Source organism: Ciconia boyciana, chromosome 3 (assembly GCF_034638445.1).
Source record: "Ciconia boyciana chromosome 3, ASM3463844v1, whole genome shotgun sequence".
Lineage (NCBI taxonomy): Eukaryota > Metazoa > Chordata > Aves > Ciconiiformes > Ciconiidae > Ciconia > Ciconia boyciana.
Window position 1 is genome coordinate 29,978,413 of NC_132936.1, and position 72,089 is coordinate 30,050,501.

Consider the following 72,089-nt stretch of genomic DNA (forward strand, 5'->3'; position numbering starts at 1 on the left):
TCCCTTGCAGTAGGCTCATCTGAAGATCTGAATGTGTACCTTCAGTATGCTGTGTAGAAGGAAACAACTACGTAGACCATCCATGAAGATGAAATTAAGGGCTGAACTGTTGGGTTAAATTCTGTTATCACCATGGTGTTAAGTACAGAGCAGCTCTACTCAAGTAGGTGGATTTAAACCGATGTCAAATGAGGATAAGTAAAACAAGGGACAAGCCTCCAAACACTAAGGAGGCTTCCCACTGTTGGGTAATATTATGTAAAATGAAGGCATTCAGGAGAGGATTTTGAAACAAAAGGGTCTGAAAAAATAGTACCCTCACACAGATCAGAGAGGATTTTCACAGTATAAGGTCTGATATGCAAAAAGCTGAGACCATAGCCTACTATGTCAGGAGTCATGTTTAAAGCATCAGATGAGCTAGAATAAATCTTCTTAAAGCTGATAATTGCTTTCATTGTTATTATTTACTCAGCAAAACGATGCATTGATTTTGAAAAAGCAGAAGGGTGGGGTTTTTTTTCACCTCTATCTTTAAAAATGTAAAATCTTACAAGGCAACGACCTAGAGTTTAAACAGGTTAAAAGAAATCAAGGAACTGAATGCTGTGATTATTTGGGGTCACTGCACTAAAATAAATAAGATTCCATATATCTCACCGGAAGTGAGAGTTGCTTTTTGTAAGAATCTTACTTCTTTTTCTGAAGTCTCCACATTGAAATTCTTAATCATAGTGTCTGTTCAAACTGTTTTTAGAATTAAATACACACAGTTGGTATCTACACTATAACAGGTGAAGGAAACTTTTTTTTAAAAAAAAAAAACAGCATTCTTGTCAGACAGAACTATAAGATATCTCTGCCTGCATGCTGTAGAGAGGAATGGCTAGGCCATTTTTAACAAAGATAAAAAATGTAGTCAGTTATTATGCACTCAGTTGGCAGAACAGCCCTTAAAAGAAGAAATGTCAAGCTAGTATGATGAAAAGAGGATATTTAAAAACCTCTCAATTTTACATAACTTTTAACAGTATAATTAATTATAATTATGATAATTAATAGCTCTGATTTTGATTGGTATAAGAGAATACATAAATATTAAAAAGTTATATTCCTGCATGGGAAAAAAAATGCATACTTAAGACAGTGATCCACAGACAGAAGACTAAGAAAATATTATTTTTAATTTTCTTCTTTCCAAGACCAGGATCTAGCAAAACAGAAGGAAATCAATGAGAATAAAAACAATCTTGAAATTCTTTTCTTTCTTAGTAGGTGGCAATTACATTTTATGATTGTTTTAGGCTTGGTACTATGCTGCTTAATCATCCATTTCTTCACGTTCCCATCTCCACTTGTAACATTGCTGTAGGAAAAAATATTTTTATGGTTCTGTTCCAACAGGCTCACTTGAATAATTTGGCCTTACTAAAAAAAAGCTATTTAGATATCAGTAGTACTTTAAGTTTTGCAAGTCAGCAACAGACACTGTAAAGTTAAACCTCAGACTAATTTCTTCTATTACCCAAGAATCTTTAAAATAAAATCCTCTTCTCTTTTCAAGACTCTTGGAGATACACTTGTAGCCACCAGATAAACTAAGCTGGATACAAATGTGAATGCCATCAAATGTGTGTCTTCTCCCTTAATCTCTGAAATCAGGCCAGTAAAAACAGCAAAATACCAAACTGTATCATCATTCCATTAGATCTCACACCTAAGAAATAAATCTCATGGGAGCTTTTGGGAATCATTTTGTTGCTGCAGAAATTGTATGCTGTGCTCTAAAATTTGCTGGACAGGCATCTTTACATGGTGGCAGGTTGCAGAGAACTGCTGGAACATTCATCTACTGAATGAGACAAAATTAAGATAGTGTCAATGTTTGACTGTCTACTTGGATGTGTGCTGTTTGGAGATTCCTGGTCAAATTTAAATTTGATTATCTAAATATTTCTTGTCCTTAAAATAAGATATGATGTGACAGGAGCAAGCTATATGGACTTTCCTTCTATTTATTTTGTTCTGAGTTTATGGGCATTTATTCTGTATGCGTCTCTGTAAGAAGAATCTGTCTAATCTCATTTTTAAAAGAAATTATGTGTATGATGTATGGGGAAACTATATTGTGCTGGATCCAGCAGCCCGAGGCACATGAGGCTGCCTTAGCTCCATGCTGCAGGTCCAACCACTAGCAAGGCTAAGCACATATACCCAGTAGGCACACGCACACAGAGCACACATATACACCCCATATGGACTCCTGGGACAGCCCTGAGAGGGGTCTGGACAGGGTGTCCCTTCCTCTGAATCCTTAATTTGGGTTCCCAACTGCCTTTGGGCTCTGTGTGTCTCTGAGATTGTGGAGATGGGCCTGTGGTGGGCTGATGGCTCCTAGGATGGGCCTGGGAGGACTCAGAGCAGGGTATTATTTGGGCTTCCCTTCACGTGCCATTGCTTTTCTGTGCTCCTTTGTGGGTATGCAGATGAGATTTTATCTCATGACATACAGGTGCCATCGTTCACAGAAACTAATTTGTGTCTGGTAGTTGATAGGCCTCAAGAAGTGCCACACTCCTGTGGAAGCACAGAAAGTCTTAGAAGGGTTTGCCTTTGGGATTATCTTTGTCCCCAGAAGTTTTCAGATACAGGTTAAATAAACCCATGCCACGGGTCTGCCAGCACAGTCCCCAGCCCCAGTCCTGGGACAAACAAGCCAACATTTCAAGACCTCTTTTAATGTAATTTCCACAACTTCATGATTTTATGAAGCAATATGTTTCCAGCTCACACAGTGCACCCAAAGAGACACAGCACCCTCTGCTATCACAGAAGAACAATAGTTGACCTCTGTCTTTTCACAAGATTTGTGGCTTCAAACACTGGGTAAACCAGGCAGATATTGCATGATGATTCAACAGGTTTCAACAAAACTAAACAGGCTTTGCTTTTCATGCTGCCATTTTTGAAGATGCACAAGGCGGTACATAGATGAACAGCACATCTCATACAACCAGTATGAGCTGCACGGTTTGTTCTGACAGGATCAATGGAAAGACCCGTTCCCCTGCTATCAAGAGAAGCAGATGGTGGCAATATCCATTTCTGTTCATTACAGCAGCAAGGTGGGTAGTGCAGACTTTCCAAATATATACTTCTTCCTAGGCAAGTAACCCAGATCCACAAAACCAAGCCACTGATACTTTGTGGCATCTCAAGACTTAATTAAAATGATGCAAGATGACATTGGCATTTCCCTGGTCATTCCACACAGCTGCTTCTGAAATCAGCACTGAGTATTTGGTTTGAGTGGTACAAGAAAAATGACAATACAGAGATGTTACTGGCTTGGCATAACGAAGGCTACCCGTAGGCTCCAAGAAATGGCCTGTATGGACTCTAAATTTTAAAATACATTAATCCTTTGTCCTCCTACATAAGAAAGAAATAAACTAAACAATGTATAGATCAGTTGATACTGCAAGTGACTTTGGCTCGGCCCCGATCCAAATGACAAGCTACACTTGTCATTCCTGGAGTCAAGCACAGAGGCAAGGTAATGAAAGCAGCATTTCAGCTGCAAGGCAACACCCGTGGGACAGAGCAGGAAGCTTTGGGCTTCCCAGATCCAGCAGGATTCAGCTGAAGCAGCAGCTGAGCAGACAGATAACTGCTATCTGCAGGATGCCATTTTAGTGCCTGCCTTTATTGGCTCTTTGTTGAGTTAGTATAGATCACACGCCAGTCCTATAGCACACAATGTCTCTTCCAGGGCTTATAGTCAAACCCTTTTTAAAATGTTAGATTAATTTGGCATTTACATTTAAGGGAACTCCAGAGAAGCCGAGTAACCATTGGTCTCTATGTGGCTTCTACAACTAGTATCTGATGTTTCAGTGCAATGACATCATTTGGCACTGTTGGTGATGTGTACTTCAAGGTCAAAAACGTGCTCTGAATGGGGAAGCTCCATCAACATATTGAACTTCCCAAAGCTTTGTAAGCCATCTCCAAAATAACGTCCACTTGGAACCTGCCTCTAGATGCATCCTTCCCACCCACTTCTTTGTTAGTTGGTCACGTGCCAGGTGTTCAGTTGGATGAAGGATGGACCCTTTTGCCTGAAGCAGCCATATGATCTCTCTTCGTTTTCTTTTTCTTTCCCACAATCAACATCAGCTTTTCTTTCTCGTTCTGCTGGTTTTATTGATGCCTATTCACCTGCATGAATTTTCCTTTTTCCCTTCCAACCCACAGCACACCAGACTTACAGTGCAAATACTTCTGTAAGTATATATCCTTAAGAGTACTCCCCTAAGTTTCCAATGAAAATATTATGAAAATAAAATGTTAGTGACTATGATCTGAAGCTACTCATCAAAACAAAACTAAAGTAAGTTTTAAACTGATGTTTTCACAGTGTTTCTTGCAAATACTGTTTTGCCAGTGTCTAGTGAAGACTTCACTGAATGGCAAAGTGTCCCCAAAAGAGAACTGAAAGTTACTTTCAACTTTTTACTTAATGAATGCATATGCTGCTAAAGCAACCTACAGAGCCCCAGGATTAGTTCATCCTCACTGTCAAGCGGGGTCAGCAGGTCAGCAGTGATGAAGCAATGCACAGAATACCTACACTAAAGAGACCATCTCACTGTCCTTGGATGTTTAAAATTCTTTTGTTAATATGTCCCTCTCTGTTGCAAAGCTATTGTGTTTCCAAGCAGCATTGTGATCATCCCAAAGGAATAACAAACTTAAATCAGTGAAAAGTGGCCACATTCCATGTACATCCTCAAAGTCAAAGTGATTTGCTATTTTCCTTAACTTTACCTGTTGATGACAGATGCACCCATATCGCTACAGCAATAATAATAATAGCCCAAATAAAGCAAGGTGCTTGATGTAACTTAGTGATTTATCATATATTACATGGGAGCTTAAAGGTGAACCCTATTGTGAATCTCCATGATTTAGTGTATAATACAGAGAAGCTTAGCATGTAATTCTGTTGTAAGTTTATATTGATTTGCTGTACAATATACAGAACCTTATGGCATAGCTTCATTATGAGACTCTTCTTACTCACTTCCAGTATCATGCAGCTGTAACTGTAACTTCAGCGTGAAATGCTCTGATTTACTAGGGAGCACAGAAGATTTCACTGTGCAGCTGCACTGTGACCCTCTAATGATGTACTCACTGAGTCCTGCTGGAGAATAGGCTGGACTTTAACAACCCACTGATGCTGTCATGTGGCAAAGAATATCTACAGCTAATGAAATATCTAAATATAAAAAGCAGCCTCCAGAGCACAGATCTGGATTAAAACACATTTACTGCTAATCCATCCGCTAATAAGGTGTCATACAGAAAAGATCACTTTCTCCAAGACATCTAAGGCCCAGGCATAGGCAGTATACTATGTTGGCCTGATACCTCTCAGTTTTCAAAACACTCAGACTTTTCCACCTTTTCCACAAAAATCCTAGTATTACTACACATCATTATTCCCCCCTCCAAAAACTCCAAGATTTTTAGCTAATGCACTGTCTTTCACCTAGGGTTGTCTTGGGCCAGGGGCACAAGTATTCAAATGACTGTTTGTGGGTTGACTGTGGACAGCAACTAAGCACCCACCCAGTCGCTTGCTCACCCACCCCCACATCATGATGTGGGAGACAACTGGAAGAGCAAACACAAGAAAAACTCATGGGTCAAGATAAAGACAGTTTAACAAGTGAAGGAACTGAGGAAAAAAAACCCAGAGTATTGTAAAGGCAATCACTTATCACCTTCCACAACAGATCAGTCCCCAGCCAGTCTCCAAGCAATGGCTTCTTTGGAAAGACGACCTCCCAGATTTATTGCTAAGCATAACATCATATTGTATGTGATATCCCTTTGGCCAATTCAGGTCAGCTGTCCCATCTCTGTCCCCTCCCAACTTCTTGTCCACCCCAGCCTACTCACCGGTGGGGCAGAGTGAGAAACAGAGAAAACCTTGATGCTGTGTAAGCACTACTCAGCAGTAGCTAAAACACTGTTGTGTTGCTAACACTGTTTCAGTCACAAATCCAAAACACAGCACCATATGGGCTGCTATGAAGAAAATTAACTCCATCCCAGCCAGACCCAGTACACTGTTGAATGATGTGTGAGAAAGCAGGTTTCAGTAAGGTTGTCCTTAGCCTCGACTTCAAACCCACTGCAACAGAACTTAAACAATGCAGCATAGAAAAGAATATAATATTTTAGTTGCCCTTTGAAGATGGGTATCTTGTGCCACTGGGTAACCTGGGGTCCTATGGGAGCTACACTCCTAACTGTGCTGGTTTTGGCTGGGATAGAGTTAATTTTCTTCATAGTAGCTAGTATGGGGCTATGTCTTGGATTTGTGCTGAAAACAGCGTTGATAATACAGGGATGTTTCAGTTGTTGCTGAGCAGTGCTTACACAGAGTCAAGGCCTTTTCTGCTTTTCACCCCACCCCACCAGCGAGTAGGCTGGGGGTGCACAAGAAGCTGGGAGGGGACACAGCTGGAACAGCTGACCCCAACTGACCAAAGGGATATTCCATACCATATGATGTCATGCTCAGCGTATAAAGCTGGGTGAAGGGGGGGATGCTTGGAGTGATGGCGTTTGTCTTCCCAAGTAACCATTACATGTGCTGGAGCCCTGCTTTCCTGGAGATGGCTGAACACCTGCCTGCCCATGGGAAGCAGTGAATGAATTCCTTGTTTTGCTTTGTTTGTGCACGCAGCTTTTGCTTTCCCTATTAAACTGTCTTTATCTCAACCCACGAGTTTTCAAACTTTTGCCCTTCCAATTCTCTCCCCCATCCCACCGGAGAGGGAGTGAGCAAGTGGCTGTGTGGAGCTTAGTTGCTGGCTGGCGTTAAACCACGACACTAACTGAGGTGTACCAGTTAAGTACCTAAAATTCGGTGGGGTGAGTCTGTGCCCAATAGGTTTGAATTCAACTTAATATTCTACAGAAAGACCATGTAGAATGTGTATGGAAGAGACACGTAACAATGTCATGTATTGACATGACATTGTTACAATCCTGTAAGCGGTAACAGGTTCCATCTCAGGTATACTGAAGCTTTATAAGCCAAATGAAAAAAAAAACAGTGAAAAACTAAGGACATAACGTTTACCAGGATAGAATATCATAACCAGTGTGAGATGGTAGAAAACACTATTTGTGGATGTTGTTACAATGAGAGCTTAGTGTCAGCAAAGAAATCAAAAAGCACTCTTAAATTACAGATTAAATTGAACAATTGTTGTTGCACACCTTCAATCAAAAAAAAAAATGCTCTGTAGTTGTAAAGTCATCCAAGTGGTTTCTCACCTTCAACAAATCATTCTTCATCCAGGAGCTGGTCTCCTGACCTCTGCCTTTCTGGATTTTTCTCAGTGGATGAATTAGAGCTTGCACAGACCACTCTCAGCCGCTCAACCCTCTTCACATCTTTCTCCCCCTGCTCAAGTTTAACGTACATGTTTAGTGGAATTGCTTGTAAATAGTTCCTCTCCTCTTTACTTCCTTTACTGCCATATCCTGGGACCACATTTGTCTGTTTTCCACAGATGGTGTATAAAAATGCTTCAAAACAGCAGAGTTTCAGACCAGGTAAATTAATACTTTGCAACAGCCTTGTAGGATCACTTTTTGTTTGAAGCATTTAAAGAATTCTGAATGTATTTGAGCTCTTTACTTTAAAAAAAAAAAAAAGATATTACAACAAAAGGGTTGGAGGAAAAGGATTGTTAAGGCTTGAATATTGCAACTTTGTGAAGAAATTTAGTATGTGAAAAATGTGAGGTGGGGAAGCAGACTTGCAGAGCAAAGCCATATACATAAATGTAGTCAAAACCACTTAAAAATGTCTATCCCATGTGCTGACTGGTATCTAGACTGTGTAGCTAAATCTGAATAATTTACCCCAAAATTCTGGTCAGAGTTAGGTTTCTGCTCAGGAATAGAAAGCTGGTTGGAATAGGTGTGTCTAGGGTGCATTTACATACTATGTACTTACGATTTTCCTACAGCAGACAGGAAAAAATGAGTTGGAAAGGAAGGGAATCAGTATAGGTAAAATGGCAGTCCCTAGAAGCAAGTAGGCTTTCCAAAGCATTTTCATAAGATGGAAATATGAAAGAACTTCCTGTGACAGTGTACATTCAATTACAAACACTGAATACTGCCATTAAATTACTTTTATTTTTCTTGCAATGTTGTTAAAGAATACACAAAGATGATACACATACACACACACACACAAATATAGACATACACCTTTTGCTAGATTAAGATTTATATAATGTTATTAAGAATGAAAATAATATTTTCAGTCCTATAGTGCATCCTTTACTGAAAAGGCTATGCAAATTAAACAGTTAACTAAGCTTAACTAAAAAAATGACAAAGATATTCATTAGCTTTCAGCTGTCATACTACTCTTTTTTAAAATATTGTAAGTACATATATAAAATATATAGGTATATTTTAATGTGGCATTTTTCAGCACAGCATGAGAGCTTGAGATCCCAGAGGAAGTTGCACGGTACATTGCTGCCCTCTGGCTGGAACCTGAAAGAAGAAAGACTGAATATTCGTTTGTGTACATGGTGTCAGTGGCTTGGCATGCTGGAGAAATGTTAGTTAATAAATCAAATTCTGTTTTCATATCTCACAAAACCTGAAGCCCTTAGAAGCATGGCATTTCCAAATTCAAAATAAGCTACTGTGTGGAGGGCTCTGTAGATTTTGTGTTCTTTTCTGATAGCATATCACAAAATAGATCAAGACATGATGTGTAACAAGGGGTGTGAGATACCTTCATTGTCCATTGCACAACAAAAAAATTTACCTAAGCAATGATAGCATAGTGTTTCAATACATTTTCACTGTGTTCCTAGTGTTCCATTACATGGTGTGTTTAACTGTAACTGTGAACCAGCTTTTCTGAATGCTTTGCTACTACATATCTTCTGGTCTGCCTTCTTCCCTGCATATACGCATTATTAACAGCATTCCCCCATTAAAAAATAATGAGATTTAGCTTTTTTTTTTTGTATTCTAAACCAGATAAAGTATTTTCCTTTCCTATAAACTCAGTTATGAGCACAGTCTAGCAGAATGTTTAGAATAGGATTCGACAGGGATCTGTCCTGGAGTCCAGTGTTTATTGTTTTCCCTAATTACCTGTCTAATGAAACAGGGAACAGGCTTACTGTATTTGAAAACACCAAACTGGAGTTTTTTCCCCACTTATGTCAGAGGACAAGATAAAAATAAAAAATTGTATTAACAAATTGGAGAAATGTTCTGGAAAAAAAAAATGGACTTGAACAATGGTAAGTGCAAGATACTATTTTGAGACAAGGATGTGAACTGCCTAAGTGCATGTTTGTTCAGAGAGGAGCCTGGGTAGTGTTCCACTTCACCAGCTCAGCAATTTCAAAGAAGAGGCAGATCAGGAAATATAAAAAAGGATATAGCTTTCAAGAACCAGAAACTGATCCTTTTGCTCAGTTAAATTCATCTCAGGATTTCATAATAAGGTGCCACATTTTAAGCACAGGTAGCGTATCTGGAGAAAATCCAGAGGGGACCAGATCATAAGTCTAGGACCTATTTACTAGGAAGAACTGAATGACTGTGTTTAGCTTAGAAAGAGCAGATAGGTTAACAATGGTTTTCAAGCATGTAAAAGATGCTGCTAAGTAGGAGAATACAATCTTTCCTTCCTGACCGTTGCAGTTAGAACAGACTAACAGACTTGTACCAAGGAAGATTTAGACTAGACAACCTGGAAAACTTCATAGTGTTAAGGAGAATGAAGCAACGGAGTTGACGTTTAGGAAAATTGCGGAGTCTCCAGTACTGGTGATCTTCATGTCACCAACATGCTTTTAACTGGTACCAGGTGGATGTCTGTGGAAACTGGCAGAGTTTTGATAAAGGACACCGAAGTGTAATTTATGATGTACCAAGTTAGTACATCCTTAGATGCATGAAGTTTATAGGTATAATAAGTGGGCTCATTTTCCTTGTTTGCTGGGGTCCCATGTTGCTGTGTGATTGTGGAAGCTAGATTTTGACAGGCAAATCTTTTCTAATTATCCATTTCTTTTTTTAGATTTTTCTGTAAAATTTACTTCATTTGCTGTTCCACTGAAATTATACACTGAAGTCTCTTCATGTTTGCTACTAGTTTCAGATCAACCGCTGTTTTTATTAACAAATTACTTTTGGAAAATATCACCTAAATTTACGATCTCTCTCATCAAACTTATAGTCTTGCTTATAACGTGAAGTGGATACAATTTTTCCACAGAAATTGTATCCCACTCACCTATATTCTATGTTCATTGAAAAGATTTGTTGATGTATAGTAATGATGCAAATTCTAAATACGTTACACAACTTACGCAATATGGAATATTCTTCCATAAAAGTCTATATACCCTAGCTGTTAATGATAAAAACGTTTTCTAACTTTTCATGTAAAAAAGATCCTTTCATTATTTTGAGGGAATGTTTATTTAAAGATTATTAATGGTACTGATCAAAAAGTATAGCTAACCTAGCAACTGTTTATTTACCTGCATATATTGAATTGCAAACTACCATAATGCCTTTACCATATTGGCATTGCAAATGTATGTTAAAAGGCTTAGGAGTTTATAGGAATGCTCCTCGTAATTCTTCTGCATGTTATGGAACCAAGGCCTGGCATGGACAAACATGTAGAAAAAGCAGTTATGACATAGCACAACATCAAAAGTAGTACCGCTTTGTCAACAAAGATATAAATATATAGTCTGCTTAAAGCTGAAAAGATTAAAAGATGCTTTATTAATATCAGAAAATTCTTATTTAAAGCTTTGCAACATCTGACTGTATTATCCTGGAAAATCAGCAGCACCTTATGCAAAACTACAGATTTCAAATGTCTTTTTTTTTTTATTTATAACACTGCACAAGTTTAAATTATCTAACTAGTGATGCTCAAGACATTGATCTTGGACCTGTAGAACAGTGAAGAGTATTATCAGACAACACTTCAAGATAAAATGTTAGCAATACAGCAGTCAATAGTAATTGATTTCAATTGAGCAGTATGAAGTAGTTATCTTTTTCTTCTTGCCTTTCTAAAGAATATTCATGAAAAATTGGTTGGGGATTGTGACAGATGCACTCAATCTCTTAACCAAACTAGCAGTAGTTTGGTACAGGCTCCAAAGGAGGTAAAGGCCTGAGCTATGGCCAGGCCAAGAACTCCTGGTTCCAATCTGTCCTCTGAGAACCCACAAAGGAGCCAAGTGGCACGGGGAACATTGATGCATATGAGCTTGGAACACCGATCATGCAATTGACACGTGAATAGTGGGTGGCTTTTCCAAGACTCCTTTATCAAGGAACAAAGAAAGCTGTGGGTACAAGGAGTCTCATGCATACCTTTTCCATAGCATATATTTTGACTATGAGCCAACCACTTTATCCCATAAATACAACAGCCAAAGTGAGCTGCCTTTGAGCTTTCCCTGCCAGGCAGCGTGGCTGCATGGCAGTGATCTACCCTCGAGCTGGGACACCTCTCAAGGTTGCTCCTCGAGGCAGAGAGACCTTTTACCAACAGCAGATCTTTGGTAAGCAACCAATATGATGCATAACCTTGCAGTATGGTAACTTTTATTTTTGTCTTGATAACTTTGATTGCCTGCTGAATTGATAAATCTTGCATATATAATCCCTTAGACATAAACCATTGTCCAAGTCTGAGACTAAGATTGGACCTAGCTGCACCTAAGCTCCATCAGGAGTTTAGAAAGCAAGGGGGTCTACTCTGAACCTCGTGACTCAATGGGAGGGTCCTCCATGCCCTTTTGTATCCCTGGTTTCTCTGTGAATCATTTTAACTTGAGTGTATTGCAATTTTCCTGTGTATGTTTCTTCCATACAGTAATTAATAGAGTGAACCTTTCTATCGAACTTTAAGTTGCACTTTTACAACATCATATTAAAACCACTTTTGCTAATACCTTTGATGGTGATTTTTTAAGCAATCTAAATCACTCATTCATGACAGGGGTGCACACAACTTTAAAAATTCATAACTGCTTATTTTGAAATAAATATTTTTTATGTTTTCCCACAGAGTTGGAATTATTTTATTTTTATTATACAGAACATATCTAGGAAACAGTATTGAACAAAATATTGACCAAAATTTAGGTCACTAGCTTCAAGCTGCATTTTTGAACCTTCTTTTTTTTTAAAAAAAAGAAGGCATTCATTTGCCAGAAACATGAAATGTTTTTATTTAATCATATAGTCACTGTCTTTTCAGAGCCTACATCATTGAGGACTACTTAGCAAATACATGTAGATTTATCTTATCTTGCTATAAGATAACCTGTAGAACATCAGTTCTAGTCAGTTGTTTTTTATTTGTAAATAATGGCTTTCTATAACTGAATTTAATCAGATAGTTTGACATACACGGCGAAAAGTTTAGGTCTGATATTTTTGTTTCTTCAGTCTTGTGATAAGAAAACAATATGGATAACACATATAATATATATAATGAACTTCATGTTCATTAAATTCAGTTATAGGAGTTCATTATATATTATCTCTTAAAAAGTGACTGTATACAGTGACATGCAATTATAAATCCAAGACAAACCACAGGGTCTTATAAATCCACACAAAAATTTGTTTGAAAATTGGCATAGTAAGTAGCATGACATCCTACTAATATATATTAAAAATGAAGAGGAAGAATACACATCTTTATCTGATATTGTCATTCATTTTACCATTCCTATAATCGGGTCCAGAAGAAGTACAATGTAGAAAGTGAACCTAAATATCTTCTGAGATTTCAACTTAAAAATGTTGTCAGTGTTATGCCAGGGCAGCTTTCCAGGTCCCCAAAAAATGAAAGAGCTATGTAACTCCATTTTATAAGGTATTTCATTGAGAAGGTTGAGTTCACTTATGTCTTTTTTAATATGCTTTATTTTTAAAGAATAATTGGTGAAAAGCAGATACAGATCTGAAACTGGATTTTAGAAACTCCAGTGTGGGAATTTGTTTCTATTTCAAGATCAACTTCTACATAAACTTTAAAATTAAGATCATTATGCCTGTAGAAGCTTAAGACATGTTCCATAGCCATTTCTGGTACAGCTTTGCTTAACCATGGTATCTACTACCATACAAAAATCCTATCACATTAACACATATCATACATGCAGTGTTGTGCTTTATTACATCCTTGCCAGATGAAGAACAAGGAATAGCTATTAACTTGTGTGACTGTTGGGACTAAATAATGATTATGATAAGAAAGCTGTCTGAGCAAGGAAAGTATTTTTACAGGTGTTTTCTGCCAAGAGCTTGTGAAGATGAGAGTGGGAAATAACCAGAAAGAGAAGACAGAAGACAAGTCAGAAGACAGACAGATTTCCAGAGCCCCTGAAGAAGTGTCAGGGCAGCAAAAGAGAAACATTTTTACAGAATGGGAAAATCCCCTTCCACACTAGACCTGCCAAAGCAAATCAGTCTAGAGCAGAGAAAAATAGTCCCATGAGCTGGGGCACCCAAAAAAATGTGTCAGGTAAATAAGGGAGAGAAACAAATCCGCCCACCAACCACAGACTGAGACAAGGGAATGCATTTATCATGTTTCCTTAGATTATTTATTTCCTCTTGCTACCTGAGTATAAAGTGAATTCTTTGGAATCCCACAAAGTGTTAGCATACCAGGTGCTAAATTTCAAGTAGGACAAGAGGGGAAGATAGATCAGTAGGCAATTAGCACATTTCTGTTCACAACTTCTAGTTCTGCAAGTTGACAGAAGCATTGACTGAATCTTGTTGTCACTCCACTGATGACCAAACACTTTCACTCACAAATTCCTACACATAGATCAAAACATTGTGACAAGATAAAGAATGTCAGAAATCACTGTTAATGTGAAGGTGGGGTATGAAATGAGGGTTATCTTTAATAATAAAGGATGGCAGCGGCAACAGTAACAAAAACAGAGAGCAAATCTAAAACCCACCTCCTGCCATTCCAAAAAATTTATTTTTCTTTACACCAGCTGCCATTTCTAATTTTAGGATGGGTCTTCTCTTCCTCTGTTTTAACCACGATTTGCCAGTCTCTGAATTCATATCTCCACTCGTTCTTTCTGTTTTTAACCTACTCTTTCTGTTCCTCTCTTCACAGTCATCCTCATCCTTGATAACATCAGGTTTCCCACTAAAGTCCAGTTTAAGCTCTTAATTCTCTGGATTCTTTGCCCTTTTTTTCCTCATTTGCCATTCAGCTCTGAATTAACCCATTAACTATCAAAACAGACATAATACCTGCTCCTTTTTCATTGCACAGTGGCCCGACACTCCTGGCTTTCTATGAATCATTCCCTCTTCAAGGCACGATTTGGTTTCTTTTAGTATATTTTTCTGCTATAAATCTTGCAAACTTCATTCAGCAGCAGAATTCCCGAAGTATAGGTTATTTTATAATCCCTCCTGTCTTTTTATTTATGCCATTAAGGTACTGATTCCTGACTCTCAGGTTCTACAGCCTCATTCCTTTGCCCCTCTCTCTACAATGTTCATCATTCTAGCCTAAGTTTTAAATAAAACTCAGATTCTTCTGGTTTAGCAACCCTTCAGCTACTGAATAGGCTGGGAGAAATCCTATAACCATGCTGAACAGGAAATTCCCCTCCAGTTTTCCTGTCCCCCTGCACCATCCCTATTATTCCTACTTTTCTGCACATTATACAGTCCTATTACAGTTGTACAGTTGCTCTTCTCCATTTCACCTTCTCTTTTCTTCTTTTTACCAGCAGGTCTATTCAATTAAATTGAAAAAAATACTGTTTTTTAAGAGCCTATTAATGTTATTTCATGAATATCAGCTTTGCACTGTCCTGAATGTACACAGACAATAAAATGCAATCACCATGTATTACACAAAGGAGGAAAAAAAATCCCAAAGCATTAAGAACATTTTTAAATATATTTACTACTTTCAAAATTCGTAGCCATTCACTGTATGCATTTACACAGCATCACTACAGAAGAGTGCTCCTTCTAAATAAAATAACCCAGGCATTTATTCCTTTCGCTATCCATTTCTTCAGTTTCTAACTCATAATGCTTCATGGCAATAAAATATCGGATAAAAGTTTCACCTAATGCTTCCTTAATGCACGAATCTTTCTCGAGTGCAATAAGAGCATCTTCTAGTTTCAGAGGGACTGACGAATGTTTCAGATCAGCAGTGTGATTTTCTTCTCGAAGCATATCATCATACCTAAGTCCTCTTTTTATTCCATCTAGACCTGCAGCAATAGTAGCAGCAAGCACCAGGTAGGGGTTTGCTGTAGCAGAACTTAATTTATTCTCTATGTGAGTGCCTTTTCCACCATGACATTTGACATTAAAGGCACAGCTGTTATCATTATATGCCCATTTTGCATTTACAGTCTCTTTTGATTCTTTACTATATTTAGAATAAGGCTTACGGCAGCTGGTGGTAGGAGCCACCAAGCAGCTGATAGCTGCTGTGTGTGCCAAGAGACCTGATAACCAATTTTTTCCAATATCTGAAAGCTCCTCAACTCCATAACCAGCAGAAAACAAATTCTTCTGGCCATTCAAATCCCACAGGCTATGTGAGAGAGCCCCTGAATTGTAGAATCCTGATTCTGAGAAAAAGCTAGCCACATAGTTATACTTCTTAGCCACCTCTTTAATGCCTGTTCTAAACGTGAAGGCACTGTCAGCAGCATCTATGCCAAATGCTGGATGAAAAGTGATCTCCATTTGCCCAGGCCCACTGGAAGAAGAAAAGCTTTCAATGTTGGCACCAGCATAATACATTCCTTCAATGAGCTCCTGAATGAAAGTCTGGTCATGGTTATTTAGTATCGTGGCTGCGGGAAAGGATATTGTCTTCGAATTTACAACCTCAGTAATGCCATAAATACAAAATTCATAAGTGAAGGCGGAGTGTAGAGAAAAGCCATTGTCCTGAAGCTGGCTCAGCTGTTTCTTGGCAATGTGCCTTGGTGAGGTCATTAGGGGGTTGCCCAGCACGGTGAAGGAATCACATATCACTCTTGCAGTCTGCTCAGTCCAGGGCAGAATTCGAAACGTTGATAAATCAGGGTTCAGGATTATGTCACAATTAAAATTGGTTGCATTTATGTAATCTAATTCATTATCTTTAGGATTCAGGGTCAGCTCAAGATAACTTCTGGGCATGGTAACACCATGGATTGCTTTCTCCTAAACACAGAGCAAAATGACAGATTACCAAATGAGAAAAGAATTCAACAGCATTTTTATGTATGTAAAATATATAAAACTCAGATTCTCAGTAAGAACAATAGTATTTTTCCTAAAAGAACACTAAAATGCAGTGATCACTAAAGTGGAAGGCAACAGCCAGTTACTGTGTCATTATGAAGCAGAACAGCCTTCTACAAGATTGGTATGAAAACCCTGGCATCAAGTATCCCAATGACCATTTTTTAAATTTCCATAAAGAACTGAAAAAATGTTCAACACCTATCTATCTCGCGTGGTCTTTATACAATTATGGGCATCACTAGTTAGGTGCAAACTTTGCAAGTCAAACTTCTAACTATAGTTACTCTATAAGGCTTTCATATCCTCTGAGCATTTCCTTTACATAGATCCAAGTGACCACACAAGACATGGCAATATGAATTCAGGCTGTGACTTCTCTTTATATGGCATAACACATACCTCACCATTTTTCAGATGCAAAGTTTAACTGAAAATTCTCACTTTCTGGACTTCATAAGTTTGGGGGTAAAATGCAGGGAAGCACTTCCGAGTGAGAAATTATTCTATTGTTTCAGTACTCCCCTTCTAGGTAGCGAACAGGATAAACTTATAATTATATTTTCTTCTTAATTTGAACAGAGAGCTTCAGCTTATGCAAATGAAATGTAGCTAGGACCCCATGGAAGGATCATCTACCTTCAAACAAGCACCTTTACAACTTACCTTACATTCAAACCTTTAGCTGCTGAAAACTGCAATTATGCCAAGTTCTATCAAGTGAAATTTGGCTCACGTTTACATCTTACCTTTCTTTTTCTAGGGGAAAGGATTGTCATCTGAGTGAGCAGATGAGGCAGAACAAACCTAAAAAGGGGCAAGCTCAGAGCTGAAAAAACAAAATTTTGCCTATCCAGATGGAAAACTGTTGAAATACTTCAAACTGCATATGGTGGCTTCTCTTAAAATAAATAAATAAATAAAGTCTGCCTTCTCTTAAGTAGGTGGCAGGTCCAGTGGTAGCAATTCTCCCTGTGTCGCACCCATAACCAAAACTGCACATTGGGGTGAATACTGATCCAAGATGTCTAGGCTGTCCATTTGTCACTGAAAAGGTGTTGAAGGTGATTACTCTATAGTACTACCTCTCCCTCCTCCAACCCCCCACCCAAAAAAACATTAAAAAAAAAAAAGGAAAAAAGGAAATTACTCTCAGTCACTCTGTACATATACGTGTGTGTGTGTGTGTGTACACAGACACATTTTTTTAGTGTCCAAAAATTTAGACTACCATCGAAAACTCCAATTTGTTCATATGGTAAGTAAGGTAAATACAAAAGCTGTCTTTGAATAAGCTGTTCTAGACATTTGCAATTTGACATAGCAACTGAAAGAGAAGTTGCAATTAACCTACCACCCCTCACAAGAATTAAAATGACTGAGAGAAAGTTTATTTTGATAAAATCCAAATGACATCAGAGAGAGCAATTGTATCTAGATGATACAGGTGCAGTTTAGCAATATCTAAAAGGGAAATAATGAAAACATGGCTCAGGCTTTAGAAGAAACTTGAAATAAAAGTGCTCTGTATCTTTCCATGTTCATATCTTTTTTTGTGGTCACTCAGTAAAGCTTAAAATGTTCATAGTGATATGTGAGTGAAAGTATAATGTAGTTATGCACATGAAGTATCACAGGAGCAATATAATGAAAAGGCTGATCGGCAAAGATAAACACGGTGAGGATTGCTTCCTAATTTGGTTCTTATTTCCTGAATCATCAATACGGCAAATATTGCTATTAAGTCATCATGCAACCCAATGGTATTTTCTTGCATGATTGATGACTATAAAATTTCTCACAGCTAAAGTGATTTTCATTCAGTCATCTTTCTTTTAGCATTTACTCCTTTCTTTTTGCAATTTACTGATGTTCAGTATAACAAAATTTTTATAATGCATTAAACGTGAAAAGATAATTCTGAGAAAAGGCATTATTAGAAGTTCACAGAACTGAAATTACTAGCTTTATTTAAGTACATTACTATTTGGGGGTACAGAGGAATAGATGATTGCAGTGATGAAAAAAGTCCAGATCATTTGGGAACATTAACAAGCGGAGGGGACAGATAATTTGTTCTAAGTTTGAGTTTCTGCCTGCACTATGAAAAAAAAATATAAAATATAAATTAAGGACAGGGCCATGAAAACATATAAAGGTACAGCTAGAAACCAAAAAAACTTACGTGAAAAAAGCGAGAAGGAACAGTCTTTGATCTTGACACACCATGGAGGTCTACTGATTCAAATCTGACAAACTGTACGTTGTCCCTGGCCATCTGCTGCTTAATAAATTCAATATGAGAGAACAGGTGAAGGAGAGTTGGACTTCCGAGGCCGTTTACATCAGGCTCTCTGCTGGATGCTATAAGTGAAGAGGAATGTTCACGTCAAACAAAATAATGAATACTGGAATACAGGCTGTTCTCCTAAAAATCACAATAGTGGGAAACTACGACATGGAGTGTAAAAAAAAAAAAAAAAGAAAAATATATGGATCACAAAACATTTTTGTAAATAAACACACTTTTTTTTCCCTGAGGACCTGTATAAAATCCCTTATTTTTTTGAATGGTCTATAACTCAAATGTTTTTTCATGTTGGTAAGAGAACACAGGGGAATCATGCGGTAAAGACAGGAATTTCTGAAGGATACCTCAGCTGGTTTGTTGGGTGTTTTTAGGAGCACAAATAGCAGCTGGATACCTATTTCCCACTTAAAGCTGATAGAATTCAGTTGCTGTATTTTTTCCATGCCTTTGAAAAGTGCATGGATACAGAAACATGATAGAAAGGCCACTTGTCTTCTACTAAACCTTTCTCAAGACCTCCTGAGGAGGCCTGCAGTCTTCTTGATGACAGACAGCAGACTTTTAGGAGAAGTTTATGCATTTATGTGCTTGCTGTTATGGAGTTGTCTTCTTAAAAGTATTACAGCAGCTGTAGGACTGTATAAACTTCTTGACATGAAAGCGGTAACATCTGCGTATAACTTCTGTAATGGAGCAGAGAGGTGGGCACAGCAACTTCCTTTCACAAACCTCTCGATCTCTCAGCCTGCTTTTCTTTTGAGTTTCTATGTATTGTTATTATTCAAGTTAAACTACATAAGGTATTAATTTCCATTTAGTACAATAAACTAACTAGACCAAGGATAAAATTTAATATTAAGATATGAAAATATGTAAGAAAATATTTCTTTCTACATTTCCGGGAGGAAAGTCCTCCATTCTTCCAAGGATGAATGTTTGCAGATCTTTCAGATACACAGTGGAAGATCACCAACAGCAAGCATTTATCACTACCCTTCAAGTGGTAGTTAAAAGCTTCATGCTGAGGCACTACGAAGGTTGGTGGGATCCCTTGAATCTCTCCAGTACCAAACTACCCAAACTGGAGTATATCTGCTTTAGCAGTAGCCAGCAGGCACAAACACACCTTTTTTGGCCTCTCCTTTGGGGCAAGTAGGACTGCCAGCTGTGAGGCCATAAGGAGGCTCTCCAGCTAGACCAGCACAAGGCTGTTTGATTATTCCCTGAGAAGGCAGCAAACTCATCCACAGTCATAGACTTCTCGGAGCCTTTGACTATTACTGGAGCATCCTCCAGCTTCAGATGGCAAGGAGGTGACAAGGTTACTTTAGGTCAGTAAAGTAAGAAGAAATTAAGTAATAACAGTGTTCCCTGAGGAATGACAGGTGAAAGCACAGGACAAAATTTTAAGTAAATATGAGTCTATAGGAAAACAGAGTAAAAATCGAAAAGGTAGAAGCAAGAAAAAAAGAATTTTGTCACATCCACTTCTCCTTGTGACATCTTTCCCTTTGGTCTACTTCAGCTGTAAGCGGCTTATGAAAATAGCTTTTTTCCTCTGTCTTCCATAAACACTAAGGCCTTTAAAAGCTGAGCATTAAATAAAGAAGTCCTGTTTAAATATTTTGTGTAACACTCACTCTGTTACAGATGCTACCAAAACGTAATATGAATATGTAAACTGGCCTTTTCTTGCGTATGTCATCCAAGTAATAGTTATTTGAATACCACTTCAGTCATCCCGTAATGTTGTTTTACAACATAAATGTTTATTGACATTTAGCAGATTTGACCTCTTTATAAACCTGACCATCAATTAGAAGTTTATTAACAGCTGATAAACTATGGCTATTTATTAGATTAGTAGAATTAAAAAAGATGTTGAAAATCTTCCTACAGATTACACTGAGTAGCGTTTTCTTCAACTCCAGAGACAGAAGCCTGAGGTTTTTGCCTTTGTAAAAGCAGTGCTCAATCCCTTATTCTACACATGTCTAATTTCCTGTGCAAATATGGTAGACATTTCCTGTCTACCACCTGTCACACAGAGATTTTTATGTCTTTATATTATTCAAAGTAAAGTTTGACTGGCAACCCTTGACATCAGAATATTGTCAACTTTTGATGTAAATTTTGCAAGTATTTCTTATAAGGGCCTGAAATGTTGCTTGTTAAGCTCGCATCTACTGAACAAATATTTTTCAGGTAAAAACATATAATTCATTAAAAACAACAGCTTTAACTCTTTAAATTCTTTAAATTTAAACCCAAGTAATTCTTTAAATCAGTATTTCTAAGAGATATAAATGATATAAAATCACTATCTAAGAAAAACACAAATGTGATATGCATTCATACTAATGATGTATGAATTTGTTTAAAAAGTAAAGCTACAAATACACTTAATTTAAACATCTACCATTGGTAGGTAATTTTCCAAATTTTATATATATCTGTTGTCTTCAAGCTAAAGTTATTTGAATAAATGCATAAATACATAATTAGATTATATGAAAGAACATAAATTAACAGAAAATTCCTATAAAGTAATGTTTTTAAATAACATTAAGCAAGCAAAAATGATTAACTGAAGAAGCAAGAATTTATCTTCTCCAGTTGGACTTGTTATGATTAATGATAGATCTTTCTAAATGATGAGACTAAAACTTATATATTGGTCTAGTATTAGTCTAGAATTGGGCTATATACCAGACTAGACAGCCCACTAGTCAAAAGACAGATACTTATTAATTTGCAATAGCCTTTATCCAAAATCTGTTAGAATCAATAGAAACACTCCCACAGCTTTCACATACTTTTCAGAGGCAGTTCATCTTTTATATCATTTGCAGATTATCTTTCCCATTGGAATAATAAGTTTCTGTAAATTGTATGATAGATAAAAAATATCATCATGACTTAATATCTCTGATTGATTTTGGAAATATGAAAGGGGATTTGTTTCTTAAGTAATATTTAGTTAGTAACTACTGACAGTACTTACTTTTCTCCAGCACAGGTCCCAAAATATATTTTCTTGGTAGCCACTAAATATATCACTGGCAAACTAAGTCCATGAAGCCAATGATGACTAAAGTTTGGAAAGGTATAGTAGGGAACTGAGTACTCTGTCTTTTCCCAGTTCGTACAGTCATTATCCAGAGCATTAGTTACTGAAGATAAGGTAGCTAATAAATAAGTATTGGACAGGTTTAGCTGATTTAGATACAAAGTCTAAAAGTTTCACATTCTTATGAAGGACGATTGTGTTCATGAGTATAACTGTTTCCCTAGCTCTCTGGGCCTCTAGACATAACTGCATCCTTATTTTCATTTCAGAAAATCTACTTATGGAAACATGTATGTAAATTTCACAAGATGCTCAGATTTTGGTTTAGATTTTCATTTTAAAAATCAAACATAAATCCAGACTGGCCGTCTTAAAGCAGAATAGTACATACAGATCCTTAGATACCTATATCAAATCAGTAGTACACAGAAAAGCACTTAATGTTTGTTTTTCTGTGGTTCTATCTGTATTTCCCATTTAAGTTACCACTGAGAAACAATTAGTAGTACTTATGTTTCTTTTGTAATTAGTACAAAATATCTACAAATATAAACAAATTATCCACATATTTAAAAAAGATTAATAACACAAAACTAAAAATATTACAAAAAAACCTACAAATTATACAACTTATTATTATTTCTAGTGGAAGAGTGGTGCCATTCTTAGATTATTAATATTGAAATCATTCAGATTGCTGAGGGCAGCTGACATGGTGCTAGGGAAATAGTTAACATCAGCTTTATCTTCTCAGCAACAGAAAAGTGCCACGACAGAAGAAAGTACACATGCCCCAGATCAATCTGTCATTATCTGCTTGTTCAAAGAAATCCTTTCCCATGGTCCCTTATTAAATCACACCGCATCTAAAGCAAACAATTTCTCAGCTCTATAAGAGGTGATTGTGTCAAACGGATGAAACGAAAAGAATGTGCTACATGTTGCCAGGGGACTTGACAATGACAGGAACAGGCTGACCTAACAAATGTAGTAATATTGGAAACTCTTCACTGAGAAACACGACCACCAATGTAACGTAAGGCAATAACAGCAGACACCAGCACGTAGACTCCAGATACAAATCATACACCGGAGAAGGAGTCGTGTTTCCATCAGTCCTCCTCCAGTTTCTTCCTCCCATTCTGTCTCCAGCTGTGCCAGGTATACTCCCTCCTGAAATGACCCTGCTGCAGCCACGAAGCTGCTGTGCATTCTCCTCCTGCCCCACGAGACAGCGTCTGGTCACGCCTGACTCCCACGCAGCGTCAGAGCGCATGTTTCTGTGCTCTGCGGCACATTGTGGCACCTCTTACCGTCTCAGAGCAGCAGAGAAATAAAAACCCTTGCAAGCGTAGGAATTGCTATGCCAGTCAAGGCAGCATTTTATCATGCTAGAGCTGTCTTTGGCATCAGCTATTAACAGCAAGGCAAGGCGTTCTTTGCAAAATAATCTGTCTAAAGAGAATGGGTTTTGCAGTTCCTCACTACAAAGGTGGTCTTGTGGTTAGGAGCAGAAGGGTTAATATCCAAATCTGTCTTAATTTCTTCTTCATCCTTAGAAATCTAACACAGGGTGCTCTGAAGATCTACGTGAATATTGACCCCTTTTATAAAAACAGATACCTTGTGCTGATGATATCCACTGGCAGTGAGTCCCACAGGGTAATCACACATCTACACCCTTCTAAATCCTACGGAAATTCCTGTCAATACTAATTTAAATATGTCTGCTCATCTTTACAGGATTCTGGTTTGTGTATATAAGAACAGCCAGTCTACTTGGTTTGGCCAGCATGTTACTTACTGTTCTCATGTTTGTTTTCAAATGTTAACAGTCTCTATTTCTCAAACCTCATATCACAGCTTTTCCTATGCTAGACATCATTCTTATTGCTAGTATTTAAAGCCTCTCATTTCTATTCCCATCTGGTTTTTAACATGGTAAGTAGAAATGAGTACTGGGTTACATCTGAATAGTACTATTGAAGTGAATAGTGATCAGAAGCATTTTCAGTTGAAAACATTATGTAATTTACATTTCTTTTTCACCCAAAAATAGTTTCACCAAAAATGTTTACTGATAGGTCAGTAAAGTATTTTGTTTCTGCAGTAAAGTACATTAAAAGGTGTTTCCTACCTCTTATTTTTGCTTCCCTACAAGACCCCTAACAGGGGAATAAATATGTAAGCATACCAGAACCTTATCAAAGCATGGGAGACAGCAAAAATATTTCCCTGATCTGTTTGATATTGATACTTTCAATGTTTTTTCCATCTGTTTCTTTGTCTCATGATAGTCTGCTTTCTTTTTTAATCTTAACTGTGAAGAAGGCTTTTTTACTGATATGCCCAGAGAGAAGCTCAGCTTTTTTGCATGAGTTTTATAGCTAATTTAGAGACTAATGAACAGCTTCAATCATCCGTGAATCATTCTTTCCAAACTCTATGACAACAACATGACACAGCTTCTCAGAGGATCTACATCATCAAGAATTGAATACAAAATAAGATTTTATTTTTCAATAGATGAAAGATAAAATAAATCACCCATTTTTTTCTGTCTTCCAGGGTGTTTTATAAAAATGGCTCTTTTGTATTGAATGAGAAAATTATCACAGTTTTATAGAAAGGTTAGAAAATATTCCACCTAGGCAAGAAGATTTGAAAACAAAATATGCAGGTGTCTGAAAAAAAATTAAGGTGAGTAATACCCACTGGAACTACCTAACTAATAATCCTAAATATGATGGACCTAGAGTAGCACGTCCTTCTTCAAACTCAAATAGAAAATTTGCATTTAAGGAAGGAATCACTGAGCAAAGTTCCATGAACTAAGGGATGCACTATTGCAAACTAGATGGCCCTTTCTGGTCTAAAAATGTTTGACCTAATTAAAAAAAAATAAAGTGAGAATGAGTGAGAGCACCATGTTAAATGGGAAGCAAGGTTATTTAGGGAAGAGAAGATTTTGCATAGTATTGAAGGTAAGGACTAAACTCTTCTTGAATATGTTGTAGAAGGAGAGGCAGCTGGCAGAGAGATCAAGCAGAAAATGCATTTCACTTACATTAGGTCTAAATTAATTTTTGGCAACCTTTCACTCTTACTAGAAAGAAAGTAAGCATTTCCAGTGGGTGGGAAGAATTACACCTGAATATACCTCTTTCTCTCATAGAGTCACAGGATGACTAGCTTACTACAGGCACCAGAGTCAGATGAGTTGGATCTCACCCAAAAGGGGACAAAACAGATCAGAAAGGTGGGATGGAAGTGCTGTCTGAGCATTTTTGTTTTGTGTATATTGAGGGTAAAAAATGGAAAGTCATACAGAGTCATATAGCAGGAAAATTTCTGCTATTGGTATGGAAGATAAAGGACTTAAGAGTTTTGGTTTGCTTTAAAGGAAAATAGCTGCTCTTAGAGCTTGTGAGGTTAAAAAAATAGCAAGTTGTATATAAGCCAGTTCAGAGGGAAAAGGAAAGAAATAGGCAGAAAATATGATGGTTTGTTCAACAGAAAATAAGGGCAATCGAGAAGGTTTAGAAAGGAGCTGAGATTCAGCCCTGCTATGTTCAAGTTGAGTTAAAAATGTAGAAGAAGAAATTTTAGAAAAAATTTATTGAACTGCAGATAGGGCATGAGGAAGGAACATGAAGGAGCAGTATGGCTTTGCTTTTTCACTTTAGGAGAGATGCAAGAACAGCACTGATTATGTAAAATACAAAGCAGAGAAGAGTAGCAAGTGAAAAACACAGTCCTAAGTAACCCCAAAAGTAAGATGTGGTTATTCTGCAGGAATGACTGCAGAGGCAGTGAATATGAAGTACCTGGAGCCAGAACTTAGGTACCTTTCCTGTATTCACTTATATCTCCTGATTGTCCACTTACAGCTCCTGAAGAGTGTCTGTTTCTATTTCCTCGCCACTGACTAGACTTACTGAGCAGAATCAGTGGGGACAGATATGCCTCTTCCAGGTGAGCACAGAGGACAGTGAAACCACAGGGGGAGTTCAAATTTTGTTAAAAGTGTGTGGGCAAACGTTTTAATTTCAATGGAGCAAAAAGCCTAGGCTTTTTTTTTTAAGTCATCTTTTACATACTTCTGCCCCTCAATACCAGGTACTGTCCTTTGTAACTGCCTTATTACCAAAAAAAAGAACTTTAAACAAAAATTACAACATGAGTTATTCATTGTAATGGAAAAGGGAATTGCTTGTAGAACTGATGAACTCCACTCTTAAGTATGAAAGATAGCCTGTTAGTAGCAACTTGGTATGGCTTTTTCTTTAAAATAACAACTTAGCAAAGGAACTTAGTGTTTGGGGTCAGCACCCGCATAACATTTCATGTGATTCTTGGAGTGTTCAAACCTTCTTTTTCTGTGCACTTGAAATTTCAACAGTTACTAGGTAGCTACTGATGCCTGCAGGTATTGCTAAGCTATATTTTCTTTCTTCAGAAATTTCCTTCTCCCTCCTATAGTTCCTGACCCTGTCCTGGTCATATTTACATGGCCTCACCTGATGTATGCTCAAGACGAGCCCTGTTGAGAGGACCTGCTCCTGGAGCTGCTCAGGTTTCTGGGGGCCCAGCTCTGCAGTCTGCACTCAAGAAGATTTGAACAAACTTTTTTGTCCCCAGCTACAGACCAAGATGTACAAAGGGAATTTGAAGCCTCAAGTGACAGCCTGATTCCAGTGTGTTGCCCACCTACAGCTACCTGGAGGTGCTGTTGTCTCATAAGGTCCAGAAGAGAGATTTCTCCTAAGCCTGTGTGGTGCCACCAGGCTCTGCAGGTCCCTCTGACCATACGCAGTGTGGCTGGCTGCTGAAGCCACCTGCAGTCCTTGACCCTGGCAGCCCCCTGTGACAAAGAGAACCCTGACAGTGTGGTGTATCATGAACCTTGGGAATTTCACATTGCTTAAATAAAGTTATTTTCTTCGGCTTCTTCTCTGGCTACCATGGTATAAATACTCTAATTTAGTAGCATGCAGAGCAGCATGTGATAAGATCTGAGTTCAGAGAGGTCAATATACACTTATGTTATATACTATATGTACTATACATATAGTACATATATGCATTCATGTGTATGTACATACTATGAAGTGTTATATAATACTATATACATGAAATTTTATCTGAATTTTTACTGCTTTGAAGCCTCTCTCTTGGTCTTCCAAGAATGCAGGCGCCGAACAGCTTAAGAAGCACCTGATTGTTAATGATTACATACCAATTTGCAGAAGTGCACATCATTATCATATACAGATACTTATGCAAATAAAATTCATAAATTCATGTTAATGCAGTCAGTATATTAACCTAATTAGCTACACATGTTAGTTTCTATCTTTCCATGGTGATGAATTAAATTAAAAGAGCTTTAGCTTTAGCTTCAGCTCCAGTTTCACTGACACTGTCCAAGTGATATTTTTCATATTGACCAAAATATCTTGCATGTCTGTCTCTCTTCTAGTATTTTTTTTCCTATGTCCAAGCACTTCTTTTTACAAAAGAGCCGACAAGCAATGGACAAAATGCACATGCAGTAATATTTCCACAATTTGTAATTAGAACTTTCGAAAAAATATATGGATTTATTATTTTAGAGAGATGTTAACCACATAACTAACATGACTGTATTTTAATCCTCTGCATTACACTGAATCACTAAAGCTCAACTACATGTCTTAGCCTTTCTACTGCTGACCTCTAGAAAATGTCCCTTAACTGTGCACTTTTAGAACAATAAGGTATATTTCTGCTTTGGCCATGGCATCCAAATGTGCATAGCGCTCAACATAGCGACTAAGTAAATACACTGAGCAGTGTTTATGTGATAATAATATAAGTATGTATAGTCGTATAATTTCAGTGCTCTCCTACTTTGTATTCCATGTTAAAGAAACGATGAGAGGAAGAGAACAATTTACCTCTTTATATGTATTTTTTAATTTAAATGTTTGGAAAAATTTTGGATCAAGATTTCTGATTTGAGCAAGTTCAAATATTTGAAAACTTGCAAAATAGAAGAGGTTGTATTTCAGATCTACTCAGTGTCAAGATATCTTTAGATACAAGACTTCTGTTCAGGCACTTTGGTAACTAAAATATTTAAGATAATATTTTAGTCATAAAAATAAAATATTTAGGATTTTATCTATTATATATCTATTAAGATTGATAAATCTTAATAAATTATCACTGACAGCAATGAAATACTGTTTATGCAAAGGCTCATTAAAGACTACAGAATGTTATCTAAAACTTTCTTCTCGTCAGTTAAGTTATTGAATGTATTCAATGAAAATTAAATTTCAAACACATACATTTCTAATTAAGTAGAAGCTATTTCTGTGCCTTCCATTTACTAGTGGAAACACATACTGAACCCTACAGTTAGTTTGGTCAAAGCCAAATGGAATCCAATCCTCATGAGATTCCAAAAGTTTTGGGTTTGGATATGTTTCTGATGAAACAAAACAGTTTTCTCCCACTTCCCTTCATAGTTAGTTCTCATCTATAGTTCTCTTACAGTCATTGCTATTGCCAGCGATACAGAGTAGGATTAACCCCAGGTAGCTTTAGGTATTTCAGAGTTAGGCAAATAATCTAAACTACTCATCATGGGACTTCTTCCCTATTGAGTGGAAAGAGATGCCCACCTCCAGAGGTCAATATCTTATCAAGCCGTAATACCTCTTTGAAGATAAATGCCTGTCTTTCTCTACTGACTAGGTAATAAACTTGGATTAGCCACTTCACTTTAAGCGGCTAAAATTGTGTTGAAATCTCCCTGTGGAATCTACAATTAATCTCATCAGTTCCCTGTACCCTGTAAATGGTGTTATGACATAGAATAGTTATTCCTATATTTTAAAATGTATTTGCTGGTTTGCAGACAATGAGAAAACAGTAGTAATCTAAATTTGACAATGCATTTCGCTAGCCTTTCAGCAATGCAAAAAACAATGTAATGTAATGTAATGATTACAGTGTAATCTGGAAAGGGAACAGCATCAAGTGTAGGCTCAGAAATAATCCTCTAACCTCTTTATTCTAATAGGCATGAATAGAGAGTGGTTTGAGCGCAAAATATCTTTTCAAAGCTTAATATTTCTCATGCAGTGCCCTGAGTTAGCACTGATAATGTTCATGGATATCTTGTTCAGACTTGTTCAAACTGGGTAACACAATATGTCTACTGAGAAATCCTGCTGTAGCTAAGAACACTTGATATAATCAAATTGTCTGTTTTCAGAGTACGTATAATGATATTTCTACCCATCTGAAAGGATACTTTAAAAAAAGCAGGATAACTTAATATTGTTGTACAAATGTAATTGCTACCATTATATTTTATTATGTAGTTAATGATGGACAAGGTATTTTATCAACAAAGAGGTAAGATTCATATTTCTTGCATCAGTGAGATAAGTCAGAGGGTAAGGTATCTATCCTGGAAAGCTGATAATATGATCTGGGCCTCATGCTCCTGGAAATTTATTAATCTCATATCTATTCAACTGGCAAATTGTTGTTTGTGTGTTTCCTGGAATAGACACAAAACAATGAACTGCTCAAGCCCACTACATTATCATAGCTAATAGTAGCTTTCAGTTTGCTGATCCAGCTAGCCCAGAAGTATAGCCTTTACAGTTTCAAAGAAACCACAGCCTATTAGTAGCAATTAATTGGCTCTATAAACACTTCCAAAATGGACTTATTGAACAGCATGAAGATAAGTGGAATTTCTCTGCCTCATTTGCTTTTCTTCCCCTATAGTTTATATTAGATGTTTTTGCATTCCAGTCCTCTCACAGGATAGATAATTGAAAACATCATCCCTACATGGGAGCAATTTCCACTGCTGGAAATGTTAACGAAAAGGAAATTTTAAGAAGCCTAGATGCCATCAGAGCTTTGCAGTGTCTAGCAGACCTTTGGGAAATGTTGCCTGAGCTCAGTTTAAACAAGGAAATATTTCAGTATTAGTGAAAAAGACATGAGCGCTTGTGCGTGGCAGTTTTTGGCTGGCAGCTGGGCTTCGTAAATGCCTTAATTAACAAAAAAAAAAAAAAAAAAGCAGCATAGGTGTAGAGTACAACTTCTGATCCATCCCAATCACACAGAAACCACAGGTGTCAATTCTCTCATGCGCTAGCTCTAACTAAAGTTTGCAGCTTACAAAACCCCACGAAACAACAGTAGCATTTTCTTTAACAGGACAGCAGGTGATGTTTAAATATCCTTACCAGCGTGGCCTGCAGAGGAGTCAAACTGAATCTCGGGAGCCATGCCTTCTGCATGTGTAGAAGCTGCCGGTAGTCTCAGAATAAGTTGATCCACGTCGCTTCCCACTGGTTGCTGCTGATCAGATCCGGCGGAGCTGAGGACCAGGAGAGGTTTGCTCTGCTGCCCCACTCCCTCCTTGTGGAAGCTGTGGTACTTTCGATTCTCCTCTCCAAAATGGGGACTAAAAGTCTCAAAGGGTCTGCCCTGCTTGTCAGCTGTTTTCTCCCGGGGCTTCGAATTTTTCTGAGAAAAAGTGCCACCCACCTTGCCACTGTAATTGGGCTCATAATCAGACAGAGGACTTTCACTCAGCAGGTTTTTCAACTCTTGCAAACTTCGTTTAGGAATGTCAGGTGCCCCTCTGAAGGATTCTGCAGTACCACTTCCTTGTGTGATTACAGTACTGCCCAGGGAGCCCGTCTTTGTCACATGAAACTTGACATCTTTTTCTTCCATTTCACCCCGTTCTTCTTGCTTACTCTCTGCCTTCTCGCTGCCGTCTCCCCCACGTGCTGCCTCTGCGCACCCAGCTTTCCCTGCACTCCTCGCAGGTTGCACGCCCATGGGCAGCTCCGTTTCAACTGGTGTACCTATTTCCTTGTGCATTTTTCCTATTATGCCTTTCCCAGTGTCAGCATTTTCCTGGATTTCTCGTGTTTCTCCAGACACGTCTTCTTTCACGTCACTGCCAGTATGGGAACTGTCATGACCCCCTCTGTCCTTTTGTACTGGAGGAAAGCCAGTCAGGTTTTGAAGAGGCTGGGGTGATGGTGGCTCTGAGCAACCAGTGGTTGCTTGAAAGGGATAAGGATCTGGGATTTTTGAGGTGTGGGACAGCTCCATCTTCTCATTTTCTAAAGGAGGAACATGCTTTGTAGGACCTTTGACTCCCTTTTTCTTTCTGAAACCACATATATTGTTGCCATCAACTTCATCATTGTCACTTTCAGATGTGTTCTGTAACCAGCAATAAAATATACAACCAAATAATATGCATGAATGAAACAGAACATGGCAATGGAGTACTACCACCAGCTGCATTTTCCTTGTAGCACTTCCATTACTTCTTGCTGATGGCGGTCTCTGTAGACACTTACTGACCCTCAAATTCTGATATTTTGATAAAAAAATTTCTCACATAATTCTTTTTCTTATGTTTTAGAACAAAAATGGTGGAAATGCCTTAATAACATAGTTTTTAGGTAGATTTAGTAGATTAAAATATAAGACATTGTATACTGTGTGACATCATTTGTCAAACATGTACCCTTTAAATGTGAAAAAAATGTATTTTAATAATTACATTTAAGTATATTCTTGCTCATATTAAAAGCATTTGTATTTATAAAGTAAATTTATTGCCCTGAAACACAGAACACTGGCAATCCATATAAGTATGGGGAGCGAAACCTGAAAATAAACAGCTTTTAAATTAATTACAGGATCTAATTTGGCCAAATAACTGAACTTCCAGGGCAGTGGTCAAAAGGACAAACCCATATTTGGATGTGTAAACAGGAAAGAACCAGAAGACTATGTTTACCTTTATATATGGCATTGATATGATTTATATTGTAGTGCTGGGAGCACATTTTAAAATGGATGTAAACATGTGGAGAAGGTGCAAAAAGGAGCTAAAAAATTAATCTGCTTGCATTATCCCAAAGAATATCAAGAAGTGTCTGTATCATTGTCCCTCCTAAGTATCCTGATCCTGCCACAAGTGTGATTAATCCAATGGTGACAGGGAAAAGGACAGGAAATCAAAACCAGATACATTCAAATTAAAAAATAGCAGAGATTTTAATATTATGGGTGATTAATTATTTCACAGACTACCAAGGTAGGGATTAAATTCTCCGTCTCACAATGTCTTAAAAAAGACTCCGTAATTTGGTTTAACCAAAATATAAATCACTCCATAGCCAATCACAAATTGCTATATTGCTTATGAATACCTGCTCAAACATGTATTTAAGACCTGGTAGCTTAATCAACAGTCCTTGGTTTGCTTGGGTTGGGCTGGAATTAAAACCTGTAAAAACACCTGGAAATCAAGAGATATCCTCTGAATGAGACCGTTCTTTACCTTTTCCACAAAGGAATAATCTGCACTCTCTCCAATTTCTGAATTTCCAGAAGTAGGGATCTGCACAAAAGCAAAGTGAATGCCAGTCTGGATAAAGCAAAAGAGATTCCTGTTGGCAGACAAAAGCACGTAGAAGAAAAGGCAGCAGCGTCTGATGTGCATATGGAAGGAAACAGTTACATGGCCTCCATTAAGGTCATTAACACCTCCCTTCTTCTATATCATTCCTATTTTCCCTATTTTCTCATTATGCTATTTTCCATCATTACCTAGTCAAAAAAGGCTTATGAATTCTCTCCTAACACAGAGCTCAGAGAAATATTTCCTTCCTCTCTCCCCCTTGCTCTAAATTTCTGTGACGTGCTGTACTGACAGCTTTGGGAGCTCACCGGGGCATTGCTGTTAGTGTGGAAAGCAGCTGGCTGCCAGCTCTATTGGGAGGACAAGCCACTCTGTGCCTGTAACTCCCATGCACGTATCTCAACAGTGACATGCTTGTGATGCCCACTTGCAATCAAACACAGCTACTGGCTCATTCACAACAGAAATCCTTGCTTACCTCAGTTTTAGCATGCAGTTTTTAATGAATCCATTTCTTCATCAAAAGGCTTTGGTTTATTCCCATAATACACTCCACAATACCCCATAAAATAATTCTGGGTGTATTGCTGATACCTCTGCACATTCATCAGTGCAGAACAGGTCTACTTCCTATAGCTCTGCATCATTATGGAATAGAAATGTAATGAAGGAACATTCCTGAATAATGAAGCAGGCAAAACCAACTTATAATGGAGAATTATAATGGAGAATTTTAACTTCTCTATTAGTAATACAAGAAAGTGAATGAACCTGGGGGAGAAACAGTAGGGGCAGAGGAACCAGTGTTTACCAAATGGAAAACCCTAAGTAATTTTGAAATAAAAGAGGCATCAAGTTAAATTTCTAGATGTATAAAATTATTTTCTGAGAGAAAGAAGAGTTCCAGCTATGAAAGCTATAGTCGTAAAAAGATTGTATTTTTTAATGAATTTATGAAAAATATTTACTTAAATATCTTTTGTGGCAGAGGTTGCCATCATTAAAATATCCTGGTTTCCACTTTCTAAAGTGGAAAGAATTTTTAAAGAATTTATAAAGAATTTTTTCAGAATTCTTTTGTTTCCTTTGAATAACTTGAAGCCAGTGACATAATCATAACACCATCTGCATTTCTGCTTTGTAATGCATTCCCACACTCTGTGCTTAAAGATAACCATTGCAAAGTTTAATGTTAGATGAAATTCTTGCCTGTTGTCCCTATTGTAGATCTCTGAAAAATGTTCAGCATAATGACTGAAGGAAAGATGAGCACATCCTTTTATATAACACCTATATACTGAAATCAGACAAAGAGTAGTTCATGTACCAAAAGCAAAACATCAGAAAACTGCCTGTTCCCATAATTAGCCATTCTAAATGGTTTCATGAACACAAGGTACCATTCCCACATTATAATCCTTACTAAAACAAATTCCTTCTGAATAGAGATGAGCAGGACAAGGACTGACCACTTGTAAATTTGTTAATGGAAATGTTCGTTTGCAATAGAACTCTAATAACTAATGTGGCTATAGTACTCTGCAAAGGGTTTATTTTCCATAAAGAAATTGAGACTATGGTACTGTATTTTGATCATAGACCTGAAAGAGATACTGCACCCATTGTTCTTAAACAAAAACAGTGATCATTTTTACCTTCAAATGAAAAAAAAATCTCTTACAGAGAGCAACCTATGCATTACTTAAGATCCTCAGCAAAAGGCACATGGTGACTTTATGCATGAGAATGACTCTTCATTTCTAAATAAACTCAGACATTTATGGACTTTCATTTAGAAATCATTCACAGTCTTTTCTGCAGTGAATTAAACGGTGCTAGATTTGTTGCAAGGTACAAATACAGCATCCCTTCATATTTAAGACAGTCATACGCATGAGTTATGACACAGCCTTACTGTCTATTAGTTCATGCAGTGTCTACCATCAGAAAAGGCCTAGTACTTGGGCACAGAGGGCACAGCAGCGAGGAAATAGTACTTAAGAATTATCTCTTTAACTTTTTATTTCTAGCAAGTTTTGGTTACAGAAGACAGGGATGATTAAGTAAAATAGCAGCTTGAAAAAGTTACAGTGCAAGTGAGCTAGATACAGATTGTGACTTAATTTCATGGAACCATTTGTCCTGCTGTGCTGAAAGGAAAGCAAAACAGTCATGGCATTAATATGGCAAAAGTTGTCATTATTTTTTATTTTATTGCTGAATGTTCCTACATTTTTGTTGCTGTGTGGCAACAGTAACAGGAGATACTAAAGCTACTTGAAAGTTCTTTTAGCCAACATTTGTTTCAGCATCATTCAGTTTTTGTTTGCTTGTTTTCAAATATTTATTGGCACCCTAAGTCAGAGGTCTTGAAAGTTTCGAAATTAGCTTCTCTTTCTTAGCAAGTGAACACTCGGGTGGTGAGTCAAATATTCTTGCCAGAAAGATTAGGTCCAAAATATAAACAGTGTGGCCCACATTATGCAAGAAATCTGAGATTTACATTTTCTTTCTAAAAGATCTCTCTGATGTTAACCATCATTGATAGGTATTAGCACTCCCGCAAGTTCTGATTTCCATCAGCACTTCTTGCCCCAGTGCTGCAGCTCGTGCTGGTACATCGATCCTCTCTGCACTGGAGGTTTGCACCTGGTAAGGTTTCAGCAGAGGTAGACCAGCATAAGTTCTACAACAGGCAGGAAGAGTAGGGGTGGATCAGACTTCATTTCCCATTATGGATAATCTCAATTTATACAAATAAGAGCTTTGCTTGTCTTCACTAGATACCTACTGTATCACTTCGGGTACACAAGAGTCTGGACATCTGTGACTATCAACAGAGCGTAAGGGCTACACTTGTGCATTACAGCAGTATATTAGGGCACCATGCAGGTAGGAAGAGGAGAGAATAGAGGACAGTATCAGCAAGCAAATATTTCAGCACAGTGCAGGTGAAATTGCTTGCTCTACTTAACCCAATTACATGCCACTTCTGGCATGCCATCAGGCTCCTACAGCTGGTAGGCATTTTATATCTTGTGGTAATACAGAAAACATACATCTAAAGCATTTTTTCTTAATTATTTTGCATTCACTTTTAGGCTTTGTACAAGCTCTGAAGTGGAACATTAACTGTATCATGAAATACAGCACTGCCAAAAGGCAGTTCATCTGTAAACCTGCCAATCAGCAAGCTGAGAACATTTGGAAATGTAAAGTGTTGCCTTTGGGAGGAATAATAAGTGCTGAGATTTCTGATGTGTGAAACACAGGTGAAAATTCAAGGCAATTCTTGAACTTTTGCCTTAAAAGGATTTTATAGGTGACTGAAAATATATCTGTAATGTTCTATGAGACAAATTCAGAGCTGCAGAGGGGATCTTCTATTTTTTCTCCTACTTTTTGTTTGCTTCATGACCTCAGGCAAGGCTGCAAATGCTATCAGGGTTTATAAAGCTCTCTCAAAAACGTATTGACAAAAAGAGACAGGGAAATGAGAAAAAGAAACTTACACTATAGCATTTGAAATTAAAAAAGGGGAGAAAGGGAGTTAGTTTAGAAGATGCTCTGAGTAACTGTAGATGAATAGCTGCAGAAAGATTTCTATCACAGGAAAAGGTGAAAGAGACAAGGTGCAACTCTAGCAGAAGCTTTTGTATGTCTAACCAACAAGATAACCCAATGTTCCTGCTACTGGCAACCCAGAAAAGTGATGCAGCAACTCAGCAAAATGCACTGGGGTCTCAGGTGCATTCTTGTTTTCTCCTTTATTTCAGATCATTAACCAATTTTAGCCATTATTTTAACTAACTTTTAAGAGGTCAAATTGTGACGATCTTCCTGAGTTGTTGCTAAAGATTTTTCAAGAATGAAAAATTAATTTTGCAAAGAAAGTCAAAAACTAATAAATCTGGTATAACTAAGAATTAGAAAAACATGGGAAACTAAAAAAAATCCTCCTAAACAGAAAAGTCAAAAATATGTATGGTTTGGTTGGCTGAATTTTTATTTTTGAAAAGTTAAACTGCTTCACTTAGGTTTGAGTTTGTTTTTTCTATCATATAAAACAATGTTGAAAAACTGAAATGAAATTTTTCCAATTTAAAAAAATCTTAAAATATTGTTCAAATTATGTTGATATGTGATATTATTCACATTGTTACTTTCAAAAGTAACACAGTTTCTCAAAGTACTTCAATTGCTATGGAACCGTAAATGCTGAGGAACTTTCTCTGGCCCACTTTGGCTGTTGCCAGGTTACCCTTTACAGCTCCCCTACATTGTACTGTCAAGTTTAATTAATCTTTTCATGAATCATGAAAACAAATGGTCATGAATCTCAAAAACGAGAAGTTAGGTCTTAACAAGAAATGCTGCTTAAGACCTTAGACAAGAGTGCCCATAAAGTAAGTACACCTCTGCCCAAGTGCTTTCTCTGCCCCTTCCCCTGACAGATGGAAAACATTGCCCAGCTGCTCCCCCAGTAACCAGGCAGCAAAGGAGGAGAGGACACAGGAACAAATTTTCTACTGCTGGGAATTAATGCAGCTTCAGTGGAGTCACTGGAGGTACACAGATTTGTACCAGGAGGGAATCTGGCTCATGGAGTTGTAGGGAGGACAACACAGACATTTCCAGGGAGTAGCTCCAGGCACAGAGAGGGGTTTTGGCTCTTGCACGCAGCGCTAAAACAATGTGTGCTACGATAAACAGACACCGGTGGCTTGTAAGCTGGAGACATGAAGATCACAGCACATTGTCAAGATATTGCTGTGACTAATTTCTCCTTCAGTGACCTTGTTTGATGAAGTGGTTCTTTGAGAGTGATTTACTGCTACAAAATCCTCCCGGTGAAGGACCCGCAAGTGGCATAAATATTAGGTACATGTGATTATTTTGCATTTAGAGAAGCTGAAGCACAAGCTTGCCATAGGTCACAGGAAGTTGTGTGGTATTGTTAGGAGCAGAAGCAAAGTCTCCTTCCTTCTTTGAAACCTTTAAATATACTCAAGATTATTAACGTACTTCATGTGAAAATGAATGGAATGAGTTTAGCTCACAATATTGTGTCACTTATTTTCACATCTGACATCTGCCTTTATCTGCTACTCCCATCCAAAGCCTTCATACTATATACGCAATTCTTAGGTAAGCTCCTCAGGTCATTGATTCTCTTGCCGCCTCAAAGCAGCAGAGTTGTCCTTGTGGCAAGGTTCTTTGCAAATACTTTCCCTTGTACTATGCCAGCTGTACCATGTAAAAAAAATCCCTAAAGTAAGACAGAGTCTCAAAACGAAGAAGCTGATCCTGCCTTCACAGTGATTTGGGACCACAAAAGTACACTGGTGGTGTCATCTCCAATTTGCAGCACTGTAAATGAGATCTAAAAGCAGGATCCATTTAACAGTTGACTAATCCTCAGGAAGACATTTGCAAGACTTAATGATCTACAAGACTTTTATGTCTAATTTCTATGACTCATTTCATAGACAAAGATGGTCTAGGAGGCATCAGTGACTCAGAGTAGGTGCATCTCTGGCATATAAAGTATCCATTTGTTCACCTTGATAAAAATGTCTAGTAGCCTCAGGAAGTCTTCCTGCACCATCACTTCCAAGCCACATTACATCTTTCTCAATATTTTTAATGAAACATTTTAATTTCATGTTTTCGCAATGAGATCTTCTGGACACTACTCAAAATAATAGGCACATTTATGGTTTTTTTACTTTTTTGAAAGTATATATTACAACTTCAGGACCAGAATCTGTTTCAAAATGCACTCATATAGAAACTGAGCATCTCCACTTAGGTCGGTAGCCTGACTCAAGACTGTCACTTTCTAATTCAGGTCAGTCTGGCCCACAAATTGTAATGCTTTCATTCACATTAATGAAGCCAATCTGTTTTCCCACAAATATTAGTGGGATCAGATTTTAGACCTCTATTTCTGTTACTTTTGATAGAGTTATAAATCAAAGACATAGGAAGTTAAAATGTGTTAATTTGCTTCTAAAAGCAAATTGGGGGGGGGGGGGGGGGGGGGGTTACATGGCCTTTCTTTGACCTGCATTTGCTTCAGAATTAGACCATGCTCAACATAAGCACATGAAGAGCCTTGCACACAATCCACAATGAAGTATTCACTCACTTGAAATCTTGAAGTGGATGCAAAAAGTATTTTATATCAGCGTATCTGCTTGGAAATCATTCACAATCAGTCTCTTACCTGCTGAGTAAGATCTTCCTTTTTGTTCATGTCCACTTCATTCTAGTTCAGGTCACCATTAGAAACGGCCTAGTAAAAATCTAGTAGAAAGACATCCTGTATTTATAGGCACAGATACAATAAAGGTTACTTAAAACAGAACTGCTGTAAAGTTCTTTTCCCAGAAGGCCACGCAGATGATGAACCATGAAGAGCAACACCAAAGTGTCATGGCGAAGAGCACCACTTTCTGGAACAGTGTTAAAGTAGTAAACTGACATATGCACATTAGTAGCTGCCTGCCTGCCTGGAAACAAAGACAACTGAGTACAAAACTGTTTTGCTCAACTTTTCTCCTCACAAAAGGCTTTTGTCCTGTAACAAACCATTTCTGTTCTGGAATAGAAGCTATTGTTAGGCTCCTTAGAGGTAAAACCTACATTGGGCATTATAACAACAGTATGTTATTGAGGCACATGGACAGGGATTTGAAAGGCACAGAACACTGAAAGAACAACATGCAGTACTAGCCTGTTATTCTAGATGCTTGTATGTTGTTAATTAATATTGGTGGATCTGGTTGTATCAGAATTGGGGAGAAGGGTCTTTTTTTGCATTAGACCTCTAAAAATATTTCAAAGATTAGATAGTTAAGCTTGTCTTTCTTATGCTTTTTTATTTATCAAGTTTAACATGAATTCAAAGGACTGTGTTTAACTGACACTTCATTCATTCCAGTTCCTTTAGCTGACATAACATTACAGGATGAGCGTATCATGTGTGCTTACAGCAGCCCTTCCCGACAACTGGTCAAGTAAACATCAAGTAAACATCAATAAACTCAAGTAAACATCATGTTAAGAATGGCATTTAACCTTGCAAATATGCGGGTTTGGCAATTTTGTATAATTCTAAAAACTAAAAAATAAAAAAAATTAGTTTGTTATAATTACCCCATCAAAATAATGACTATGGGTTAGGATATATAGTTCACAAAAATCTTGGGCATCTCCAGTGAAATTCATAAATACAGGTGCCCAAGTCCCAAACTATGATTCTGAAAATCCTTCCTCATCTTGGAGGCACTGAAAGGCCGCAGCTCCTAACTTTGTGACTCCATCTGTGCAATTTCTGTCCCTGTTCTGAACTACCCCACTTGTCACAGAGCAGAGCAGGCAACAACTGAAAGTTTATTAGTATTCAAGAAATAGGCTAACTTACAAGACTTGACATTTTGTCAAGTAGACATTAAAAAAATCGACACCCAGCACACTCTGTAGGACTGGGCTCCTGCAAGACAGAGAGAATGGAAGGCAGCATTTTGCTTGCAGAATACTTTTTCCAAAAAAGTTGCCCTCAGACTGTCATCACACAACAGTTAGCACAATTGCACAGATCCCTTTTTCAGGCAACATACAGGTGTCATAGACCTATAGCTTGCCATGGCAGAGTTGCTTGTCGGTCTATGTTGTGATGAGCTATGCCAAGAGGAGAATAATTCTGAGCAGGACTACTCAGACCAAATAGTCTAAGAAGCAGATGCCAGGCAAAAACAGGCCTTCTGGCTCTCCATTTTTTCCATTTTGAAAGGAAGCCTGAACAACCTCAGCTCATATTTTGAAAAAGACACACTTCAGGCTAAAAATCTCATTTGTCAGAGCAAGAAAAATATTCTTCACAACAAGGGTGGTCAAACACTGGCACAGGTTGCCCAGAGAGGCTGTGGGATCTCCATCCTTGGACATATTCAGAACCTGGCTGTACAAGGCCCTGAGTAACCTGATACAACTTCAAAGTTGGTCCTGATTTAAGTGACAGATCAAACCTGATCACTACCACAGATGCTGTCCAGCCTAAATTATTCTATGTTTGTACATCTGACTCATTTATACATATTTTTAATGAACTTCATTGCATTTTTGCAAGTACAAAACATCTCTACCATACTTTGTGTTCTGTTCTTTGTGCCTTAAAGAGTGTAGTTTTTGAGGCACCAGTCTGGCAAACGCTATTAGTAAGGAATAATCTTTTCATTAGCACTGGAAGGATCAGCTTTTTCCATCTCAAGTACCTATCAGATCCTCCTAAAAACAGTGCTGTTTTGTTTAGTTTTGTTTTCTGGAGAGAGTGAAATAGGAGAGGAGAGTTGTTCTCTGCCAACACATGCCTGTGAGAGGCTGCTGGTTTCAGTAGCACTGTGCTGATCAGAGAAGCTGAGAATCTGATCCAGAAACTGGTGGAAGCCCATTTCATATCTACCACAATACACAGACCTCTGCAAAGAGCAGTTTGTTCAGTAATAATCATCATCTTCCTACCTTTGGCAAATAAGATAAAACAGGACAAATCTACTGTATCTGCATGAGGAACATCCAGGTTTTTATAAAGAAACTGGCTTTTATATATGGATTCAGAAAGACATTTTCTGTCAGTAAGCTTTTGCAAAACCCTGCTTTCACATGGATGTGGGAATTCTGCTTCATAAAAGCAAACCTCTCTACAGTCTTTCTCAAAAAAAAGCCCCAGAGAGGAAGGCACCCTAAGACGGTGAAGTATTCTGTTCGTGTCCAATAGAGAGATGGGAAGATAAAATGAACAGGACCATGTTTATTTTACATTTAGCATTGAATTCCACGTGAGAGGCATTTCTGTTAAAGGTAAGTATTATAAAGTACAAAAAAGTTTATAATTGTACAGAAGTCTTTTATAACTATACTTATCTGTACTCAGAGTGAATGGCCATTGTTAAATGAGGCAACAGCTTCCAGCATCAAGATGCAAAGCTCATAGGCCTAGAAAATTAAGGTGGGCAGAAGATTGTGGTGTTGGCCACCAAAGAAAGGGTCAAAGAGTATGGAGTAATGACTATTGTTTGATCAAGGAAGCACCTGTGAGAAACATCCGCACCATCTCCATCCCATTGACCTTGGTTCCTGGCAGATGGATGGGCTGGAGCAGACCTGCCTCTCAGGCTCTTCTTCTTTCAGCTGCTTGTCCCATCTTCCCTCCTGTCCTCCTTTTCTACTTGATTACAGAAGTATCTTTTCCAGTCTTTAATCCCTTCAGGTAGGTGTAGCAAAATTTAGTTCATCTTTCTTGCTAAGAAGCCTTGAGATGGTTTCAATCTTAACATTAGCATAACTCTGTGCTAAAAATGTTTTTTCCACCTTATACTGGCTACAAAATCATATTTAACATCGTTATTAGTAGACCCAGTTCCTCAAGGGTGTGTATCATGTAGTCTAATATTTTGATAGCTATATGTTCTTTGTATCATCACTGGAAAGGGAGCCTCAGAAGAACAGCCCATAAGGGTGTTTTCTGGAGGACACGCAGAGATTTACACTAAATGATCCCTTTCTTTTAGAATGTGGAAATGATCTCATGAGTTTGCGTAATTTTTAATTGAAATATGCTGGGCTTCAACCACAGTTTATCAAATAGTAATCTAAAAACCTAGACACTTCGGAAATATGACACAGACCAAACATCACAAAAGTGATCACTTAATACTCTTAACTACAGACACTTTGTATGCACTGTCTATGATGAATAAGTGGCAATGAAAATTGCAAACTGCTCATTATCCCATTAGCGGCTCTTCAGCAGCTAAAAAAGAGATACAGCTTCTCTGATGATAGCTAGTGTGGCAAATAACTGCCAATTCAGGGGAGCTCTCTGCTGGCGAGCTGCCAGCAACCTTCAAACACACAACTTCACCATCATCGTGGCTTAGAACTACTTCTGATTCCAGCTACTGATATCAGGGTTTTTTTCATGTATTTTCCAAAAAAGAGGTTAAAATTATCACTGCTTGTACTCTCCTCCCATTCAAATTGGTTTTCCACAAAGGGAAATTTCTATATACTCTGAATTAACATCATTTTAAGCAGCAAAGCATCAGGCCTCAGGGCATCCACGAGGAAACATTTTTTCTCCCCACTAGTGTAGGTTACCTTCAGCTGTTGATTTCTGTGTGTCCCCTGAAATGCCTACATTGTTCAAAAGAAACTTTAGAGGATACAGATTTTGTTTCTGGCATATGTCTTGGATAGTGCCTAATGCTTCTCAGGTTGGAGGAAGGGAGGACTGCATCCTGTCATCTGCTCATAGGCATGGAAGCTTTCTCAGAATAATTTTATCACTTTTTTTAATCACCTAAATTTTATGGGATGCGGCCACTCCCATTTCAGATCCTGTCAGTCATGCCAAAAGACACCTATCCACCCTGACTGGCTTCAAAAGTAGTCCTCTCCTTAAAGACAGCTAAAGTAGGTAACTAAAGGTTAACAAAGAAAACAGTCAAATTGAAAATTGTTTCCTCCAATTTCAGAAGCCTTAAAAATAAAAGGCCTTTTAAAGACTTATAGTATTCTTATAACACGTGATTTCCAAACTGGTGCCAGTTGGGTGCCTGGCTAGTGCCAACTAACATCCATACTACACAGTACTGTATGGATATACAAGCTAAGATGGATTTTTTACAGACCTATCTCAAGAGCTTTTGAGACCAAAGACCCTGGAGCTCCCCAGTTCCAAGGCTGGCAATTACTTGGCCAGCAAAAGGAGATATTCGCTAAGTCTCTCCCTCACCACCATAAATCTATAAAATTCTGTACTAATACCTAAAGGCAGCATTACAAACCCGAAGGAGAAATTCAAACATCAAAATCCCTTCAGGAAAATCTAACCTAATGTGTTCCTTCACCAACAGGATATGTTTCTGGTTTTACCTCTAACCCTGTGCCTTGCCATCATTATTAAACAACATTGTAGTTTATCTTGCACGAAGCGTCTTTTTCTTCACCATTTCTTCTCAGCTGACATAAAATATTATTCAGCATCAAGATTTGCAAAAGATTTCAGATAGTTAAATTCCAGTTTATATTGCCACCTAGTAAAATATAAAAATAGAAAAATGATTAGAGCTGGGAGCTGTACTGATCCTTACTCAGTTACTGTAGCTATCTTTCTGCTAGGTCCTCTTTTTGGATTTCTTCACATGGTTTTCTCTTCCAGCATTCTCACAAGTATGCCTCTCACTGTCCGTGACTGCATTTATCTGGTATCCCCCATTTATTGCCCAGTGATTTACACTCCAGTTAGGTAGCTATGTATGCCACAACGAAGCTCTGCTCACTCCTCTATTTGCAGGTGCTAAAAGATAGGCACAAATGGTACTCACAGACAAGGATAGGACTGAAAATTAGCCTAAGATGTATTAGAAGTTAATGAACATAACATTTACATCAATGGCATGTATAAGAAATCTTCTCAACAGGTAATAAGCAATTATTTTATACTCATAATAACTACAGTTGTCAAAAAGGTTGATTATTTGAAACTGTAGCACTATTTGTGCTTCAAATGATGCCTTAATATATGCTCTCCATAATTTCAGCATTAAAATGAAATGCCAGACCTTATTACACCTTTCCCAGTTCTTGGTCTTTTATATATCAAATGTGCAAACAAAATGCAGGGACCTTTTATTTATTTTACTCTTGTCAACACATTTGATTTATTTTCTATACTGAAATTTTAAAATTACTTTTCAAATTATAAAGAACCACTGATTAGGAGATCATGAAGATTCTGTCAATCTATGAGTCAAAGTGATAATCTTACACAGACAAGCCCTTGTGAGTTTGTATCATTCCTAATAAGAGGAACCAAATATTTTTTCATCCTTTACATTGCTTCCTCTGTCTTACAAAGTGACTAGAAATTATTCTGTTTCTTTTATCTATTGCTTTATTTTTTGCTTTCATTCTCTGCCAAAAATAGAATTTCTCTTCCAGTCTGGAAGCCAGTCTGTTCGTCATATATTAAATAGAGCCTTGCACCAAAAGTCTTTCCTCATAGGCCAGCTTTTACTTGCAAAGCATATGCTACTTTAATTGCTCCTGCATACAGCTGTCACTGTAATAGAATTTTAAAAAACAAGTTACAGAATAATATTAAGGGTTTTAGACAGGCGATGAAGAATATTAAATCAGAACCAAAATAAAACCATAGCTAGAACAAGAATTCCTGTGCCCCTAGCTCTGCCCATACACCTTCCTTCCTCCTCCGCCAGCGTGGTGGCAATATACGCTCTCTCCCCTGGCAGTCACACACTGCCACAAGGCAGATGTTGCAGTGGGTGAACCGCTGCAGAGCTGTGCAGCAGCTAGAACATTGTGTCTGTGGTTTCCCATGCCTCTTCCAGCATGGCTCCAGGCAGGAAGGCTGCCTCGCAGCTCATGACACCTACCCCGTGCTGAGGCATAACCTGTGATGAGGTCTGGGGAGGGAGACCAGCAAGCCAGGTGCAAGAGACTCCTCCCAGTGAACCTTATGGCTGCACCTGGCCCTGCAGACTATAATTAGCAATTAATCTGGATTAAATTTAATCCAGGTAATGCTTGAATTTCTAATCCTGCAAAATATGTCATGTAAGCATTAGTAACAGTATTCCAGTTTTACAGCTATCCCTGTAATGCTGTCTAGCTATGACGCACTCTCTGAGGTGAACTGGAAGAAGCTGCACAACAGAAACTGCACAACAGAAACACCAACACCATCTTCTTTGGCAGCTGGGATTTTCCACATTAATTTACCATGCAAATTCCTGGCAGAGGTAAGAGATTTTACTCGACTCATCAACACAGCAGTGTCACAGGCTGAGGTGCTGTAACTACAGATCTTTGCATCCTGTGTAAAGTCTCGATAATTCATTCCAGAACCATGTGAATTCAGGAGGGCATGAACCCATGCTGGAAGATTAGATGGTTACCATCTGCTGTCAGGATGGAGTATGACCAGTACATCATGATTTGGTTCTTGTTACCTCTTGTTACTTGCTACCACCCTCCACAGCTTTTTCTTTTCCATATCCAGTCAGTCTTCAAGAGCCTTTCCACATTTTGCCTACCAAACTAATTTTAGCAGAAGGCTGGGAAAAATTCATTGGCCTCTTATGGCCTCTATGACCTCCGACCTCTTATGGCCCTTGCTTTTGTTCACATGTCTTCCATGCCCTCCAGGTAAACACAGCAAGATGCCTATCATGCCTCAATCCTTTCAATTTTTCCAGGGTTACCCCTATGCACACAAAGGAGCAAAATGACACTTAACAGCCTTGGCCTTCCACTTAGACTTAGGAAGGGAGTTTAGATGTGCCTCCTACGCAGCTTCCAAATTCTCCCCGGCTAACCCAAACAGCAGGCTGCAAGCTGCCCCTGAAATGCATGAACACTACAATGAGAGGTGTCCCATGGCAATACAGCGGTGAGAGGAGAAACATCCTTTAAGTACAACAGGAACAGACTGATCCAACCTCCTTGCAGTGTGCAAATATTTCGGCCTGCCTGGTAGATGACTTGTCAAGCTTTTTTGCTGAGGAGCTAGTGGTTTCATAGTACACAATTATGTAAATCACTTAAAGTAATGACATATACCATAGGAAAATTAGGAAATTTGGTACATAATCTGCAACTATTAACAATATTCATCCAAGTCATTCTCCAGTTCTGAATTTTCTAATTGTCTGTCCAAAAAGTACATATATATATATATGATCTATAAGGAGAAATTGATTGTCTCTGCTACTTTAATTTGTACTTTTAAATTGGCAAAAGTCAAAGAAATCAAACAAAAAAAGTACATATTTGCCCACATTATGCACTTGTTTGTAAAACAATCTTTATATCTGCTAACTTTAGGATCTTCCTCAGGTAACATCTGGAATCTTAAAGCAAACCTAAGGGAAATTATCTTTAAGATTATCTCTGGAACAACTCTTAGCATTTTACAGGTGCAGAGGAATTCTGTACTGGGTGATTATGCTTACTTTAAACTTCTGTAGTTCTGCTAATTAAAACTTGACCCCAACTTTATCAGCCTAATTACCTAGATCTTTTGATGTGTTTGTGCTATTGCAGCATAACTCCAGTATTCTTTATTTTTATCTCCTCAGTAAATCTGTCCACTATGAACATAAATTCTCCTTTACGCTATTTACATGCACAGAACACTCTGCTTTACATGTTGTATTCATATGAACTTATTGCCTTTTCCCTAGTAGATTATTTGTGTTATTCAGACAGAAAGAAACATATACTTTTCATTTGTTCAATAAAGTACACTCATCTAGAGTACAGTAGCTATGGCTTCAATTCAACTCGTGCCTGAATGGATTTAAATATGCAATTCTACCCTCCATACTGATTCTCTTAACAATCATGTTCAAATGCTTAATGGTTCAAAGCTGCATCAGGGCAGGTTCAGACTAGATATTAGGGAACATTTCTTCACCAAGACCATGGTCAAACACTGGAATAGGCTTCCTAGAGAGGTGGTTGATGCCCCAAGCCTGTCAGTGTTTAAGAGGCATTTGGACAATGCCCTTAACAACATGCTTTAACTTTTGGTCAGCCCTGAAGTGGTCAGGCAGTTGGGCTAGATGATCATTGTAGGTCCCTTCCTACAGGGACCTACAGACCCTACATGGGCCTGTAGGTCCCCTAGAATATTCTATTCTAAATCAGGCCAACAGCTGCTGTTGCTGAAGGAATAAGTGACAAAAGTGCTTAATCTTCCTTGTTAAAATTGTTCCACTTGATGTAACTGATTACAAGATCATTGGGTCAGATAAAGGTAAGAAATATAAGTTTAATTCTATATATCACTAGTGAGACACTCTTCTATACAGAGGGAGCACCAGGTTTAATTTCTTCTACAAATACTTTCCTAACTAGGAACAAGAAATCTAAACCATTCATAAGAATACAGGGGTAAACTGATCACAGCTGTAAAAATTTAAACCTAGTTATATGCATTTAACCAAAATTAACTGCCAAAATCTCATTTTTTCTAGGAATCACTGAAATCAGAATACAGTTCTGATTCACTTACAGAGAATCAATGGTATCAAACAAATGTCATGTTTTCCTGAATTCTCATAGGGAATAGTGTAAAGACATATTATTAACAACATTCAAGAATATTATGACAAGTGTCACAATAGCTTTGCATTTTCTTGTAGCCCCAGTGCCCCTGGGCAAGACAATTTAAGAATCTCAACTCTCATTTAAAAAATATAGTTCTATCTTATGTTTTCAAGGAAGCCTTGAAAAGAAGCCAGTGCCAGAGGAAACACTTCCTTTGAGAGTTTGGTGGTTCAGGGGGAGGTTTTTTTGTTTTGATTTTTCTTTTTTTCTTGTCAAACCCTGTGCTAAACCAGCCTTAATTAGTAAATGAAAGTTTGTATGCTGTATATGAAATCACTTATTACTTTTATTTTATGGTATCCAGATTCAGTTGTGTGCAGCTTGCCACTGATATTAATGGGTCTGCCTCACGGATTTCAGCAGCTCAGTTGACACTTTTTAGTCCACTCCGACCTGATCTGCACTGATCTGGCCTAGATAGTGCAGACCTGAGTACTTACTGCACTATGGCTTTAGCTCCTTTGCTACCCACACACCTGAGTTTCCCTTCAAGAACAAGGTCAGACAAGCAAGGTCAAACAGAGGATGACATACACCCACTTCTTGTCCTTATGCGGAGTCAGGACACAGCCAGGAGCACACCCAGCAATAAGGACTATGAGTGGTCTGCAGAGTGTTCTTGTTCCACAGTTAGATATACCCAAAAAGGAGCATTTTTAGCTTCTTAAAGTTTAGATAAGGAAGGTGGAGTATTAGTCCTTCTGAAAAGATGACTTAGGCAAAAGAGGGGAAAAATAAAACTATATTGAACTGGGAATCTATTGGCATTATACTCTTCAAATGCAAGTGAAGTTTTCTGTGCCAAACCAAAAAAAATGTGATAGAGACCAAGAAGACATGCTCCATATTGTTTGTGGAATGAAATCCTTCTCTTGGATTTTATAGCCTGGCACAACAACCATCTCTGCTGTACCAGGGTCAGCTGAACTATGGAATGATACGAGTATGTTAAGCAAAATACAAACCCCAGTCAAGGTGGCTGGTTTTGCAATAAAAATGCTAATTCCTTCTATGTGAAGGAAAAAACTACTTACAATGCATATTAGTGGGGTGAATGAATGATAACATAAAAAGGTCGTAGCTGTCTCAAAACTCCTTTCATCTAATAACTTATATGTGTAGATGATACTGCACCCCTTTTATCTGCTAGCTGTGTAATGACTGAATTTTCGATTCTTGTAAGTCCTGTCCCCAGTCATCTGAATATTGTGCTTTTTCATCCATCTTCATGTTTCTATAAAGAGTCTCTCAAAAAAAACCAAAAAATATCACAGTAATGTTGAACATTTAATATAATTCTACTCATATAAAGGGGATTTTTATCATATGAAGCAATGGTTTTTCCTAAGCCAGTTAAAAGTGCTCATGCTCTAAGATACAGGGATAAACAGTAACCTTTATGTTTTCAAGGTTGAGCTCAGGGAATTAACTGCATGTTTTTGATAGCTTTAATGAAAGTTGTGTGACTAAAACATTATTCAGCTCTCTACAATCATCACACATGAGCCTGGGGAGAGAAACAGCAAGAGGATCAGTGAAAAGAAGATGTGAATTTCTAGTTAATTAAAATGTGCATCCACAGTCACAATGTTTATCCTTTATTTATTCATAACTATGCTTGGAATGTTTTTTAATCAGGATTCCTTACCGTAATTTTAGAAACAAGTTCAAAAAAACACCCTAAGTGATATAGACACTCAGCCTCACCCAAACTACTATGATTGAATGAGCTTGCTTGATTACATGGAAAAAGGTGAAGAATTATATAGCCCATTTACACAAATTAACAGACAGGGGCACTATGTCTTGTAAAGCACTGTATCAAACAGCTCAGCTTATATCAGATACACAGTTTCCATACCAATTATCCAAAAATGGCCTAAGAAATAGAGCATCTGAAAGTAGGTCTCCATAATGTCTTTCTTCAAGGTAGATACCTAATCTCTCCTTGCCTTTATACAACTTTAAAATCCCTTTTCCTCTTATGATGGAAAAGATTCTTTAAAACACATTTCTGACCATGTTCAGCCAGAGATGAGACTCAATACCTGAAGTTACAGCAACGCAGAAGACGTAAATTGCTGCAAAACACCATACACTCTCAAAATCTGAGTAGACGCCATTGGTGCAAATGACAGTAGCACTACACAAGCACAAAAGTGTACACCAGTGACTGGGTGTGATCATGGCTAAGTCTGCAGCAATGCAGGTAGAAAGGGCATAGTTAAGGAGGACACAAGAGAGCTGCTACTCTATTAGGCTTTCTCTGAGTCATTTCCCTTGTTTCTTCTCAGTGGGCAGAGTATCTACTAAATTCTGCTGTCTCCTCCTCCAGCAGTGTTTGAAAATGTTCTCAGGTGATTGATGAATAGGGCTGAAGCCAGGAGAGCTGCATGCAGCTAAATCTAAGAGATTCTTATTCAAACGTTTTCTGTATTTTATATGTTTTAAAAACTTGAAGTAGTTCAAAACATATTGATGAAAAAAGAGCAGAATAGAAGTGAGTCTTGTAGGAATTAGACCTTTCCAGTCATTCCATGGAAATCTCTGGCAGAATAGCTTTCCAGATAATTAGGCAGAAGGGATAAAAGAATACTAAATTCCTAACTTTCAATCCCAACTAGTAATTTAACGTCAAATAAACGGAAAATAGTTGTCATGTTCTCTGTTTACATTAGGTGGCACCATCCTCACAGATTTATGGTTTACATCAAAAAGCTGTAAAACATTCATTCTGAAATCGAATATGAAATACCTTGATACAGTAGGTACTTGATTTGCAACCAATAGGAACATCTTACATTATTTAGACAAGAAAGAGTACTTAGTTTCAGCGTAAAAGAAATATCCATTACTGAAGAAAAGCTGCAAGGAATAGCTAGCAGGAAAGTAGAAATGCTGAGGGATTTACTAGTAAGCCTTGCTCTGTAATAGGCTTATTAATAAACCTGCACTGCACTCTCCATCTCTAAATAGGTTCTGTTCCCAGAAAAATAATAGCTAAAACCCACTTATGATTCAACTTATTTAGCTGGGTTATGATAATTTGCCAGGACCCTCATATTCTTCAGTTATTAATGGAGGAATTTCTCAAAAAAGTTGACTGAAGTTGCCAATTCCATTTTGTAACATTCATCACTATTTCATAGTGTTGTTCTGCCCATGTTAAAATGAAGTCAGAACTTTTTAAACACTTTTAGAAAAGGAATGAAGGAGGGGGTAAGTGGCAACAGCAACCAACATCAAATTCAATTAAGATCAGCCTCTTCTCAAATCACCTACATGTCAGGCAAGGCATGGACTTAGGCATGGATATCCAGTGTCTCTAGGTGGTACTCCAAAACCAATGGTAATATGTAAGAAGGTTCCCTGCCTCCGAAGAAAATAAAACTTTGTATATTCTTAACCACATTTCTGAAAAATGTTTTCACTCTGATGTACTTCAATACTTTGGTAACAGTGTTCCAGCTGGCTGTAGTCCTAACTATTTACATGCCGTTAGTCTGCCATCACAGTTGAAAATCTCATTAGAAAGAAATTCTTACAAGACTCATGACATTAGTGTTCCTGGTCTCAAGGAGAACTCTTGGAAGAGCTGTACGTGAAAGCTTGGTGTTTAGTTTTGCCAAACTTGGAAAAATAAATACAGTTAAACAGATGGGAACAGATGAATGGGAACTGTCTAAATATTTCAGGAACTCAGAAGAGATGTGACTTTCTATTTCATTGCTCCATCTCTAGTTTAACACCCTAGGAGCTCATGCAATCAGTTTAAGTAATTTCTCTTTCATGGCCTAAGGAGTTAGGGTCAAATTCATAAAGGCAAATAGATGCTTGTAGCGGTTTAAGCCCAGTTGGCAACCAAGCACCACACAGACATTTGCTCACTCTCCCCTCCTCCCCCAGTGGGATGGGGGGGAGAATCTGAAGAGCAAAAGTAAGAAAACTCGTGGGTTGAGATAAGAACAGTTTAAGAATAATATTATTATTGTTGTTGTTGTTGTTGTTGTTGTTATTATTATTATTATGTTAATAATAATAATAATTAATAATTGTAATGAAAAGAAAAACAACGAGAGAGAGGGAGAAGAACAAAACCCAAGAAAAACAAGTGATGCAACCACTCACCACCCGCCGACCAATGCTCAGCCAGTCCCCAAGCAGCGATCACTGTGCCCCAGCCAGCTCCCCCCAGTTTCTATACTGAGCATGACGTCATATGGTACAGAATAGCCCTTTGGCCAGTTTGGATCAGTTTGGCTGTGCCCCCTCCCAGCTTCTTGTGCACCTGGCAGAGCATGGGAAGCTGAAAAGTCCTTGACTAGTGTAAACATTACTTAGCAACAACTAAAACATCAGTGTGTTATCAACATTATTCTCATACTAAAATCCAAAACACAGCACTATACCAGCTACTAGGAGGAAAATTAACTCTATCCCAGCTGAAACCAGGACAATGCTATTTGAAATTTTCACCTACACATCTTATTTCTCTTATTGCTGATGATCCTCTGATACCAAATTTCTTTTTGTATATAAGAATATACAAATGGCAAGCTCATGCCATTTATCAATGCTCACAAAGACAGGTGACCCAAACAGCCTGTGACTTAAATGGGAGTAGATAACACAGGTTTTTTTAAAATTTCCTGAGGACCCAATATGCAATTTTAGTTACCAGGTAAAACCAGCCTCTGAATCCTATTACAACTGGTGCTAGTGGAAGGGCTTTTCATAAGCTTTAAGATTTGATCCAGTAATGTTAAATGTCCTTCCACTCTGTTTAGCACATTTATCTAGCACATTCCAATCAAATCTGTCATTATCTTGAACCCTTCGAGCCCCACGTTGGGTGCCAAAAAGGACTGTCGTGGTTTAGCCCCAGCCGGCAACTAAGCACCACGCAGCCACTCGCTCACTTCCCCCCGGTGGGATGGGGGAGAGAATCGGAAGAGCAAAAGTAAGAAAACTCGAGGGTTGAGATAAAAACAGTTTAATAGGTAAAGCAAAAGCTGCGCACGCAAGCAAAGCAAAGCAAGGAATTCCTTCACTACTTCCCATGGACAGGCAGGTGTTCAGCCATCTCCAGGAAAGCAGGGCTCCATCACGCATAATGGTTACTTGGGAAGACAAACGCCATCACTCCAAATGTCCCCCCCTTCCTTCTTCTTCCCCAGCTTTATATACTGAGCATGACGTCATGTGGTCTGGAATATCCCTTTGGTCAGTTTGGATCAACTGTCCTGGCTGTGTCCCCTCCCAACTTCTCCTGCACCTGGCAGAGCATGGGAAGCTGAAAAGTCCTTGACTAGTGCAGCAACAACTAAAACATCTCTGTATTATCAACACTGTTTTCAGCACAAATCCAAAACATAGCCCCATACCAGCCACTATAAAGAAAATTAACTCTATCTCAGCTGAAACCAGGACATATCCAGATTAAAAAGCTATGATAATTTGAAGTTATGATTCAGGGTAGGTGATTTAGATAAAAAGCATGTTAAGGTATGGAAGGTCCTAAATACCTAGGCTTGGCTGTGTCTTGGGATGACATCATGCAATGGCAGTGCAATTATTATTAAATGCATCATAGTATTTCAGTCCCAGGTAAGACTGGACTGATTACAAGACACACTCACTCTGTTTCGTTACTCATATTGCTACTTTGGAGCTGATCAGAGCTGAACTAAGGATGACCTATCTATTTATTAAAAAACTTGTCTCAAATAACAGCAACAAAAGTTAGGAAACATTGCAAAGGAAATGAGTATACTTCTTCTATTGCTCTCAAGGAAACTACATTGGTATCAATGTTAAAGAATTTTCAAAGAACTGCAGCAAAACCTTGCTGAAAATACTTTCAGACAGTGAGGGTTACCAGGTCACTCTAAAATGCCTTTCTGAGTTCCTTCCTACCATCTGTAAGGGTCTTTACGGAGCAGATGTAATGGGGATTTCAGCACTTAATAGGTCAATTGGAGAATGGAAACATGTAGCTGCCTAATATATGGCATTTATAAAAGTTACAACTAATCTGGATACGTTTTCAATAAAGCAAACCACAGTAGTCCTGGAAAGCAGATCTACCCCCATAGACCTGTGTATATCTTACACACTTAACCGAGGTAATAGTACTGTCTATACCTAGAAGGAGGAGGAAAATATCAGAGTCTTTTTCTGTAGTGTACTGTTACTGGGGTTGTATCCACAACTGTAGAAAAGAGGTTTGGCTATGAAAAACAATCATATGAGTTAAAAGTAGTTAATATGTACAACAGCACATACTGCAGCAGAGAATATAGTGAAAGTTTATCATCATTGCACTGCAATTTTGCACATTTACTTGAGTCAGGTAATATCAGTGGATTCCGCAAATGCCATTTATCATTTTTCATACTTGAAGCAAACATCCTCGAGGTTGAACCACTGAATTAAATACTCATTATCTATAATAGGAAAGGAACTTGACAGAGTGAAGTTAAGTGTGCTGCCTCTGATGCCTTATAATACACATACTTAGCATTTCTGCCCTATCCATTGAAATACCACTGGGTCAAGGCTACACAAATACATTTATATATTGTCATTACTGTTCTTTTAATCAAGCCTGTGAGGATGATTCATACCCTGATAGACCTCCAGACAATGGTATGGAAACATCCATGCACACAACAGATGAATTGACTGAAGGCATATAATGAAACCAGTTTGGGAGGCCTTGTAACAGTGTACTGTTGGGCCTCCCAATGTACAATGGCCCATGACTCTTCCTTGCTGATAGCGGACTATTACAACACTTCCCTCCACCAGTGAGCCTGACATGGGTTTGGTACATGCCCACATGCCAGATGACATTCCACTGAGCAATGCCTTGGCACAGTTCAGGGCTTAGCACAGGCCAGGGACCATTCCTAATAAGTGGCTTAGATATGCCAAACCCATTTTGGAAGGCACAAGAGATTAGACACAAGGGCATAAGTCATGCAGTTCCAGTTAACCTCAGGATCCAAGTGCTGCTTTTGGCCATATTCATGTACTGGTTTACATTTGGACTGACAGTCCAATGGGGGAAAAGGAGGTACAGAAGGTATAGTACATAGGAGGCTATAAAATGTTCTAGCCTCCTATGGCTTTTCAGCTTCTAGGCTATGAAATGCCTATGATCTGTGCCATGAGCCTTTGAAAGAACTCAGTTGCCAGATTGTTTCCTGCAGCTCTGATAACGGTGAGGGATTTGCCCCCCTGTGCCATAGTCCAGGGGTCATTATTTAGCAAATCTTGAGCCTCTGTAAATTTTTTTAATAAGTTGAACAACATTGGCATAGATTGGTAAATAAAGGTGTTGTGTAGGTGCAATTTCTGACCCATCTACCTCGCTGCCTTATCAGGCCAATTCACACCTACCATAATTCTGCCTTCTCCAAGCTGGTTAGGTACAGCATCATAGGCAAGCTCTTCTTTCCCATATCCAGTCCAGAGGTTCAAACTCCCACTCACAAATAATTCCCTCTACCCTGTAGCTACTTTTAATAATGAATGAATACTCTTTGCAGACACCTGCTTGCATCTTCAGCAAGTACCTGACTATCCTTCCAAAGAGGGTCCAGAGGGAGTATGAGGAAAAATTCCCTATCTGCTTACATGAACAAGAAGAGGTGCCAAATCCCCACTTCTTTGCTACTGATTCAGTGTAATTTAGAAGACAGCTTTTTTTCTGGTGATCCTTATAGCAAGCTGATCTAGTCAAGCATAAGTATGCTAGGTGTGGGAGCCCAAGGTAAAAGTCATTACAAAAACAGCAAAGAGGAACCTGACCTTGTAATAATGAGACAGTGACTGCGCTGCTGCCAGGCTACACCTGCCTAGAAACAGGATTAACACAAAGAGTGTAACAGGTGCTTAAGCACCTCATTAGTGTGATGAACGTTTGCAGTGTGACCATTCTTATTCTCTGAGATGTGGGAAAGCGAGAAGAAACTTCTGCTTAAGAGTAACAACTGCTCCCAAAGCTAGATAGGTCTGTTCTCATTAAAATCCCTGCTCCTGTTCACAGAGGAGCACCAGAGCCTAATGCTTCTCACCACACACTGCCCCAGGATCTGCAGGTTCAAGGAGATACTTGTTGGGAGAGCTATGGAGAGTGAATATTCCCTCCTTATTGGTTCTAGGAGAGAAAGAATAAGGTAAAATGAGTGCCAGTGATACTTTGTATCAGGGCAGCAATTGCTTTTATAAATTAGAGCCCTTTTTGTAAATTATTTCTTAGAAGCTAGGTAAAAACATTGTTACTAGTCATCAAAATCATTAGTCACTACCTATGTGGGCTGGATTTATAACTATGAATTCTAAGTAGAAAACTCATCATCTCACTATTTATCCTCCATGCTAACCAAATCTTCCACTTCGACTCTCTCCCAAGACATACCAATATACAAATAATACCGATCAGTAAAAATATTTTTTCCTGATGTTTTTCACATTAGAGTAATAGTTGGGTATTGTATATGGAATGATGCAAATATGTCATGTAAAGCCTCAGAATGAACACAATTCAAGTACAATTAAACTTCATGCAGTGTACATCACTCTTTGTTCATGAAAAAAGAAAGATAATTTTGTTAGGTATATCCTACAGAAACTAAGGATCATTGCAAACTTCACTATGCAAGATGAGTGTCCAGTGCCTTGCCTTCTCCAGTGTACACAAGTACACAAGTAAGGAAGGCCTACCAAAACAAAACACCACTCAAAATATACAAATCCCTCCTTGACAAGAAAGTAAAAAAAGAATGAACTACTTGCAAAGGATGTAATCATGTTGACTGAATTGCTTGACCTTGTGATCCTTATTGCAGTGTTGGAGTAATAGAAAAAATCTTTCTTAAGCTACACAGAGGACAAAAACACTATAAAGATGCAGGATGACCATTTTAAAACTTTCAAAGTTAGGAAATCAGAAGTTAAATAACACTAGAATGAAAGTTTTCTATGTAGAATTAATTCAGCGTTCTGGTGTATATACAGTATAATACATGCCTTGCACTTACAGATAAACATCCTAACTTTTCCCTTTAGGTTTCCACAGGTATTTGTTTGTACCAAGAGAAAGGAGAATCTCCAGCATCTTGAGTTCCAACCTCCAGAGACAAATATTGTCCAAGAACTTTTCTGCTATTCCTTCTTTAAGAGGTTCCTCTTGTAACCTCTCTCTTTCCATCACCTATCTCTCCTTCCATAATTCAAGTTACTACACTCCTTTCCTTCTTCGCCTGGTCCTAGCCTATATTCCCAGCATGTTTGTTCTAGTGTCTTTACCCAGTCATCCCTGTTCTCTTCTCCCAGGCTCATTTCTGACCCTAACACATAGGGTCCCACCCTTTCCACAGTCAAGTCTCCAGGAAGTCTTTAAGCTCCATTATGCAGCTGTGCCTTAATCTTCTCTTTCTTCCCCACAGACCCCGTCTCACCAATCTCCTTTTCTGCAATTCTTTCTTTTCTCAGCCAAGCACTATTCTATGTTGCTTCCCCTTCTACATACAGAAAGCCAGTATAGGGGTAGAAGTGGCCCAGAACATGAAAAGTTTTTCTGAGTTCCCCCAAAGTCAGTGCTTGAAGCATACTTACTCCGTGTGGAAAATACACATAACACATCTGGTCCACTAAGGGTAGAGTAACTGCTTAAAGTAAAATTGAAATTTGCAATGATCCTTAGTTTCTGTAGGAGATATCTAAAAAGCCTAAAGTAACAGTTTTCTCACAACTTTCCTGAACCTGTGTGAATTGCAATTGACATAATTATTAAGACTTTGAAAAAAATTGGGAGGATTTTCACAGGCGTGATGGAAGGCTTATTTTTGACATGAGAGCTATCCCTCTGCCAAACTTAAAATCCCTGCTTCAAAGCAGGGTGGTGCTGGAGCATTTCAAAGAAAGGACCTCGAAGTACTAACATGAGCAAAATGGCACTTTGTTCCTAGGCTCATTCACTGAAGGAGCTGAATTATTTGGCTGAAATATTACAGAATTCAGCCAGGGGCACAGGCAGGGTATGAAAAGTTTTGGCTTAAACTCAGTGCTTCAAAAAGGTATAAACAACTAAACCCAGTATTGTATAATGGGAATGAAGGCTGTCTTCACTGGTGCCTTCAGAGGTGCATAATAAGTGGTGCTGCTAGCACCACGTGTTACAGACACACAGAGTTCTGACCCTGCTTCTTCTCTTTACATTATTGAAGCAGGGAAGAGGATCTTTTAATAGAAATACCAGAATAGTTTAAAAGGTCATTAATGATCCATTCTCTTTAGTATTCATTTCTCCTCCATCTAGCATTCTATTTTAATTAGGAGCTCAAGAAGCAACCAGGAAATAAACATAATCTCAGGGTATTCCTAGCATTATTCTCTAGGACTTCTCCAAAGCAGACCGCAGTCCTCCCAACCCATGAGAGACAAGGAGAGATGCGAGGAGTGAGAGATGCATATCAGTCCTTCCTGTATGCCAGCTGAAGTTAACAAGATGTACATACCACTATGACTCAGCAACAACAAACCTGCAATTTCCTGCAGGCTTCGGGCATTTGACATCAGAATGACTCAGCATCCATACGGAGAGTTGAGGAGTCCTTTGCACAGCTGCACCAGAGCATCTTTAAAAGAATTTAGGAGAAATAACTGTAGTTTTCAAGGTCTCCTTTTTTTGTAACTTTTTTAGTTATTGCAGTAACCTTCCTGTGATTGTTTCCACAATGAGATACTGCTGCACGGGGCTGGTTGTGGCTCTACAACTCTTACAAAACAGTATTGCATCTCCTTCTCTGAGAAGTTCTTATCACACCATCTCTTCCACAAAATCTTTGATATTTGGCAATACTAAAATAACTAAACACAACAAATATTGTAAGGTAGGAGTCATCATTGTATTCTGGTGGAAAGGAGCTGAGACATATCTTACAGGCTTGGGCATTTGTCATGCCTAAGAATGAGAAGCAGATCACACTTCACCCAGTGAACAGCCTGCCTTCAGCACCCAACCAACCCCACGCTTCCTAGCACAAACACGCAGCAAGCTTGAGGACCTCCAACTCTGAGTGAGGAGTAGGAACAGGAAACATATGCTAAAACGAGCAAGATCCCTTCACCCATGCTTTGAAAGGAGGCCACAGCTACCCATCCTCGATCAAGAAAGCGATGCCCTCTGTGCTCGCCAGAGTGGATGTGGCTACCCAGATGGAGCTCCCACGAAAACATGTGGCCACCCAGGTCTCAGGCTGTAGGGAGTGCCAGGGCCTCTCACTGTTCACGCATGGCAGCTGTGTGGACAGCTGTGTGAGGTGTGACCAGGTGGATGACTTGCTCTGCATGGTGGCAGAGCTACGGGACGAGGTAGAAAGGTTAAGGAGCATCAGGGAGGCTGAGAAAGAGATAGACTGGTGGTGCCATGCTCTGCCCCCCCTGAGACAGGAACAGGAGCAGCAGCAGCCATCAGTAAGAACCCACGATCAAGGGGATCCTCTATCCCCCCCTCACCAGGCTCAAGGCAGCAGCTCAAAGGAGGAGAGTGAATGGAGGCAAGTCCACGCCCATGGTGGCAGGTGAAGGCCCTCCCTGCCCACCTCGCCTCCCCAGGTGCCTCTGTACAACAGGTATGAGGGCCTGGAGGTGGAAGGCCAGTCAATGGAGGATGGGGATGACACTCTATCTACACCAGAGGTGGCACCCAGGTCAGAAGAACATACCGCTCATATTAACACCACCTCCACAAGGAAGAGAAGACGGGTTATAGTTGTGGGTGACTCCCTCTGAGGGGAACCAAGGGTCCGATATGCCGGATGGACCCTCCTCTTAGGGAAGTCTGCTGCCTCCCTGGGGCCCGGGTGAAGGATGTCACAAGGATACTCCCTAGCCTGGTACAGCCCTTGGACTATTATCCCCTACTGCTCTTCCATGTGGGGGGTGACGAAGCTGCAACACGAAGTCCTAGGGCTATCAAAAGAGACTTCAGGGCCTTGGGACGGCTAGTAAGGGACTCTGGAGCACAAGTTATTTTCTCCTCTCTCCTTCCAGTTGTGGGCAGTGACACTAGAAGGAACAGAGGCACCCAATCTATCAACTCATGGCTCCGTGGCTGGTGTCATCGCCACAGATTTGTTTTTTTTGACAACGGGATGGCCTACACAGCACCAGGTTTGCTGGCGTCTGACAGGATTCATCTTTCTCAAAGGGGAAAGAGAATCTTTGCTCAGGAACTTGCGGGGCTCATCGACAGAGCTTTAAACTAGACTCGAAGCGGGAGGGGGATAATATCAGGCTTGCCCGAGGGAAGCTGAGGGACGACGTGCCATGGTTGGAGGGAGCACGTGCCAGCGAGGGCACTCAGCCTGTGTCTCTGAGATGTGCAGGGTACACTGGGGCACAGCCGAAGTCGAACAGAATTGAGCTAGGGGATACTGAGGCAATAGGAGCCAAGAGGGAAATGCCAGTGAAACACCTCAAAGCACACAAGGGGTGTTCTTCTATGAAGGAGACACGGACGACAGCGCAGCTGAAGTGCCTCTACACCAATGCACGCAGCATGGGCAACAAGCAGGAGGAGTTGGAAGCCATTGTACATCAGGAAAACTATGATATGGTGGCCATCACGGAAACATGGTGGGATGACTCGCACAACTGGAGTGCGGCGATGGATGGCTATAAACTCTTCAGGAGGGATAGGCAAGGCAGGAGAGGTGGTGGGGTAGCCCTATACATCAGGGAGTGTCTGGATAGTTTAGAGCTCGATGATGGTGATGATAGGGTGGAGTGTCTATGGGTAAGAATCGGGGGGAAGGCCAACAAGGCAGATATTGTGGTGGGAGTCTGTTACAGACCACCCAACCAGGATGAGGAGACTGACAAACTATTCTATAAGCAGCTGGGAGAAGCCTCACGATCGCTAGCCCTTGTTCTTGTGGGGGACTTCAACCTGCCGAATGTCTGCTGGAAATACAATACAGCAGAGAGGAAACAGTCTAGGAGGTTCCTGGAGTGTGTGGCAGATAACTTCCTGACACAGCTGGTGAGTGAGCCAACTAGGGAACGTGCCCCGCTGGACCTCTTGTTTGTGAACAGAGAAGGACTTGTGAGCCATGTGATGGCTGGAGGCCATCCTGGGCAGAGTGATCATGAAATGATAGAGTTTTTGATACTTGGAGAAGCAGTGAGGGGGGTCAGCAAAACTGCCACCTTAGACTTCCGGAGGGCAGACTTTGGCCTGTTTAGGAGACTGGTCGACAGAGTCCCCTGGGAGGCAGCCCTAAAGGGCAAAGGAGTCCCGGAAGGCTGGACATTCTTCAAGGAGGAAGTCCTAAAGGCACAAGAGCAGGCTGTCCCCAGGTGCCGAAAGATGAACCGGCGGGGAAGAAGACCGGCCTGGCTGACTAGAGAGCTCTGGCTCGAACTCAGGAAAAAGAGGAGAGTCTATGACCTCTGGAAGAAGGGGCAGGCAACTCAGGAGGACTACAAAGGTGTAGCGAGGCTGTGCAGGGAGAAAATTAGAAGGGCCAAAGCTGAGCTAGAGCTCAATCTGGCTGCTGCTATAAAAGACAACAAAAAATACTTCTTCAAATACATTAGCAGCAAAAGGAGAGCTAAGGAAAATCTCCAGCCCCTAGTAGACGGGGGAGGGAACACAGTGATCAAGGATGAGGAAAAGGCTGAGGTACTTAATGCCTTCTTTGCCTCTGTCTTTAATAGCAGGGCCAATTGTTCTCTGGGTACCCAGCCCCCGGAGGTGGAAGATAGGGATGGGGACCAGAATGGAGCCCCCATAATCCAGGGGGAAATGGTTAGTGACCTGCTGCACCACTTAGACACTCGCAAGTCTATGGGGCCTGATGAGATCCACCCAAGAGTAATGAAGGAACTGGCAGATGTGCTCACCAAGCCCCTTTCCATCATTTACCAGCAGTCCTGGCTAACTGGGGAGGTCCCTGATGACTGGAGATTAGCTAACGTGATGCCCATCTTCAAGAAGGGCCAGAAGGAGGACCCGGGGAACTACAGGCCTGTCAGCCTGACCTCGGTACTGGGAAAGCTGATGGAGCAGATCATCCTGAGTGCTGTCACATGGCATGTAGAGGATAACCAAGGGATCAAGCCCAGCCATCATGGGTTCAGGAAAGGCAGGTCCTGCTTGACCAACCTGATCTCCTTCTACGACAAGGTGACCCGCCTAGTAGATGAGGGAAAGGCTGTGGATGTTGTCTATCTAGACTTCAGTAAAGCCTTTGAAACTGTTTCCCACAGCATTCTCCTGGAGAAACTGGTTGCTTATGGCTTGGACGGGTGTGCTCTTTGCTGGGTAAAGAACTGGCTGGATGGCCGGGCCCAAAGAGTGGTGGTGAATGGAGTTTACTCCAGTTGGCAGCTGGTCACAAGTGGTGTTCCCCAGGGCTCTGTGTTGGGGCCAGTTCTGTTTAATATCTTTATCAATTATCTGGATGAAGGGATCGAGTGCACCCTCAGTAAGTTTGCAGGTGACACCAGGTTGTGTGGGAGTGTTGATCTGCTTGAGGGGAGGAAGGCTCCACAGAGGGACCTGGACAGGCTGGATCGATGGGCCGAGGTCAATTGTATGAGGTTTAACAAGGCCAAGTGCAAGGTCCTGCACTTGGGCCACAGCAACCCCATGCAACGCTACAGGCTTGGGGAAGAGTGGCTGGAAAGCTGCCAGGCAGAAAAGGACCTGGGGGTGTTGGTTTACAGCTGCCTGAATATGAGCCAGCAGTGTGCCCAGGTGGCCAAGAAAGCCAATAGCATCCTGGCTTGTATCAGAAACAGTGTGGCCAGCAGGAGTAGGGAAGTGATCGTGCCCCTGTACTCGGCACTGGTGAGGCCGCACCTCGAATACTGTGTTCAGTTTTGGGCCCCCCACTACAAGAGAGACATTGAGGTGCTGGAGCGTGTCCAGAGAAGGGCAACAAAGCTGGTGAAGGGTCTAGAGCACAAGTCTTATGAGGAGCGGCTGAGGGAACTGGGGTTGTTTAGCTTGGAGAAAAGGAGGCTGAGGGGAGATCTTATTGCTCTCTACAACTACCTGAAAGGAGGTTGTAGAGAGGTAGGGGTCGGTCTCTTCTCCCAGGTAACAAGTGATAGGACAAGAGGAAATGGCCTCAAGTTGTGCCAGGGGAGGTTTAGACTGGATATTAGGAAATTTAACTTCACTGAAAGGGTTCTCAAGCATTGGAACAGGCTGCCCAGGGAAGTGGTTGAGTCACGATCCCTGGAGGTATTTAAAAGACATTTGGATGAGGTGCTTAGGGACATGGTATAGTGGTGATCTTGGTAGTTTTAGGTTTACGGTTGGACTCAATGATCTTAAAGGTCTTTTCCAACCTATATGATTCTGTGATTCTGTGAAGAAGACCCATATAGAGCACAAATTTACTCCACAGAAGAATCACTGCATTTCTCTTTCTCCTTCATGAGAGCATCTAAGCACTAGCACATAGACTCATATTCCCACAATGAGTAGCAGAATCCTATTGTCCAAAAGTCAGATCTGTCAAGTTTTGACATCAGTGATGTGAAAGACAACTGAGGGTTCAAATCTGATGATAGAGATTCTTACACTATCACATAACAGAAGTTGTTTCAGTAAGCTTTTCAAACAAAAAGCTAAGGTATTAACTTCAAAACTAATATGCAAAAAGAATATTAGTTAGGTTGCAAGTTCTTTTGTTGTCATTTACTTTTTTAGGTGTTGCTGCTCCTAAGCAAGCTCTGCTTGTGCTGTTAGCAACATAGATATTGGTCAGCTTCAGTCCAGATGCTGGAGAGTCACTTTAGCAGTCACTCTAGCAGCCACTTTAGTCGCTTTAGTCTGCTCGACTTAAAAAGCACAGATGAGTGCTTGAATATGTTAGCTTGGCACCACACTACCTTAACACAGCCATACAACTGTGGGACCACAGCTGGTGTGTGACCATTCGGCGGGGAATGCAGGCTGAGGAACTGAGATCTGACACTGGAAGTTAGGAAACATCAGATAAATGATTTCCTGGCAACCTTTATTCTGTTCCCTTGTGCAATTACATTTCAATACAGTCTTTAATTATGTAATCACATCCTATTCTTCCCCTTTTTTGCCTCTTACATTTAATGCAGAAAATGGATTCCCATGGTAGCTAAATCAAGGTTTTGGAGGCAACTGTAGTAGTGATCCCTAGCTTCTGTGCAGCTTGACCCTTCATCCTAAATTATATTTTTGGCATAGTTTTTTTATATGTGAGTTTATATGAACTGATAACATCAAAGTCAGGTGAATTTTGAGGGTCCTTTACCACATCTTTGCAAGTGGCTAGCAGAGGCAGTCTTTGCTTTTCATGCATCAGAAGCTTGAACTCCAACATGCATTGCCTTGTGAAAAGTTTCAGTGTTTGGTTGGTTTGTTTCCAGAGCAAAATTGTTTCTACCAAACACTAAAATGTGATCATTTTTCATGTGTGATGTTGCATTTGCACTGAAAATCATGAAAGAAAATGGGATACGAGCAATTGAGCTGAAGTTCCCACAAGGCATGAAAGTAGCATTCCACATAAAAACCCATAGTTTTAAACATAAAAGTTCGAGGTTGAAAATTGATGAGGTCAGGCTTAGACCTTCAGCATCCAATTTTTCATGAAAAAGCCAATATTTTCTTTGAGGGAAGAAAGTCAGCTCTCCTACTAATTCTGCTTCCAAGTGGTAGTAGCCAGCACTGTTTGAAAACGTTACTAGGCAATGGCAGGACAGGAGAGAACAAATGAAACAAAATTCTTTCCTCAATGTACTTTAACTTGCATTGGATTTTAAGAGAAGAAATTGTTTCTAGTTTTGTTTACTTAGCCTGTTTCAGCTCTTTTGTTTGTAGTTACAATGAAGGGGCAGGATGAACCCCCTCCAAGAACTCCATGTTTCTGTCCCTGCCAGTCAATTTCTCCAAGGATTGAAAACACAACATTATGTTTTCTTTTTGGCAATTTAAGAAGCTTTGATATTTGCAGTTTATGTTTAATGCCTGTTTAAATGCATCTTTTCCAACACACCACCGACCAGGCCTGAAAGCTTTTTGCATTGTTCTGAAGTGGTTTATTCATTCTATTTTAATCTATGGATAGTTAATACGGTTTCTATCTCAGGTTTGCCCTTTCTTGAACTAGGTGACTCATCTTTTCATGGCTACTTCTATTCCAGTCTGTCCATATCTTCAGCCTGTTTTTCTGGGTTTGCCTGCAGTTTGTGCTTGGCTGCCTTCAGGCAGATGTTCTTCATTTTGGCTCCTCTTTTCAGTCTCATAACTAAGCCTAAAGTGAGAACATAAAATAAACCAAATATTCCAGGAACATGATGAAAAATGAAGCTTTCTTAGAGGTCGTTAACCTGTGAACCTATTTAATCAGTCAAGGGGATTCGATGCTACCATGGAACACAGGAAATATTTGAGACTTACAAAGTTTTATTATGATACAAACTTTTGGCTGATGGGTTTTTGTATTAAATTCTTTTTTGAATATTTAGGAAAACAGATTTTTCACTGTACAACCCTGAGACTTTGTTATGGCTTGCACCAGACATTGTGTGCCTGGAGCTAATAAATAGCTGCAATATCAAAATTTAAAAGGCAATACTGTGGATTCCTAAGGGAGTCCTCCTTTCCAAAAGCCCTTCATGCTACTAAAATGCCTTTACCCCACTAAAATCAGGAGTTTTATCAGAAGTGGCTTGATGCAGATTGCCTATACTATCTCATTGCTGTATTAGTTTATGGGACAGGGAACCCACTGCACACAAGAGGCACCTCTAACTAATCTGTTCAAGAAATTACAATGCGTAATTTTTTTTGCTTATCTGAATCAAATCCACTACTGTCCACTGAATATGGCTCTTTCAGAGAACCTCTGTTGCTTTGTTGAAACATTTCTTGAGAAAAGCATTCTCTTTTTATGGTGTAGTTACAAGGGGGGGGGGGGGGTATTACAGCTCTCTTTTATTATTATGAAAATAAACATTTGCATGAAAACAGGATTTTTATTCTTTGAGAATTATTCATAATGCCACCCCTTTTTTGCATTCATTTAATGATTTTCATCTTTGAAGAGCAATAAAACATCTGTTAGTTACTACTAACTAGTTACTATCTACCATAATACTACAGCACAAATGAATACTTTTTCCATGAACATCATAAAGGTATATGTGACATTGCAGTAGACTGTCATGAAAAATACTGTTTTCACACGTGTTTATGATAATCTTACATGGGAGATAAATGAGTGCCAGGAGTAGAATTTTTCACACAACTGTTTCCAATAAAAATGAGGAAAAAACAGCACAGCACAAAAACTTACCGGCCTTTGCTGCTTTCAGACTACTGTTGCTTCCTGCAGTCCCGTTTTGGAGTCTTAATGTCATGTGTAAGTGAATCTAGGATACAGGAATATGGATACTGCTTGTAGAAGATACTAAAGAAAAAAAACCAAACCAAAAAATTTTATTTTACTAGCATACTTGTTCTCACATTGTTGCACAAGTTGGTGCAGCCATTGCAAAACTGCCACAAAGAAAGAGCATTGTTAGAAATTCATTTTCTATGAGAATAAAATATATTGCTAGTTTTTAGTGAGCAAAATAACATTATGGAAATGCCTCCATCTTTGACATATTTGTGCCCAATGAAGCTTCAGACACTTAACATTGATTTACAGAGGCATAATACTGTAATCAAAGCTACTGTCCTTTTAATCTTCACTTTCTCATAATGAAGGTCTTGAACCCAGTTTTTAATTTTCAAGTCCAGTCTAACTTGATTAGTCTAATACAGACTAACTGCTGCCAAGGATATAAGGGGGAAGTACAGGCCATATCATATGTTCTCATTATCATGTTTCATATCACTCAACAGAGGCATAATTTAATCACCTGGAAAAAAACCCCAAACTTTAAACAGTTATTGGTGCTGGAAATCCACATGAAAAATGGGTCATACATCATAATGTAATGTTTTCTTTACATTTCTCAGTACATCCTCTTACATATAAAGCAAACATTTCATCATCCATGCTCTTTTCTTTTTCTTTTCTAAGGCAGGATTTCCTTGCGAAGAAGGATTTCCACATGATTTAGAGGATCTTTTGGACTTTTCAAATAATCCCTCAAAATCTTGCCTAACTCCACGTCTACAGTCTAGTTCCAGAGGTATCAAGGAATATCTTCTAGTCAGTTCTTCCTCCCCCAAAATGGTTCTATGTGCTCGAAAAACTAAAATCCTTTCTGTGTAAACCTACTACTTCTTCATGTACTGGCCCTCTGAAATTCACCTGCCTAACAATTTTGCCTGCCAGTTTTGAAGCACAGAAGATAAAATGACTAATGTGTTCTGCAGAAAAATCTTTCTTTTTCATGGGAAAAAAAAAAACAACTACATATTTAGTTCTACATGAAGCTAAACATTTTGGAGCACTGAAATGTCTGTTTCTGAACTATTTTATTGTCATGTAAATTAATCTTCTCAGCCTATCTCTGGCCAGTGTACCTCCTCTAGAAAGTCTTCTGCTGTTGCTGGTTTGCAAAGGTAATTTGCCTATGAAGTTTGCAATTCGTGGCCAAGTCACCAAGTGGTGCTTTCTGGCTGTTTAAGCTGTGGGACACTTTCCAGCGAGCAGGTCTGAAATCACATGCTGACCCTATCTAAATCCTTACCCAGTTGAAACCTGGGAATGCCTCACCTCCCCCCAGCCTCCACCTGAAGGCAACCTGGGCATCTGGGCCAGAACACGGTCCCTCTGCACACCAGCAGCACCCCAACCTGGGCTGTGGGTCCTCCCAGGGAACGCTCCTGCCCCCTTGATCAGACATAGCTGAAGCCTATGCATATGTATGAAAGAGGAATTTTGTTAGAACAGCTTTTCATGGCAAACACAGTTTCTGCAAAATCTGGATGTTCCATAGGAAAATTATTTTTTAATGAAAAACACTGAAACACGATAATTCATTTTATCATGAATGTAAAAGTGTCCTTTGCTACATACTGAACTCTAACTATGGCTTCAGGAGTCTTGTGATCTAGAAGCTGTTACCCTCATTTGTCTCCTATGAAGCTTCCTGGCCAGACTATATTTCCCATGATTTACTGGAGACGTCCTTTACTAAAGTGAAGAATGGCATTTCTTTATCAGATCACGGGTTTCATCTGATGAGTTTTTAATTCTTTTCCTCTTTCCCCCCCTTAGTAGACCATATTTCTGAGGTGGAGGACTAGGGCATCGAAGGCTGAAATTCATTCAGACTTTACAAAGTCTTCAGGTACTGTTGGGACTTTGAGAGTCATGAGTTGAAGCTCACTATATTTTCTCTATGGTAAATTCACAGCATCAGCTGAGCACCCTGTCAGCTTTAGAGCACCCGAATGCTGCCTTGCCCCAAAGATTGGATATAAAATAGAAAGCACACAATGCATTTTCTTGTGTCTTCAGGCTCCAGTGCACTGTATAGCTCAGCCACCCATCTGGAAGTCCTGGATCCACTTACAGATAACAGCCATGCAGTTCCCCTTTAATGAATCCAGGACCCAACAGCCACAGAAAGCCTAACCTGAGGTTGAGGTCCAGAGATGAAGAATACCGCTGATGGGCAGAGCCCACCCAGTTGCTGATGATTTCTTACCGCTTAGGAGGATTAACAGAGAGAATGGTATTAAATTAAACTCCTTTCACTATTTAGTCAAACTAATCATTAATTCATTAATACTCAGTTATCTTCTTAATGGGTGACTCGCATCCGTGGCTGAAGTGCCACATATTTCAGTCTGACTCATCACTGTTTAAGTTCTGAATTATTTTGTCTCACATTGTTTTCAGCTACGCTGCTGCTCTTTGCTTACTCACATTAATAGCTTTGCCATGGCCTTATGTCTCCCTCCCCAGTACCCTCCCAGCATCTGTGGGCACACGCCAATGTTTATGGTCTGAGGCAGGCTGGAAGATTTACTGCCTCATCCACGAAAGAGGAATCCTCGTTCTTCTGGAAAAGCCAGTCATAGCTTTATCACTCCTTGCTGCTGAGCGTACACTACAGTTGATCTAAAAAAGCCTTGGAAGGTGCTTGAGAACTGGAGCTGCTGGCAAGGCAAAGAAGTGGCAGTCACTCCCCGCCCCCTCCAAGAATTCACATTCTGCAAGGGGGATTTTCCTCTCATTTAAGCCTGAAAACATTCCTGAGAGGAACAGTTTGTCCTCAAGTTGGCATAATGTTGCACTAAACATTTCCCACTTACTGTTCTGCAAGCTGTTAAGCTTCCTGTGAAAGCAGTAAGATACCACAGAAGCACTTTTGTAAACAGAGTCCTACATCATTTTATTAAAGTACTGTGGCAATACTTATCTGGAACAAAACGAGGGGAAGTTGCATCAGTATGTGGGCTGCAAATGGGGCAAGGGGAACTATTATCCTAAATTAACACAGAAAAACAAATTATATTCAACCAGGAAGCCTTTTACAAGGAACAGCATGTAGAAGGAAAAAGAATACAACTCTAATACTAAGCATAGGATATAGGATATACAGACAGAAAGAGAGGAAGGGTGTAATTGAGAGTAGTCCTGACATGCAATTACAATGGAAAATAAAGAGAAGAAGAAAAACAATGAAAGTTTCAATAGGCTCTGAAAAAGGCACAGAAATAAAGAAGAAATGCACTTCTTACAAAGATTCTGGACAACATTCCAAGTGAGCAAGAAGTCCCTTCTTTTCTCACTGTACCAGGACACCAGCACCACACTGGACAACACAGGCCCCTTGCTTGGCTAAGGCCATTGCTATTTCCTTACTTACTGAACCGTAGAGCTTATTTGTAATCTTGAATCATAACGCTATTTGCTATGCACTTTACAAGCCCCCTACTGCTAAAAGTCTAGTTACAACACAAGAATTAACAGATAAACGCAGATGAACATCACTCAGTGGATCTATGTGGTCCTTTCTAGTCTAGCATCCCCATAGAAATGGGAGAGCACCCTGAAACATTAATTGTTCACCACGACAGACATTGATTGAAGAACATCTGCACCCTAACCGCCGACATCTGCACCCTAACTGCTAACATTTTTTCAGGTTTCTGTTTTTCTGAATGGATCTCAGGAAATGTAGCAGAATGAGAGTCCCATATTTGTCTGTACTGTCTCACTCTCTGCAAAAAGTGATCAGGCTGAACCTGCTCAAGAGGTGGCAAGTAAGCAACTTGCTGGAATAAACCAGTAAAAGCACTACGCTACTTTACAGAAGATTGAACATGCCCAGAACTTCTCTCTGATACTGAAACTGGCTAGACCAGAATGTCCTATGTCTGTACTACTGATCACTCTTTCTCTCCAAAGCACAGTAGCTGCTTCCAAACTGCCTAGAGGGAATAACCTCTATTCTGTACTAACTCCCAAGTAGTGCCCAGGAACTGCTGGGAGGAGTCTGAGCTGATCCAGCTCAAACCAGGGACCAGGTTAATGATCTAGCACTACAGATGGCTGAGTTTACTATTCCAGAAGATTTAGCGTAAGAGACACCAGCTGGGGCAGTAACCTCAAGGAAGTCATGAGCAAGAATTAACCGAAGGAGAACAATGGTGCTTTCAAGAACTTACTGCAAAAGCACATTAACCGGACTGCATGTCTGTATGTACCAGGGGCAGAAAACATATCAATACTCCAGACAGAAAGCTCCTAAAGGAGCTCCTGTTCAGCAGAACACTGCTTTGAAGGGTAAACTCGGGACTGTAAGCATAGAAACTATTTTCTTTTGTCTGTTCCTACTGCAAGGCAATGGGTTTGTTGAGTGCTGCAGAGGGGAAGGGTGAGGAGGAAGACAAGGGCATCCCTATTTACAGACAGACAGGATTGCATCAAAAGTGCCTGACTTACATAAGCAATTTGTCCTCCTGTTTGTGTAACCAATCCAGCTAGATCACAAATACCATCCCAAGTGCTCAGGTAAAAAGTGGTTGCAAGTCATTGTTCTGAGAAAATGCTCTGAAACGCAGAGCCCAAGGCTGTGACATCAACTGCAGACCTCTGCATACCAAGACTGGATGCTGGTGAGTCATGGCATGCATAAAGCAGCAGCATTTGAGAAGCCCTTCATAACCAAGTCCAGTAAAATTTATTGTTCTTAATTTGCAACTAACTGATTAAATTGACATAATTGGGAGAATCTGACTTGTAGCCTTTTTATAAGTATTTTTAAATCTTATTTATAAAATAAATGCATTTTCTGTTTCTGAAATGACATAAATGAGCATTACTTGTTTCTCAATAAAGTAATGCTTCATTTCACCCAGTAAAGGAGCCAGACCCTAGTTTGTTATTACTTGCTCTGTGTCTGGGCTGAGAAACTAATTGATACCCTTAAATTCTGCCCCAAATGAACTTTTTATGCAAACTTGTGTCTCACAGCACAACTGAGGATTTACATCAATACACTAAGTCAGAACCTGCCTTAAGCTGCAACTGGGCTTATGTTGCCCTAAGAGGGACCGGAGTTTGGCCCCCTCCCTCTTTCTTTTTTTCAGATAAAGACACCAGCTGCAACTCTAATCTCCTGGACTGCGGGAGAAACCCCAAGCAACTCGCCCTATGTCAAGGGAGCTAGTGCGGGGCGGCGGCTGAGCGGGGCTGTGCTGCGCAGAAGTGGCCTGAGCAGGAGCATGCTCAGCAGCTGCAGGCAGGTGTTGCCAGGCAACAAAGTAACCATGGTTACCTGCATCCCAAGCGACCCGCGGACTTCCGAGGTTAGTCATTCATCTGGCAAAACACTTAAAAAAAAAAAAAGAAGGGATCGCAATACAACGCTGTCTCTGCATAAATGTTGTCGTAACGACGAGATGCAATTAAATAGATCTTCCTTTACTGGGACCCGTTTGCTCCGCTCAGACTCGGAGAGCTCTGCGTCGCTTGCTTTCAGACATTTGGGGCTGCAGCATTAGTGACACAACCAGACCTTTGGCCAGGGGTCAAATGTTTTTAAACTCTTCATTAGGGAAATACCCTGAAGAAGCTTTAAATGCTACAGGAAAAGCAGTAGAGTTCCTTTACATATAAATTGCCCAGGGAGATTGACTGTTCCTTCCCCAGAAAGATAGCATTGGTGTTCAGTTAGTATGCATGATTGTTTGTTGATTAATATCAAAGTTGCCGGTCATCTTGTGTCCACACTAATGCTCTCACACGTGTCATCTTATATGTGCTGGAGATTTCCAAGAAGCAAAGGTGGCTCAGAGAGAGCAGCGTCCCAGAGGCCTGAATCAAGCCACAGCAGCAGGGACAAAGAGCAGCCAGGGTCACCAGCACCTTCCCTCCAGCACTTGCAGGAATGTGATTGTGTGGAATACACTCACATGATTTTAACAAAGCCAGAAAACCTCCAAAATCCTGGGCAGTCCGTGGCCACTACACCCCTGAGCAAAATTCCTTCCCAGTTCCAAGCCTGGGAACCCTTCAACCCTGCACTTATGTGTCTCGTTGCACACATCGCCTGAGTTACTAGTATTAGCAGTCTCTTTCCTACCACTTCTTTCACCTAATGCTAAAGAGTTGAGTCAATAAAATCAATCTGTAGTT

At 39.4% G+C, this 72,089-nt stretch overlaps 1 protein-coding gene across 2 annotated transcripts; it reads right to left on the reverse strand.

Moving 5' to 3' along the window:
• Window positions 1–13,990: 13,990 nt before the first annotated feature.
• On the reverse strand, window positions 13,991–38,527 carry LGSN (lengsin, lens protein with glutamine synthetase domain). 2 transcript variants are annotated; one of them, XM_072857821.1, is made up of 4 exons: window positions 38,498–38,527; window positions 30,059–31,055; window positions 18,602–18,780; window positions 13,991–16,335 (listed from the first exon to the last, which is right to left on the reverse strand). In XM_072857821.1, the coding sequence occupies exons 1-4, from the start codon at window positions 38,525–38,527 to the stop codon at window positions 15,136–15,138; spliced, it is 2,406 nt and encodes an 801-aa protein (XP_072713922.1). In that variant the 3' UTR covers window positions 13,991–15,135. The 2 variants fall into 2 exon arrangements, with proteins under 2 accessions (XP_072713922.1, XP_072713921.1); XM_072857820.1 differs by lacking the exon at window positions 38,498–38,527 and having other exon boundaries at window positions 30,059–31,139.
• Between the last annotated feature and the right edge of the window lie 33,562 nt (window positions 38,528–72,089).

Excerpts from the sequence above, each read along its gene's own strand:
- LGSN (XM_072857820.1), bottom strand. The coding sequence starts at position 31,139 with ATGCAGCTGGTGGTAGTACTCCATTGCCATGTTCTGTTTCATTCATGC. Across the intron at positions 18,781-30,058 it reads CTCCTCTGCAGGCCACGCTG|CATCCAGCAGAGAGCCTGAT; the intron begins GTAAGGATATTT and ends CTTCACTTATAG. Across the intron at positions 16,336-18,601 it reads TTCCTTCTCGCTTTTTTCAC|GAGAAAGCAATCCATGGTGT; the intron begins GTAAGTTTTTTT and ends CTCTGTGTTTAG.